Source organism: Mesocricetus auratus, unplaced genomic scaffold, assembly GCF_017639785.1.
Source record: "Mesocricetus auratus isolate SY011 unplaced genomic scaffold, BCM_Maur_2.0 Super-Scaffold_100038, whole genome shotgun sequence".
NCBI classification, from domain to species: Eukaryota; Metazoa; Chordata; class Mammalia; order Rodentia; family Cricetidae; genus Mesocricetus; species Mesocricetus auratus.
In genome coordinates, this window is record NW_024429216.1 from 8,977,937 (window position 1) to 9,041,750 (window position 63,814).

The window sequence follows — 63,814 nt, forward strand, 5'->3', positions numbered from 1 at the left end:
TCCCTATTTTGATATGTAACAAAATATTTCCTGTAATTAATTTTAATGTATGAGTCGTGGTGGAACAAGCCTTCAAAAATATCTTGGGAGATAGAACCTGTCTACTCTTCAGAGTTGCAAGACAGTAAGGATTACACAGTGACCCCAGTATCAAAAAAGTACATCCCAAAACAAGAAAACAAAACTAATTAGCACATGAAAAAAGATAACTGTCTCTGCGTTTTACCTGATATAAAACCAGATAATGCACAGAATAGTGCATCTTTAATCAACATCAATAGTTGAATCTCAGCCATTTTGCGGTCATCCTTTTCTATAAAGGGCAAAATACCCAAAGCTCTTACTCATGTAAACACAGTCTCAAAAAAAGAAAGTAAGCAAAACAAACAACTGAAAAAACATAAATATACAACAGAAAAGAAAATCCAGGCTGATAGGATCATTTGAACAATTTCTGAGTCATATAGGATATTATACAGCATGACTGCCACACTCCTAATGCAGATATCTGGGAATTTAGGCCAGCAGGATCTGTAAAGGTATTTCCAGGACTGCCAGTTTTACACAGAGAAAACTCGAGTAAAAAAATCTTTCTATTTTGGTATTAAGCATTTTCCTATTTAACATTACTCATAATAAATATAACATTTTATTTTATTTTATTTTTATTTAGGTTAGAAACATTCTTGTTTCACATGCCAATCCCAGCTCCCTCTCTGTCCCCTTCTCTCCTGTCCTCCACAATAGGTACCCCATTCCCCCACCCAGTCTCCACTTGGAATCCAAGGGAGGGTGAGACCCTGCACATTGGATCTCCTGTGACTGTCATTTCAACCAGGGCAGGACCTAGTCCCTCCTGAAAGAGTCTTGGCTGAGAGGGCCTCCCATATTTTGGCATGGTCACTCAAAATCTATTTGTATGCCAGTGATAAGTGTTACCTCTGGCGCCATATTTTTCCTAGGCCTCCCCCTGACACAAATATTCAGGGGATCTGGGTCAGTCCCATGCTTTCCAGACAGCCATCAGTCTGTGGTCCCAGAGCTCCCCCTTGTTCAGGTCAACTGTTTCTATGAGGTAAACTAGCAGAAATGACCTGAGGAAAGCCACCAGGGTATTGGACCTTCTCCAACCCACTGGAAGGTAACCATGGGCACATACCCATCAGGGCGTAGTAGAATCCTTTTGCACCCACAAGAAGAAATAAATCATGGCAAGGAGACAATACATACACACACCCACCAACAGAAAAACCAATATGACACTGCCAGAATCTACACCTGCATGACCTGAACATTCCAATGTGGAAGAAGCAGATGAGAAAGACCTTAACAACTACAGTTGATTTAAAACAAGATGTTTATTTAAACAACCAGAATCATCACTTGAAGTGAAAACTATCTAGGACCATTTTGTTCAAGAGTAATTTACCCCTGCTTAAAGACAGATTGTCCTATATGTAACAGCTATGTGTAAATAAGTCATAAAATTGTCCTTAATTTTACAATGATGAATGAAAAACATTAAAATTCTCCAATCAAACTAAGTATGCAAGGATTTTCTTGATGGATTCTCTTTTTAAAACATAGAGAGAAAAACAACTTACTGGAATATAAAGAGCTGACTGAGCATGCGCTAATGGAGAAAGGGGGATATTTTCACAGAACCAGCATTTCCCACCCCCACCATCTCCATCTGATCTCAATCAAAACAAGATATTGGACATTTAGTTAACAAAGAATAAAAACATTACAATATGTTTGTGAATTTATAACAGTTCTTCCTGTAAAAGAAGGAAATGATGACAGGGAAACAATAAAAATAGAGAAAACTATATGTGGTAATTGTGCCTTTCAAATTTCAATTGTATTCTGGGGTAGTGTAGCAGGTTTCCTTCTTAGGAGACAGCTCCTGTCACTGCTGTGACACATCAGTATTGACTTCATCCTCCATTTCTAACTGTGCTGGTCTATCTGTCTCATTGGATGGTTGTCAGTCAAACCAGAATCAGTTCTGCCACATTGACAATCTTTGTGGGTCACAATAGGCTTTCATTAATTTACTGAGTGTGCGTGCCTCTTAATCTTAAACTGCACACCAAACCATCCTGCCTTGGCACCTTCAAGTCAATATGATCATTTTTAAGTCTTGAATCCATCATCAGACTTGTTGTCAGCCTTGGCGAGCACCACAGTCTCCTCAACTGCTGATTCACAAAAGAGGTGCCAGGTCTTCACCGAAGGAACACCCAAAACAATTTTCTATTATTAACTTCTTGACACACACACAAAAATATGCACATATGCACACTGTGTCTATGTGGTTTATGTATGCACACCACAAATATTCCCCACTCTCATGACTTAACTTTCATCTATCCTGGTCCACAATTTCAACCAGTCTCTCCATTTTATTTCTCTCTAGTGATTTTGCTTGAGATCCACTGGATTAACTAGGGAATTTTGTGGGACAGTAGATTTGGAACTGCGTGATGGAGCTTAATCGGCTTAGCAGAGGATGCAGGCAATGTATCTTACTCTACAATGCATGCAGAGAGAGCATTTGAGTGATTAAGGGTGGGAGTCTGTGAGGCTTTTCCTTTCTGAGACTGAGTGTGATCTAGTATGAGGTCAATGCAGGTCAGTACAATGGCTATATGGAATCTAGAAAATGGCATGCCTTATCCTATCCTGTTCATTCCCTTCTAAATTCATTTTTGTCCTCTTCTTAGTGTACCCAGAGACATTGGCTGAGGGTGTAAATGATGTATTAAGCCAGGAAATATACATTGCAGAGATATTTTGTTTGTATTCAAACAAATGAATCTTGCTTGAATAACATATTTGTTTTAACTTTTTTGTTTTAGATAAAAGGACAAATATAGTGATATTTAGTTTGTAATCTAACAAATAAGCTTACCTGAAATTCAGAGTGCAGAGCTAAGTCACTTGTTAGCCACATTACTAGTTAAGATCAAAGCCATCGATTATTCAAACATGTAAACCACTAGTTAGTCATAGATGCTAGAAAGTGGTCGCTATGCCTTTAATCCTGGAACTCAGGAGACAGGGAGTCAAGGATGATTGTATTCAAGGGCACTCTAGCCCAGAGAAAGGTGAATAAGTCTAAAAGCAAAAGGGATCTCACAGCTTTGATGCTAGGAATTAGCATAAGAAGCCTTTAATTCCAGCACTAGGGAGGTGGGAATAGGAGTGATGGCTGGGGTAAATTCTCGAAAACGAACAATACAACACTTTGTGAGAATCTATACGCTTAACTTCTTGAAAACTAACGATACAACACTATGTGAGAAACTACATGTGCAATGTCTTGAAAACTAACTATACAACACTCTATTAGACTCTACATGTGTAACTTCTTGAAAACTAGTGATACAACACTGTGTGAGAAACTATGGGCATAACTTGTTGAACGCTAACGATACAAAGCTGTGTGGAAAAACTACATGCGTACATTGTTGAAAGCTAACGATAAAACACTGTGTGAGAAACTACATGTGTAACTTCTTGAAATCTACCTACACAACACTCTATTAGAGTCTACATGTTTATCTTCTAGAAAACTAACGATACAACACTGTGTTAGACACTATATGTATAACTTCTTGAAAACTAATGATGTAACGCTGTGTAAGAATCTACATGTGTAACATCTGGAAAACTAACAGTATAAAACTGTGTGAGAAACTATATGTGAAAATTCTTGAAAACTAACGATACAACACTGTGTGGGAAACAAATTTTCTTATACAAAACAAATAAAATGTGGAAGAACCTGGCAGAGTAGTATGATTGTTTCTTGTTCATTTCTGGGCACTATCTCGTAAACCCAATGTTGGGAACAGGAGATATTGGGAATGAGGTTCCTCTGCCTCTGTTATAGATGCACGACAGAGAGAGGAAGAAGGAGAAATAAAAGGGGTGAGAGACACTAAGAGGAAGAAAGAGATGTTTCAGGGGAAAGCAATATGGCAGTGTGAGGTGGGAGGGAGAGAGAGTGAGACATGGAAATGTGGAGATATAAGGTTGAGCAAACCTGACATGTTTCCTGGCATTGTGGTTTCCGATGTTTTGGCATACAAGGTTGTAAAACAAAACTGGGAGGAGAGAGATGGAAATGAGAATAGGAATGAAGTTGAATAATCTGGATGGAGTGTGAAGTGAGGGACTGATAGTAGTTGTGTTTAGGAGTACAGTGAATTTGATCCAAGACAGAGATATGTAGGGAATCCTTGTCTCTTCCTCTTCCTCAAAAATAGTGTCCACAGCTTGGTGACATCTTGAAATGAGAAAAAGGGTAGTGGAACTTGCCACGAATCTCTGTAATGAAAGTTGTTGATGGTAGTAGAGACGAACTAAAGTCTGAGGACGCTCTGTGTATATAAAGAGATCTCACTGTACTTTTTTCCTTTTCAACGAAGTATTCATGGTGAGATTATGTGATTCATGATCATTACTTATGGAGACATCAGAGCATAAATATCATGACATTGAGCATACATTTTTGGATGTATACTGAGGGATTATATTGTTTACAGTACTTTTGTTACTGTTGTGATTCATTTCATATTTTTAGAGAATGTATCTGGTTTGTTATCTCTTTTTTGACTATTTTTAAAGTAAATTAGAAAAAAGCCTGTTTTACATCTCAATCCCAGTTCCATTTACCTCCTCCTCAGCTGACCCCCAATAACCACCTATTCCACCCACCTCCTGTTTGCATGGGAGGGTGAGGCATTCATGGGGGATTTTAAAATCTGTCATATCATTTGGAGTAGGCCCTAGGCCCTCCCAATATGTCTAGACTGAGAGAGTTACCCACTATGTGGAATGGTCTCTAAAAGTCCATTAATATGCTATGGATAAATACTCATCTACTACCAGAGTTCCCATAGATTTTCCAGGCCTACTCCCTGACACAGAAGTTCAGCGGTTCTGGATTAGATCTATCCTGGTTACTCAGCTATGAGTGTGGGGTTTATGAGCTCCCACATGTTCAGGTCAGCTGCTGATGTGGATTTCACCAGTCTAGTCTTGTCCCCTTTGCTCATCATTCCTCCCTCAGTTCAACTGGTTTCCAGGAGTTCAGAATTGAGCTGTGGGAATCTTCTTATGCTACCATTACCTACTCAATGAATGCTCTATGATGGCATAAAAGGTTGACATCAATATCATTATCAGAGACGGGCCTGGAAGGCAGCCTCTCCACTATTGCTTAGATTAATAGATGATGTCATAGAAGTAGACCTCTGGACATTTCCCTAGTGCCAGATTTCTCTTTAAACATATAATGGCTCTTTCTATGATGTCTCTTATCTTGCTCTACATTATTCTTCCCCATACATCCTGTTTGCTCATGTTCTCCTCTCTCCTCCTCTTCTACTTTTCCCTTTCTTTTAGCTCCCACTCCTCTCCCCCTATGCTTAGGGGATCTTGACCATTTGCCTTTCTTTGAGGGACAATGTATGCCACACTTAGGGTCTTCCTTGTTTACAAGATCTCTGGCTGCATCCATTGCAGGTGGGTAATCCTATGCTCTGTGTCTAAAATTCATTTATCAGTGAGTACAAACTATATTAATCATTTTGTGATTGAGCTAACTTTCTCAGGACGATTTTCTTCTTGTTGTTCCATTCACTTCCTTAAGACTTTAAAGATTCCATTGTTTTTTCCTTCTGAGTAGGTCTCCATTGTGCAAATATACCAGCCATAGGGGCATCTAAGTTTCTTTCTGGATCTAGATATTACAAATAAAGCTGTTATGAACATAGTGACCAAAAGTTCTGTTTGTATGAATGTGCATGTTTGGGTATATGACTACCAGTGGAATTGTTGGATCTTGTGCTGGATTGATTCCCATTTTCCCGAGGGATCTCCATACTGATTTCTAAATTGGCCATACAAGTTGGCACTCAAACTAGCAGTGGAGGAGTGTGCATTTTTCCATATCCTCTGCAGCATAAACTGTCATCGGTGTTTTTGACTTTAGCCATTCTAACTTGAGAAATATGGTATCTCAGAGTTGTTTTCATTTGCCTTTTCATGATGGCTAAGAATGTTGCCCACTTTCTTAAGGGGTTTTCAGCCCTTTTAGCCTGCTCTATTCAGATATCTATATTTAGTTCTGTGCCCCAATTTTAAGATGTTTTGGAGACTAGCTTTTTGTTTTGGCTTTTGATAAAGAGGAGTTACCTATTGCCTTTGTTTTTCTATGTGTTGTTAGCTTCCTTAGGTTGGAGTTTTCCTTCCAGTACTTTCTGTAGGGCTGGATTAGTGGATATGTATTGCTTATATCTGGTTTTGTTGTGTAATATCTTCTTTATTCCATCTATTATAATCGAAAGCTTTGATATGTTTAGTAGTCTGGGCTGCCATCCATGGTCCCTTTTTGTCTGTAGAGTATGCAACGAGGATTTTCTATCTTTCCTTCCTTTTATGGATAATAATGTATAATTCTGAAAGGTTTGCCTATAAAGTTTACTTGGCCTTTTTCCGATGTTGTTCTTAATATTCTCTACTTTATTCTGCATGTTTGGAATTTTGATTTTTATTGCTGAGGGGAATTTTTGTAGTTAACTCTATATTGTGTTCCGACAGGGTGAGAGGATCAAACACTAGGAGGGGCCCTGTGAGACTGGGAAAGGAGGCAGCAGTAAGAGAGGCGTGGCAGCCATGGTGTGAACACACAGAAAGGACACCACACGGCTCCCAGGAATCATCAGCTCCCAGGGTCCTTCCCAACTCAGAACCAAACACAGGTGACAGTCTCTCCTCTTCATTTAGAACCAGACGTAAGAGCATTCTCAGTGAGGACAATCGGACACCGTCCACTCACAGTAAGTAAAGGCACTGACCCTAGGGAAACCAGAAGGTTCCACCATCTACCTGTCCTTCCCTGGCATCCTGAACACCAGCCACTGTCTCCTGTCTGACTTACAGAGCAGATCGCATCTTCCCAGCCTCTGGTTGGAATTCTCTTTGGGACACCAACCAGCTCCCAAATAAAGACATGGAGACTGATTCGTTATGAATGCTCGGCCTCAGCCTAGCTTGTCCCACTAACTCCGTTACCTTGATTTAACTGTTTCTATTCATCTATGTTTTGCCTCAGGGATTTTTACCTTTCTTTCATCCCGTATCTCCTATTTTCCTGGTTCCTCCGTGTCTGTCTGTGTGTCTGGCCCACGGCATCTCCTTGGTGTCTCTTTTTCTTTCTTTCCTGAGGCTAAATTCTCCCTCCCACTTTCTCTCCCTGCCCAGAAGCCCCAGCTACACCTCCTCCCTTGCTATTGGCCACTCAGCTTTTTATTAGCCAATCAGGTATCTTGGTCAGGCAAGCTAAGACAGCAACACAAGATTACATAGTTAACAATTGTGCAACACCAGCCCTCAGGTGTTGTAGACCTTCACCCCCTTTCTAGCTGTAGGAATTTTGGACAGATTGGATGGTACAGGTATTCTGGCACTTGGGAATCACAGAATACTGAGTGTTACATAGCTCAGGTGGAAAGGTATCCTGGATCTCAGGAGCCAATGTCTACCACAGTCTGCAGTAAGCGTAGCAGCTTACAGCTCTGCCTCAGGGAAATGCTTCCCCAGTGTATCGACTCTTCTCCAGCAGGAGAGGGTCTTCCAGCTGGAGATGTTTGCCTAGTTTAGCAGTTTTGCTCTGGCAGGAGAAGGTTTCCGGGGTGAAGGGTGAAGTTGCTACAGTTCAGCTCTGCTCCTGGGAAAGTGGAGAGCCCAGTGTAACAACTCTTCTCTGCCAGGGGAAGGTTTCCCCAGCAAAAGTGTTACAGCCCTGCTCACTCTGCTCTGCCCAGGATGGTCTCTGCTCTGCTCATCCAAGAGATTTATTGGGAGGGAAGAATCCAGGAGAGTGGCTGCCCTCTGCAACTGTGGCAGAGGACAGCCAGGTAGCACCAACAGCCACAAGCTGAACAAACACACATGGTTTATATAGGGCTTACAGGGTGGGGACTGGTCAGATTTCAATGCTGAGCTCACACTGGCTACACCTCCTGCTGAGGATTGGTTAGTTTTCTGCACAGAGTTAGGGTCAGATTTGGCTCTGGCTTCAGGGCCAAAGTGTGTTTCTTTCCCTGGTCCTTTTTAGCCTTTTGGCTCTAATTTTAGGGCCAGGGTGTATTTCTTTCACTGGCTCTGATTCCAGGGACAAAGTGTGTTTCTTTGGCACTGGTTTCAGGGTCAGGGTGCATTTCTTTGGTTCTGGTTGCAGGGCCAAACTGTGTTTCTTTGACTGGCCCTTTTCCCTACACCAGCCAAGGGAGACCAAGCCAGTGCTGAAGGGAGACTCAGTCCACCTAGGCTAGACTGGCCTGAGGGAACCACGTGTCCAGGAATAAGTTCCTCACACTAATGCCTTCCCTGACACATGTGAAGGTTGTGGTCTTTCATCCTCCCTTTCGAGACTCTCTGCTGCATGTGTGCCATGGGCCACTGTGCTCCTCCTTGTCATAGGAGCATGTCACTGATAAACACCACTGAGGAGAGGATAATCAAGGCTGTGTGAACCGGGAGATCTCCTGAACTGAATAATCCAGGTCTCTGTCCTTGTTGCCTCTCCTCCGGTCCTAAGCACCTATGTCTGCAAAGCAGACTCTGTAGGAGGCAAATCCTCTAACTGGCCATGGGCATCACCCGCTCAACTCCACCCCACATCGGCCACCACCTCCTGCCACCTCCTTCAGCTGCAAATCAAAGTCTTAGATCACTTTGCACTTCTGTGTCCTGGGGACACTTCTCTGGCTTCCCCAGGTCATAGCAAGCCCTCCCCGTCTGTGTCCTTAGTTCCCTGGGGCAGACGAGGGCTTCCCCTCTTTCACCCTTAGCCTGCTCACCTGCATCTGCCCACTACAGAGTCTAAAGGTGTGGAGGAGCTCACCGCTGTGTAGCTCCCAGCACAGACCAAAGGAGGAGGGGCCACGCCCTCTCCCTTGTGTCTCATGTCAGCCTGCTCTGGCCTTCAAAGGAAGGACTCCGTTCTGATCAGCTCCTCTGCCCTGCGCCCTAGTCCCTGATGTCTGCCAGATGGATTCAGATGAGACACATCCTATGGTGCAGGACACTGGCGGGTTCTCAGAGAATGACGGAGACATGCTCAAGAGGGAGGGTGGACATCGGCCAAAGGGCCCACAGCAGACGGGAGGCCCTCAAGGAGCGAGAGTGAACAGTGGCCAGGGACCATGGGCTGCCTGTTAAAATGGGCTGGGTGTGTCTTGTAAAGTCTCTGGCAGGACAGCCTTCCTGAGGTGTCTTTTCCTGTGCAGGACGTCACAGACCACGTGGGTTGACTCTTACAGGCGGGGACTATTGTGTGTCTCTCTCTGTTCTTTGCCAGAAAGCTCCAGCCACATAGTAACTTTGTATTCATCTTAGCAATTGAGACGGTTGCAGAAAGAATTTAAAACCTGGGAATGTAGTGTCTTTTCTAGAGTGCTTGCCTGCCTGGGCCTGGCCTGGGTTTAGGATCACATAAAGCAGGAACAGGGGAGCACACCTGTAGTCACAGCTCCTGGTCCCTGGAGGACACGGGGACTCCTGGCCTACATGGGAGCTGGTTCACACAAATAAACACAAAAACCGGGATTCGGGTGGATGAGACGGTTTAGTGAGTAAAGCGCAGTTTACAAATGTGATCTCTGATCGCATCCAGGGATCCAGAGGTCAAAGGAGAGACCCGGGCTGCATGCTGTCCTTGAGATGCACACGTGATCTGTCTGTCTGTCTGTCTGCCTGTCTGTCTGTCTGTCTCTCACTTTGTCTTTCAGACTGGCTGTAAGGATCATATTTTTCAGATGGATGAAGCTTCATATTATTTTCTGAAGATCAATGCCTGGCAACCCAAAGCACTAACTTCAGGCTCCCCATCTCCTCCAGCAACAGCAACCGTCTTCCAAAGTAAAAACACATGGATGGGACGCGTCCCGGAAGCTGTGCTGCTCATCTATTCCCAGTCTCCTGACCCTCCCTAGGGGGGTGGAGGAGGAGATAACCTCACTGACACAACCCTGCGGTGCCAGCGCCACAAGCAACGCCAAGGTATCAGGGAAAGAGAGACCAAACATCCACTTGTTTGTACTAAGAGAATGCATGTGCTGCCTTTATTGCCAGGAGAGAGAGAGAGTGTTTAAGTCTTCATTGCAAGTGCTAAGAGGTCTCTCCCTTGTAGGAGGGAGGAGCTTTTTATACAGGTTTACAGCACAATGGAAAAAACCCCAGGTAGAAGAGATGGTTGTTTTCCTCCTGCTGGATGTTGATGTCAGAGGGTCAAGGCCAGGGCAGTAAGTCAGGACTAGAAAACAGGAAGCGCTTGGACTGGAAAACAAATTGCACTTGTAAGCTGACCAGCAACTCACAGAGACCCCATGGGGCTGGGGCCCAACATCTCCCCCCTTCTTTATATATAAATTAGCACCTATCTCAGGTGACTAGGCTGTTAATGCCAATTTATAAACAATATTTGGGAATGTGGGCATCGTTCTTTTCAAACTACTTCCTGCTGTTAAGGGGTGCTGAAATACCATGGGGATCAGGACAAAAAAACAAAAACGAAAAACAAACCCAGAACCCTGTTGACGTTCTTGTTTTTGTGGTCTGTAAGGCTGCATCATCTCAGCTGTTTTAGATGTTGGATCATCTGGGCCACTGCTTCAGATGGTCTTGCTTCATCAAACCCTACTAGTCTGGAAGGAACCCACAGCTTTTTATGTTCTGTGGAAACAAAATCAGAAATTCTTTTCCCAAGTAACCTGTCCTTATATTTAAATTTAGAAGTCAAAGCATTTTCAAAACATGCAAGGTGGATTAATTTAGCAACATTAATAATCAATTGTCTTTTAGCAGTTTTTGTTTCTTTCTCAGCAATTAAACAATTTAAAGCCACCACAACTGTACACAGTATCCAGACTCTCTGTGTATTTTCCATTCTATATACTTTTATCTTTTCCTTTTCTTTTACTTAATACCAGTACCTCCTTTATTAACTGTTACCAATTTTCAATTTACCCACTTTTAATCCATCCTCCAACCTAGGGTGATCTCTCAAGCAAGGCCTGGAGATTTAATCCAATCCACCCCCCAACTGAGGGCCATCTCTCAGGGTCCCCTTTCTTTCCTGACCTTTGTCAGGCGAAGGCCTGGAGATTTAATCCAATCCACCCTCCAACCTAGAGTGATCTCTCAGGGTCCCCTTTCTTTCCTGACCTTGGTGTCAGGGGAAGGCCTGGAGATTTAATCCAATCCACCCTCTAACTGAGGCCGATCTCTCAGGGTTCCCTTACTTTCCTGACCTTTGTCAGGCGAAGGCCTGGAGATTTAATCCAATCCACCCTCTAATTTAGGGCGTTCTCTCAAATAAACCCTGGAGATTTGACCATTCAATTTTACTGTTAGAAGTTGAGGTACCTGTTTAGTTCTTTTCTTTCTCGAGTCTCTCCTCCCCTGAGTCTTCTTTCTGGCCGATCTTTCCCAGTCTTTCCAAGTCTCTCTGGATCATTGTGGAACCTCCAATTGTGGTGCCAGTGCCACAAGCAACTCCAAGGTATCAGGAAAGGAGAGACAGATGTCCAGCTGTTTGTACTAAGAGAATGCATGTGCTGCCTTTATTGCCAGGAGAGAGAGAGAGTGTAAGTCTTCATTACAAGTGCTAAGAGGTCTCTCCCTTGTAGGAGGGAGGAGCTTTTTATACAGGTTTACAGCACAATGGAAAAAACCCCAGGTAGAAGAGATGGTTGTTTTCCTCCTGCTGGATGTTGATGTCAGAGGGTCAAGGCCAGGGCAGTAAGCCAGGACTAGAAAACAGGAAGCACTTGGACTGGAAAACAAATTGCACTTGTAGGCTGACCAGCAACTCACAGAGACCCCATGGGGCTGGAGGAGGAGATAACCTCACTGACACAACCCTGCAGCCCCAGGCCTCAGAGTCAGCAGAGAGAAAGGCAGATAACGGACTCTGTGGCCGGGGATACAGGGAAGGGATTGTGGGTGAAGGACCGCACCTTTAGACCACAGCAGCAAGAGTAGTTTATGGAGTCCACTGTAGCAGGGGAACCAGAAAACTGCCAGTGTCGAGAATAACGGGCTGTGGTAGGGGGTGGCCTCCACTGCGGAAAGTCCTCTGACAGTTAGACGACCACGTGTGCAGTTCCCGGCATGTGGTCTCTGCCACCAGAAGGGTGACAATGTAGATAGGCTTGTGTACAGTTCCAGGAGTCCAGTGGGAGCCACTCTGCACCTGTTTCCTGTCATGGCATTTCTGCTGTACAAAATGCAGGCCATGAAAGCCAAGGTCCTGCCAACAGGTACCGTCCTGGTTGGTCACAGCTGCAGTCCATGGTGGAGAGCTACAAGCTCCAATGCATGTCCACGGGGGATTCCAGGTCACCTCTCAGCTGTGACTTGTTCCCTAGTCCCACAAAGCTAGGTGGCCAGGCCTTCAGCAAGCACATGAAGCCGTCCTCGATGTTTGCCCACTCTGTTCCCAGGTCTCCCTTGCAGGGACTACTGCCACCTCAGCTCCCTGGAGCTGTCCAGGGTCCTGTCACATTCCAGATTCTCCTCTTGATTGCACTTCCCCCTTTGTCACCACCCATCTGTGTCATCCTCCACTCTCACTCTGTCTGTCTTCCTGGACACTTCTGCCTCACCCCTGTGCGGGAGAGCAGAGACGGAAAAGGCTGCATCAGCAAAAAGACTCCAAGTCCATCCCCACCTGACTTCATACAGTGGAGAGTACTCAGCAGACGCCAGGGATGGGGCTGGAGAGGGGCCAGGGATGGGGCTGGATACAAGCACTGGACGCTCTTCCAGAGGACTTGGATCCCAATCACACAGCTCACAACCTTTTGTAACCAGTCTCAGGGGATCTGATGCCATCTTCAGGTCTCAGTGGGTACCAGACAGACATGATGTACAGACATAAATGCTGGCAAACCACCACCAATCACCACTACCACCTCCATCACCACACACACACACACACACACACACACACACTCACACACACTCACACACACTCACGCATGCACACATGCACACCACAGGTATAGAGAGACAGAGGCAGGGAGCATATATAAACATAGAAATAACTGCTAATCAGGGACTGTGGATCCTTCCTTCTACCTAAGAGCTGAGAGATCAAATGAAGATCCAAATGACAGCACTTCAGCTGGTCACCTAGTGCTCATGTGACGTGGCCCTCATCTTGGTTAGTGACATCATGGAAATATTTGCCAGTATCACTGTGCCCTCAGGGGATTACTGCAGTCCTAGGACTTTCTGGGTCACAGGAGTCAGGCCCACATCCCAGTCCTCTTCTCCCAGATCATGGAATTGAGAGACTCCAGCATGGCTCTATTACCATAGGACAAAAAGTCAAAGCATTTTCTGTTTTATGTAGCTTTGTGTTTTTGTGGGGAGAGGGGCTGTTCAAATCAATAATTTTCTGTGTTACAGCCCAGGATGCCCTGGAATTTGCTTTGTATACCAGGCTGGCCTTGAACTCATTGTGATTTGCCTGCCTCTGCCTCTCAAGTACTGGGATTAAAGGTGTGCACCACCACCTCCACATTTCCTATATGTCTTAAGAAAGCAATATCCAAAACTCCATGGTGCATTTTTGGCACATTGTTTTGCATGATCTATTCACTACTTTCTAGAGGAGACTTAAGAGTTTTCCCAGCCATGTGCCTTCAGCTCTACCAACAGTAGCTAACACTTTGAAATGGCTAGACCTGAGAAGTCATTTTTAGTAGCTGAGGACTGAATTTTGGGGTAGCACAAACCAGTTACACAGCACCCACAGGATAGATTTCCAGGCACCAGAGAAGCTGCAGCTAGTGGGTAGCCCAGTGCAAAGAAGGAGCAGTCTGCTTGGGCAGGAGGCTTAAGATCCTGGCTCGGCTGGACCTGCTTTTCTCCAAGGTAAAATATTCTTTACATTCTCACGACTCCTCTGCTCCATGTGTGTTATCTGCTTGGGTGCCTGCTGTCTGATACCCAGTGTCACTTCAGCCCAGGAACAGGCAAACACATGTACAGACACAGACACAGACACACACAGACATACACACACGCACACACGCATGCACGCACAGACACGCACTCCCCAAAGCAGGGTGATGACCACTTGCTTAACACCTGCAGCCGTCTTTCTAAGAACCAAAGGCTCTGACGTTGAAGGCCGTCTTAGGTTTCTATTGCTGTGGAGACACCATGACCACAACAACTCTTGCAAAGGGAAACACCCAGCTGGGGCGGCGCACATTTTCAGAGATTCAGTCCATTCTCACCACGGTGCAACATGGTGGTAGGACGTGGAGCTGGAGAAGGAGGTGAGAGTCCCACATCTTGACTTCCAGGCAACAGGAAGTGGTCTGAGATACTGGACATGGTTTGAGCATATGTGAGGCCTCCCAAAGCCCACCTCCACAGTGACACTCTTCTTGCCACAAAGCCACACCTCCTGGAAGCTTCCCTATGAGCTTATGGGGTCAGCGACTCTCCAGCTGTCACTGGTGTCTCTTTCTTCACGGTTACTTTCACTTTGACATTGGGGACCTCTCCAACCACTGCCCAGTTCCTTACTGAATCAAAACCACCTCATGCTCCCCAAGGGAAGAACAGTCAGCCAGAGATGTGTATGCTTTTTACTGCTACAAAGGGAAAATTCTAGTCAACAGCCAAGAAATTGCACGTAATGTAAAAAACACTCATTCAAGTAAGCCAGGCCAGGCACACAGTGGGAGAAGCAATATATCATAATGCCCGGCTGTTCCAGAACGTCACCCCAGAGGCCACACTACAAACCCAACTACCAAACACCGATCAAGCGACATCTGTGCAGTTCCATGTACATTAAGAATGACTGCCTGTGACCTCTGGGTGGTGGATGGGATGCATTCCGATTCCTCCTTGCATTGTGTTCCCATGTCGGGGTTTGAGCATTCAGTGCTGTGATGGTTAAAGAAACTCTATTTGATGCTAGGCTTGTATCTTGGTACCCACTCATCATTTGTCTCTGACTCCAGTCCCTGGAAGATAATTTCCCAGTAACCCTGTCTCAGTGACTCCCTGCACCCAAAAATGTACAGCTGTGACCACCTGCTTCTTATGACTAAATGATTTTCTGGCTGCTGTAACTTGTTTATGCAGACACACCAAAATTGTTTTAGATCACCGTGACCACTTGCTTGGCAGAGAAGACCACTAGTTCTTGTTGAGTAGATATTGAAGGCCTTCTGGTTTTGCCTTTAAAACCCCCCTAACCCCCCTTCTCACGGTGATCTCAAGTTTGACTTGGAGATTTTTGTCCTGCTAGCAGCTAATGAATACATATTTTAATTACAATTAGACTGAGTCTGTGGTCTTTCCCAGGGCCACACACTCCAGGACAGTGTGGGACACACAGCAGACAAACAGAAAAGATCAGATCCCCAACAGAATCTATGTAGCAAGAGGAGGACCTGTGGAAGGGTAACTCAAAAGGGAGACTATCTTCAGCCCAGATCCTTGGGGTTCTCCCCACCAGCATGGCCTGAGGAAGATCCTCTGGGACTCCGGCTGGATCTGGCTGAGGAGACTGGGGTATTTTATTAGGGAGATAGCTGGTTGGAAGGCCTGGCTCCAGAATTCTGTTCCATACACAACTCCAGGTGACCATGGAGAGCTTGTCTCCAGGGCTAGGATTTGACTTCCTGTCAGAGCTGACAGGGAACAAGGCTTTCCTGATTGTCCAAGTCCCTTAGAGTGTGGAACCAGGGTACACTGCCATGACAGCTGTAGTTTGGAGGTCACCTGAGCAACTGCTTCCCCTGAGTCTCAGTGCACAGGGGCCAGGACATAAGCCAACTCTTCTGGTGGGCTTAGGAGACTTCACAGGAATGCCAGGTCCCCACAGGGAAGGACAGAAGACCCTGCAGTTCTCCAGGCAGCTCCTTGTCCTCAGGGTCCAGCCTAGGGAGTTCTCTCCTGCAGGTAATAGTAACAGGTGCTGCTCATGTGAGCAGCTCCCCACCTGCCTGTCCAGGCACACCCAGTCCTTCTAGGAACCTCAGCCAGCACCATGCTCAGAGCCTGGGTGCAAACCATTCCTGAAGAGATGGATCAGAAGAAACACTGGGGACTCCAGATGCTGAGCACTGACAACCTCCCAGGACGCTGCATGTTGGGCACCAAGACAGAGCCAGCAGAGAGTCCCTGCTTGTGCCTAAATTATCTGTGAGGGAGCCTTTGAGGAAGCAATGCAGGAACCAGTTGATTAGGGAGGAGCTGGCGGTGAGGACTGAGAGCATCCTGGGAAGTCCAGGATCAGGGAGTCAGCTCCACAGTCCACGGATGGTTCTCCTTCCTTCCTGGTCTAGACATCCAGGGAGGATCATGTGGAGAGAAGCCTTAGTACCTGCCAGTCCTTCTGAGGACATGATGAAGCCCAGGGAAACCATCAGAGTCACACCAACAGGGACACCAGTCACAATGGCTACCACAGTTCACAGAGGGAGGCCTGGGGAGTTCTATTCTGCAGCAAGAAGATAAAGGAAAAGAAGGCCCAGGTCACCTCCAGGAAAACCATGAGGGGTCCAGCCAGGGCTGGAGGGGACAAAGCTGAAAGAGTCCCAGGGGCTTTGAGAGTTGTAATCTCTGAGTCTTCCTCTGCTGTCTTATTCCAAAGGCCACCACTGCAGAAACCAAGAGTCCTGGACTCAATACAGTAGGGAATCCTACACAGTGGGGAACCTGGCAGATTATGGAGCCCCAGGGGAGTAGCTGTCTCTTCTGATGTCTGTGCCTTCACTATGACACGGGAAGCAGGGTCTGCATCCAGGTGTCAGTGAGAAGGAACCAGAACAAGCAGCTACTCGTGTGGGAATCGTAAGGGGGCAACAAGCTGGACAGGGCAGGGGCAGACCTGCCTGAAAGAGAGGTGAGGGGATGAGGGGCAGGGAAGGGGCAGCAACAGGACAATGTGTATGGCAGCAGCAGTGGGGCTTAAGGACATCCAGGAATTCAGGGACCCAGACCCAGACTTGGAACCACACCAGTGTCACCTGACGCCCCTCCCACATCTCAGCAGCCCCAGCTTATGGTCACTAGGAGCTTTCTTAGGTGTCTCTGGACCAGAGAGAAGGTGGGGGTTTGCAGACTTCAATCTTGGACATCAGCAGCTTGATGTCATGTCTGGTCCAGAAAGTGAAAGCAAGTGAACAATTTTGATTCTAGAACCAAATCGCCTGAGTCAATAGAATCCCCTAACTCACAGCCCCCCTCACTGGACTAGAAATCCCATGTTTCTTCTGTGCCCATGCCAGTCCTACTGGAGGTTATAGGAGAGAACTCTGCTTCTCCCATGGACCCTGCAACACTCAGGGGAAACAGTGTAAGCAACACGTAACAGTTTTATGATGGAGTAAGAAAGGAATGAATAATTTAAAAATACTGGATGAACGGCCTAGAAACTAGAACCTGGAGCTTACATGCAGAGTCCTGGGAGGCCTGGTCACACCTACTTCCTGCTTTGCCTAGAAGCAGAGACGTTTGTCTTGCCTTCTAGCAACTTCTGAACTACATGAGGAACCACAGCACATGATCCTGAGGATCAGCTAGGACAAGTCCTGTATAATATATCTTGTCCCGGGCCACTGTCACACACACTGTCCTCAGGAGGTCTGACTACAGCAGGCCCAGCCTGAGAAGTGACACTCACTGAGTTCTATCTGCTGTCCCTGCTTCTGTCTCAGGGACCGGACATTTCCACTCAGGGAAACCTCCAGGTTGGACCTTTTCCTAGTTCCTGAGTCCCTTTCCTGGATGAATGTTCCTCAGGACCTATCCATGCTGAGGAACTGTCACACCCTGGCCCATGACAGAAGAGGCATTGTAGTGCATCTCCTCAACTACTCTCCTCCAAACACACACCTGAGAGAGAAGGTAGGTACATGGTCTTCTGCGGATGCAGTATCCACTCCTTAAACACTGTTTGTCCCTAAAGGTTATTCTTCCCTTTCCCAGGGCCACTGCCCACCATGACCTTAGGAAGCCACAGCTACCAGGGGCCAACTCTGGTGAACATTCCTTGAGTCCTACTATGGACGAGGTCCCAAGGCACCCTAATGTCCTCTTGAAGAATCACCCCCTGCCCCAGGGACTTGAGCCTTCCCTGGAACCGCAAGGACCCCTGTCATAACTAGCACAGTGGACCCTGACTGCTATTCCATTATTTCTGTGGAAATTGAGACGCCTCTGCTTGCAGGATGTGGAGTCTCAGACATCTATGCCCTGGTAGGTCTATGCTCTCCCCCATCACATAAGATCCTAGCTGTGCAAGCTCAGGGCAGAGTGTGTCACCTGACAAACCTCCTAAGGTCAGGAGATGGTAAATATGGCCCTATGCAGAACTAGGCCTTTTGTAAGTGGCAGAACAGTCCCCATCCAGACATGAATCAACTGTGTCCCTCATGTGTCTGAGTAAACCTTGATGCAAGAAAGAAAACAGTGGGAGAATAAATGACAGCTGAGTGTTCGACCATGGACAGAACTTCTGTATAATCCACTCCCTGGCTCAGGGAACTTGTGAAGAGGAGGATGGAGAGGACTGAGGTAAACTGCTGTCTCGCGCACAGTATGGCCATAAACTCATGAAAACACAGCAACACAAGACCTGTGTGAGACAGGCCCATCAACAGCACACCATGGACAAGAGAGGGACTTGAGAGGCCACACCCCTTTCTCAGGACCCATGGGCAATTGATGGCCACCAAGGGGTAGGAAATCGTTTTCTCCAGTGCTTAATTGCCTGTACTACAGTGAGTAACCACCCCACCATCCATGCTCATGTAAGAAACCCTAATTAAACAGTGAGGAGCACACAGAAAGAGACAGAGGCCCCGTGAGACGGCTCACCACCTGAAAGCACTTGCTGCACAGCCAGATGACCAGAGATTAATCTCCAGAATCCATGTAAAGATTGGAGGAGAGAATCTACTCCTGAAAGTTACCATCTGAACTCTGCACACTGTGGTGAACACACACACTCACTCACACACACACACACACACACACGTACATAGAAGAATGATAACTTGCATATGACACACAAAGCATGTAGCAGGGGATATTTTAGGAAGAAGGGTTCAGCAGGAGTGGGAGATGATGAGGGAGTAATAGGATTGTGTACGACAAAATACATTTATACCTGTGTGTGTATGGAACTGTCAAATAATGAATTTTAAATATTTTGTAAAGTAAGTCACTTCTCTCCATTTTTTTTAAAAAGGAAAAGTACTTAGAACACAAAATTCCCTCCCCTGACCCTTCCTTTAAAACATTAAAAAAGAAGTAATAGAGAAATTATCTACCTTCCAAAGGCTTTCTGAGAATCAAAAGGACACAAAATATATTTTTTAAAAATTTCAAATGTGAAAAATTAATTTGCTTTTAAATTCTAGAAGAATTTATATAAAAATGTAAAGTTGGTTTTGTGATTGAGTATTGAAATTCATGCTTTACTCAAATTTACTTAGTAGGTGTATAGGATAATTTTATGTCCACTTGACACAGGCTGCAGATGAGTGAGGAAAAATCTCTACATGATCGGGCCATAGGCAAGCCTCAAGAGCATTTACTTAATTAGTGGTTAAAGGGGGAGGGACAAGCCCATTGTGAGTGGAGTCACCCCTGGGCTCATAGTCCTGGCTTCTATAAGAAAGCAGGTGGAGCAAACCACAAGGAGCAGACCAGTCAGCAGCCCCCTCCATGGCCTCTGCATCAGCTCCTGCCCCCAGGTTCCTGCCCTGTTTGAGTTCCTGTGCTGACTTCCTTCAGTGATGAACGTGATTTGGAAGTGTAAGCTAAATAAACCCTTTCCTCCTCCAAGGTCCTTTTGATCATGATGTTTCATCACAGCAACAGTCAATGTAAGACAGCGAGTTTATGAATTAATACTACAAACTGAAGCAACATACAGAACAGAGAAATGTTCACATATAGCATACGGATTTTGTGCTCGGAATCAGTAACCGGTACACCTCAGGAAAAAAGTGATCCCTAGTCATCAGGGAAACACTAAATAAAACTACTGTGAGACACCATCTCAGCCCCAGTAGAATGTCTACAGTAAAGTAACTGAGAACAAATGTCGCAGAGGATGAGGAGAGGATCACTTACTCACTGCTGCTGGGTAGGCAAATTAATACAATCGTTGTGTAAAGCATGTGGGAGTCCCTCAAAACATTACAAGTACCATACGACTCAGCTGTTTCACTGGGCACATACCCAGAGATGCTGCACCCTACCGCAGAGACGTCTGCACCCCATGATTACTGCTGCTCTATTCACTATAGCAAGGGGATGGGACCATTCTGGATGCCCATCAACAGATGAATGTATACTGCAAGTCTAGTGCACACAGTAAGAGAAATATTTTTCATCTTTAGAGAAAAATGAAGTCACAGAATTTACAGGAAAGTGGATAAACTTAGAACGTATAATGTTACATGAGATCACCCAATCTGGGGGGAGGGATATAGTTTCTTCTATGTGGGTCCTAGCTTGCAATGTATACATGTACATATGTAATTAAATATGTGGAGGTATTGTACAACATTTAGCAAGGAGAACACAAAACGGTAATTTTAATGAGACTAATGCTCCATAGTGAGTTCACACACATGCTGTCCTTTGTGTGGACCCTCTGAATGTCTTCTCAACATGTGAAACGGTTTTGATGGAAACGGGACTTTGGCCAGCAATTTCCACATGTGACTCTATTCTGACACCTCTCTGAGAGGCCCAAATGTGAAGGCATGATTTTCATCATTTAAATGTCCCTGTACAACACAGTTCTTACAAGTACTACCAACGTAGGGTGTATTACTGTTTAAATAAGAATTCCAGCTACAAAAGTTACAGAGAGTGAAGGCTGTCAGAAGTATGCTTAAATCATCACTTCTGGGGACTTTTGAGAACTCCTGGTAATGTGGACTTGCTGAGCCTGAACCTGAAAGAGAAACACCAGGAATTCAACACTGATTACCTTGCAGGGTTTGGTTTGGTTTTCATTTTACCTTATAATTTAAAATGTCTTCTTGCTAGTCAATAACGTACTTTGCTTTAAAATTTAAAAGCTGGATGGAAACTATTTTAGAGTGAGCAATGGACTTGGATACGCCTGCTCCAGAACTAGGTGTACAAAAATCTAATAAAACACTGGAAAGGGGTTCAACATCACGAGTCTCTGTGGAACTGCAGATCAAGTGGCAGTTGGTATAAAACCTCAGCTGTTACAGTCTCACCTCAGCACAGATCTACTAGATCCTCAAGGGCAGCTGCACACTGGGACCTTTCCTGGGAAACTTGATGCTCAGCTCCTGACAGCATTTGGAGCTTGGCTGCCATCCTTGTGCAGCCCAGACGTGAGCTGCAGGTCTCCTCATGAACACCAGGGGCGGCAATACACCACATGTCAACAGGGAAAACTCTCCCTGAGGTGGGAAGCTATCTTGTAGACTTGTCTCCATCCCAATTCCAACAGCTGGAGCTCCCTCACATAATCACTTCCTGTGTGTCTGAGAAGCCCATTCTGCAAGAGGACCCCATGTAGTTCTCTCCCTCCTCACCTCATCCGTGAGGAAATAGGGGAGATCACGGGGCAATCAGCAAAGAGAACAAAGGTGTGCAGAAAGGTCAGGGAGGGCATGGGCAGACCTGAATCACATTCAGTCATCTCAGGAGGCTGGGGGATGAGGGTGTCTCCCCGTGCCCTCCAGAGGAAGCTGGAGCACACAGTCCTCTTTCTAGGACACACAGGTCACCTCCTCCTGCCCACCAGGATATACAACCCCTGACAGAACTTGTATGCCTGGATCAGACTGGCGACTGGTGACACCAATGACAATGGATCCGGGCCCTCCACAGTCATCGCTCAGTAGACCTTTTCCAGTCACTAGAGACAACTCCACCCCCTGCCCAGAGTAACTCCCACCTTCCCAGAGCTTTGGGAACACAGGGCAGACTGGGCTCAGCTGGGTCTCTGTGTCACAAGGAAACACACTCTTGGCTGTAGAAGTGCAGGGACTCCCTCTGGTGCTGACAGACAAGGTCAGGACACAGCAGAGGGCAGCCCTGGTGTGAGCTGTTGTTTCTAGGAACACGGGACACTTCTCAGTCTTGTGACTCAAAGTGTGTTCTAGAACACTGAACCAAAAAGGAATAGGACTGGAGGCAGAACTTACACAGACTCCACCCCAGCCCATGTGACTCCAGGAGGTGCCCTCCTCTGGGAGGAGGCTCAGGCCTGGGAAGATAAGCAGAGCAGACAGCAGAGCTGCCAGGCTTGACAGCAGCCTGAGAGACAAACCTCTCCAGAGGAAGGGCTAGCAGGCAGCAGAGACTATGGAGCTCACCTCAGCCCCTCTCCACAAAGGGCAGGTCCCCTGGAGGGGTCTCCTGCTGGCAGGTGAGGAGACATTCCTGGGGGTGGAGAGCAGAGACGGGGTGGGGTCCCTGGGAGAGGGAAAGAGCCTGAGAAGGGCCATCTGGCTTCTGCTTGGAGCCTGAGAGCAACAGGAAGCTCACAGTGAAAGTGAATTGCTAAGTGGGGAGGGAAACTCAGCTGTTCCCCCTCGTAAGTTCATCAGCACTGGCCCCTGTGTCCTGAAGACTGACGGTCACAACTCTGTCAGGTGACTCTCCAAGTAAAACTCAAACTGAGAAATCAGCAAATAAACCCCAGGCTCTGGGACACTGACTGCTCACAGGTGTCTGAGATGTTCCGGGCAGTGGGGTTTAAACCAAAATCAGACTAGTCCTCCTCACAAAGGCCTAGTGCTACTGGCCATGAAGACAGCAGCGAGGACATCTAGAAGGTGGCCTCAGGGGTGACAAGCACTTCAGAAGCAACAGAGCAGGGAAAGGGCAGAAAATGAAGGCAGAGAGTCTGTAGAGGAGGAGGTCAGAGAAGACATGCCTACACTCCCCATATATTCTGAGTGTGAGCAGGGATCTGAGGGAGTGAGTGGTGAGCTGTGTAGACACCCGAGCAGACACTGTCATTCAGGGGACAGATTTGGGGGTTCTGACCTCCCCCTAACAGAACACCAACACACCGAGGCTGGGAGTTGAGCACACTCAGGTTTCAAATTTCCACCAAATGCCAAGATCCAAATGTTGATAGATTTTCTCTCTTCCCTCTTAGCCTTACTTTTAACCTACTGTAATTCTTCTGCTACTGCCCAAGCCAGACTTGCAGCAGTCCCACCCAACGTGGTTGTAGGGGCAAGTGTTATTCTAGAGATCCACGATCTGGAAACGAAAATCATGGCCTATTACTGGTACAGGGGACCACATCTGCATGACGATAAAGAAATCGTACGATTTATACCAAGCAGACTTGTAAATATGCGCGGGCCTGCACACACTGGCAGAGAGAAAGTATACCAAGATGGATTCATGCTCTTAGAGAACGTCAATAAGAATGACGCAGGGACCTACACGGCACGTTTGCTAACAATGAACTATGATACTCTGGTACTATCCTTGCAGTTCCAAGTATACGGTAAGTAATTCTCTCTCTGTAACTTCTGGGTCATGGATGGAGACAATCCTACTCCACACACAGGGTTGTCCTTCCTGGATGACTCTGTGTTATGGTCCCCACATTGTGGTTCAATCATTTAGTAAAGGACACAGAGGGGAGAAAACAGCAATAAATCAGGATGCCTCACTGGAATCCACGCTCAGAGAAGAGGGGGTGAGGTACCTGAGCCCAGGCATGAGAGACTCTGCCCAGGGTCTTAGATGCTCATCATGAACACAGCTTTGAGAAAGATGCTTCAGGACTCAGGCAGGGCCTGGCTGAGGAAACCATCAGAGTCTCACAGAGAGATGAACACCAGAAGCTCTGCTCCAGACCTCCATGCCAGACTGGACCAGGAATCCGGGAAGCTTGTAGACTGGGCTGAAGTTTGACCTCCCTTTGGAGCTGACAGGGGACAATGATTGATTGTAGGCTGGTGGCCTGCTGACTGTCAGCCTATGAGAGCCATGTCTGAGGTGGGTCCCCAGGCATCTCAGGGTGCTCAGCATAGGTGGGGAGGTGTGAGAGGCAGTCAGCCAGCTGTTCTGTGGTCTTCTGAGACCTCACAGGAAGGTCAAGAGCCCTGAAGAGACAGGAGGAAAAGTGTACGAATGGCAGCCCCTTGCCCTCCTCGGGTCCATCCCAGGAATTATTTCCTGCAGGCAAATGTTCGCAGACACTGCTTGCTGGAAAGTCAGGTCGTTGTTCACATTTAAGGTTCATTTTCAGGAATGGCAATGATCATTTACCATGTGTCCTATTATAAGGAATGTGAGACAGGAACCACAGACACTGAGTCTGGGTCTCATAGTCCATGGTTGGCACAAGCTACCTGGCCACAGACACATCTCTAGTTTCCCACTATGGAGAGCTTAGTAGGTGCCCTTCAGTCTTCTAGATCATTTCGTAGACTCAAACAACTGACAAGAATGGTCCACCTCTGTTCCTCCTCACCTGAATGCCAGCCAGATCCTGATCTGTGTGAGATCTCTAACAGGCTGTCAGGTTTCTCAGGGAAGCTCAATGGGAAGACTAATCATGACCTATGTGCAGGACAGCCATGAAGAGCAGAGGCTTGGAGGACACTGGTCTACACTGAGCAGTGGAGGTCAGTGCAGCTGGAGGGACTCACACATTGCGTCTCAAGGCCTGCAATGGGTCAGTGAGGACCAGGAGATAAAATGAGGTCTCTGATTCCAAGGCTTGAGTCTGTCCATTCCCACACACTGCACTCAATTCCCTCACGAGAAAGCCCTTGCCTCTCCCATACACAGCTCAGGAGGCCCCATGACCTCTGAGCTCTCAGCTACTCCATCTGCCTGGCATTTGCTTCCTGCCTGATTCCTTAAGGATCTGGGTAGGCATGGAGATAAGAGACTGTCTCTGGTTGGGACAGGCCCTTGCAAGAGTCAGAGGTACCAGACAGGGCAATCTTCTCTCTGTTGTCTTCACAGCACCGCTACCCAAGCCCAACATCACAAGCAACAATTCTAATCCCATGGAGGGTGAGGACTCGGTAGCATTAATGTGTGAGCCTGAGACTCAGAATACAGTCTACCTGTGGAGGATAAATGGCCAAAGCCTCTCAGAAGGTGACAGGCTGAAGCTGTCCATCGACAACAGAACTCTCACTTTACTCACTGTTGTGAGGACTGACACTGGACCCTATGAGTGTGAAACCCGGAATCTAGTGAGCACCTCCCGAAGTGAGCCATTCACTCTGAACATTACCTGTGAGGATTGCCTGTTTCATCCTGGCTACAACACCTAAATACAGATGGCTAGATTTAGAACACTCAGTCCCCTTGCGTTTATGACACAGACCCACCACACATACACCTATGCTGGCCAGGGCATCCTTGGCTAGCCCAAGCACATACAGCTAGGCCTAGCATTAGCTAGAAGGAGCTGGAGAGACTTCTTCTGCCTAGAGAGACTCAGGGTGATGGAGACAGGGGACATCTCAGACTCAGGCTCAGTGCACACACGAGTGTACAGTGGGGCTGTCTGTGTGTTGTGCTTAGGGTGGATCAGGGCTTGTGCATGCTGCATGAATACTCTTCGACTAATCTACACCCAGCTCTGGGTGGTAGCTGTTCATCTAATGTTATAGCACAGCTAAAGAGATTCCATGGCCTTCTGCAGACCAGGATTTCCCCTTCCCTCTGCTGACATCACATGTGGCTTTCTTCTATTTGCTCCAGATGGTCCAGATGTCCCCATCATATCCCCCTCAGATACTCATTTCCAGTCAAGGACAAACCTCAGCCTCTCCTGTCACGCAGCCTCTAACCCACCCGCACAGTACTCCTGGTCTGTCAATGGAGAGCTCCAGGCATCCTCCCAAGAGCTCTTTATCCCCAACATCACTACTAATAATAGCAGATCCTCTACCTGCCTCGTCCATAACTCTGCCACTGGCCTCAATAGGACCACAGTCAAGAACATTATTGTCCTTGGTAAGTGGATCTCTGAATGTCAGCACCAGGTGTGGAGTGCAGTCTTTTGGCTTTCTGGGAAGATGCAGAGGGATTTAACTTACAGACCCTGGCTATGGGAAGAGACAAAACTGAATCCTCCCCGAGCTTCCTGCTCCATCCCTATGTCTAATGGTCTCCTGCTTCTCTGACTTCCCCTGGCTGATAGGGATGGAGCTTGGAATGTGAGGAGGGGATCTCCCAGCCTTGGAAAGCCTCAGGTCGTGTGAGGGACCTTCCAGGGGTCTTAATATCAAGATACCTTTCTGTCACTAACACAGCATTCCTGTCCCCTCCATTTTCCTCTTATGGTCTCCATGACCTAGAAGGAACACCCAGGTCTTTCAAGTATGCTACATTCTCTTTCTCCAAATGTGAGGAGAAAACTCTGCACAGATGGGGACAGCAGTTCAGAGCTCTGCTCCCAACTCAGCTCCTGTCTCTTGGGTGTCTGGCTCAGCTGACTCCATAGGATGGAAAGAGTGGGTGGAGAATGTGTCTGGGAGCCCTGCTCTGAGTCCGGGTGAACCAAATCAGAGACCATTTGATGATGCTCATTCCCTTACTGTTCTCAAGGTTTAAAAAGCAAATGTCACCTGAGAGTGGTTGTGCACACCTTTAATGCCAGCACTAAGGAGGGAGAGGCAGGAAGATAGTATAAGTTCAAGGCCAGCCTGGTCAACATAGCAAGTTCTAGGTCAGCCAAAGCTGAGACCCTGCCTCAAAAAAATCAAGAAAAAGCAAAACAAAGTAAAATAAAATGTCACTGATGTACATCAGAATCCCTGAGTTCAGGGATGGGAAAGTGGAGACGGGAACTACAGGTTAGCTGGCTCTGAGCTGTGTCTTGGTTCTGAAGGTCTATGTGAGCTTTGAACACTAGCTCAGGAGGTAATCACTGAGAACACTGTACACAGGCGTGGAGAACAGGGACTCCTGTGTCGAGTCTCCATGTAGAGGACTGCACAAGGAAGGTGCCAAGAGACATCTGTGGTAAGACGTAAGGATGGTGGACCTCTACTAGTAGCACTGGGGAGGCAGAGGCAGGTGGGTCTCCTTGAGTTTAAGGCCAGTGTGGTCAACATTGCAAGATCCAGGCTAGACTGGATGATATATGGAGACCCGGCCTCAAACAACAAAACAAATCAGAGTCTAGGATTAAAGCGGCAGGCTGTTATCAACACTGTGGCAATCCACCACTTCTCTATGGAGTTTAATCCATACCCATGGGGTTTTGAGAAAAGTAAATCTTTCTTCAAGCTGAAATTAGTTAGTTTGGGATTTCTCCCAATCCTGAGATCTAGGCTTTAATACCTCTAAGATTAGCTGGGCCATCTTAACCCCATGACAAATTATTGAATGAATAAGAAACAGAAAACTTTTTTATAATGGGAGGACATGACTGTTCACTCTCAGAAAGTGTGATACAAGAATTTTCACAAAAAAATTAATGGGAAAAACACCCCCCATGAGATTTCTGGACAAGAGACTCTGATTGTGGCCGCTACACACATATGCTAAGTCAGGGGTCACTGTGGGTGATCTGGGTAGCAGGAAGATTCAGTTCCCTCCTTACAGACCATATCTTGAACACAATCATGCGATCTTGCAGAGGGCCACTTCATTCTGTGGGCCCTGTGAGCTGGCGGAGATCTCTGAGGGTGAAGGACTCTCAGCTGGTCCCCTCCACTGTTCATCCACAGAGCCTGTGAATGTGCCCTCCATTGAAGCCAGCAAAACTGTAGTAAAAGAACTGGAATCTGTGTCCCTGACCTGCTCCTCAAATGACCCTGGGATCTCCTTCCGTTGGCTCTTCAAAGGGGAGCATCTGGTGCTCACGGACAGAATGAAGCTGTCTGACAACAATCGCATCCTCACCATAGACCCTGTCAAGCTGGAGGATTCTGGGGAGTATAAGTGTGAGGTCTCCAATCCAGCCAATTTCAAGGATAGCGATGCCATTGTGCTGGACATAATACGTGAGTATCCTTCTCTTTCCTTATTACTCCATAGTGTTGGGGTGGGGCAATTTCTTTATCAACAAAATGGGTAAAAGTCACAAGGAGAAAAACATGGCTCAAGATACGAATCCAGGCAGCGTGGTGCTGGAAGCATGTTCATCTCATGATGAAACCCCAAGCAAGCTGAGCGTAGTGCCGCATGCCTTTAACCCCAGCACAGCAGGGCAGAGACAGCTGGATCTTTACAGTTCCTAGCCACATTGGTCACTGTAGTGAGTTCCAGGGCTACGTAGTGAACCCTGTTGATGAGAGAGAGAAGGAGGGGAGAAGGAAGGAGGGAGGGAGAGATGGAGAGGAGAGAGTCAGAGAGGGAGAGAGATGGAGAGAGAACAAGAAGCCGGAGGAATAGGATTACAAGGATATATATATATATATATATATATATATACATATATATATATATGTATATATTGTGTGTGTGTGTTATAGGACTGGAGAGACGGTTCAACAGTTAAGAGCACTAGCTGCTCTTCCAATATATAGGGGTTCAATTCCAGCATCCACTAAACAGCTAATTATTGTCTGTAACTGCAGTTCCAAGGAATTCAGCACCCTCTTCTATCCTCCTTAGGTACGGAGCATGCAGGTGGCAGAGACATACAGGCAGGCTAAACACCCATACATATATTTTAATTTTTAAGATTTGTTATTTTAGACATTCTCAAATGTACAGTTCAGTGGCATAAGGTATATTCATATTGCTCTGTAAACACCATCATTGTCCATTTCAAAACCTTGTAAATCTATTCCACCCCCTACAATCCTGGATGTAGAATTACGGAGTTGAGTGCAATTCTTTACTCTTTGGGGAGTCACAATGCCATGTCTCATGGTTACATTTTTAAAATAATATTTTATTTAACTTTTTACACATGTTATTCCTAGCTCCCTCTCCCTCCCCTTCTCCTCTCCCACCAACTCCCCCACCAACCCATTTCATCACCCTCCAATCCCCATGGAGGGTAAGGCCTTCCATGGGGGATTTTCAAAATCTGTTATATTATCCTGGGCAGGGCCTAGGCCCTCCCCTATGTGTCCAGGCTGAGAGAGCCTCCCTCCGTGTAGAGTGGGCTCCCAAAGTCCATTTGTGTGTCAAGGATAAATACTGATCTACTATCCGAGGCCCCATAGATTGTTGAGGCCTCCTCTCTGAAACCCAGGTTCAGGGAGGTCTGGATCAGTCCCATGCTGGCCTCTCAGTCATCAGTCTGGGGTCCATGCGTTCCCCCTTGTTTAGGTCAGCTGCCTCTGTGGGTTTCATTAGCCGAGTCTTGATTCCTTTGCTTGTTACTCCTCTTTGCAGCTGGGTTCCAGGAGTTCAGTTCGGTTTTTAGCTGTGGGTGTCTGCCTCTGCTTCTATCAGCCACTGGATGAGGGCTCTAGGATGGCATATGAGGCAGTCATCAATCTCATTAACAGGGGAGGGCATTTAAGGTAGGCTTAATGCTAGTTGGTGTCATTTTTGTAGAAATCTGAAAATCTCATTAGTGGTCCCCTCTATTATGGTATCTGTCATCCTGCTCTCCTCTCTTCTTACCCCGACTTCAACCTTTTGTACAAGGAGATAGACATGGTTCTACCTGCACTCTTCTACATGCCAGCATCCAGTTATTCCAGCACCATTTGTTGAAGATGCTTTCTTTTTTCCATTGTATGATTTTAGCTTCTTTGTCAAAGATCAGGTTTTCAAAGGTATGTGGGTTAATATCAGGGTCTTCAATTCGATTCCGTTGATCTGTCTATTTTTGTGCCAATACCAAACTGTTTTCAGGACTATCGTTCCATAATAGAGCTTGAAGTCAGGGATGGTGATGCCTCTGGAAGTTCCTTTATTGTTCATGGTTGATTTGGCCATCCTGGGTCTTTTGTTTTTCCATATAAAGCTGAGGATTGTCGTTTCAAGGTCTGTGAAGAATTGTGCTGGGATTTTGATAGGGACTGCATTGAATTTGTAGATTGCTTTTGGTAAGCTTGCCATTTTTACTATGTTGATCGATCCTACCTATCCAAGAGCATGGGAGATCTTTCCATTTTCTGGTATCTTCTTTGATTTCTTTCTTTAAAGACTCAAAGTTCTTGTCACCTGTTTGGTTATAGTTACCCCAAGGTATTTAATGTTGTTTGTGGCTATTGTAAAGGGTGATGTTTCTCTGATTTGTTTCTTGGCCTGCTTTATTGTCTGCATATAGTAGGGCTACTGATTTTTTAGTTAATTTTGTATCCTGCCACCTTGCTAAAGGTCTTTATCAGCTGTAAGAGTTCCCTGGTAGAAATCTTTGGGTCACTTACATAGACTATCATATCATCTGCAAATAGTGAAAAATTGACTTCTCCCTTCCCAATCTGTAGTTCCTTGATCTCCTTTTGTTGTCTTATTGCTCTAGCAAGAACTTCAAGGACAATATTAAACAGATATGGAGTGGACAGTCTTGTCTTTTTCCTGATTTTAGAGGAATCGCCTTGAGTTTCTGTCCATTTAGTTTGATATTGGCTGTCGGTTTATCGTATATTGCTTTTAATATGTTTAGGTATGTATGTATGTTCCTGTTATCCCTGATCACTCCAAGACCTTTATCATGAAGGGGTGTTGGGTCTTGTCAAAGGCTTTTTCAGCATCTAGTGAGATGATCATGTGGTTTTATATGGTGGATTACATTGATGGATTTTCATATCTTGAACAACCCCTGCATCCCGGGGATGAAGCTACTTGATCATGGTGTATGATTTTTCTGATGTGTTCTTGGAATCGATTTGCCAGTATTTTATTAGGTATTTTTGTATCAATGTTCATGAGGGAGATTGGTCTGTAGTTCCCTATCTTGGTTGTATCTTTGTGTGGTTTGGGTACTAAGGTAATTGTAGCCTTAGTATAAAGAGTTTGGCAGTGATCCTTCAGCTTCTATTGTGTGGAACAATTTGAAGAGTATTGGTATTAGCTCTTCCTTGGATTTCTGGTAGAATTCTGCACTGACTTTTTTGTCTGGAAGACTTTTTATGGCTGCTTCTATTTCTTTAGGGGTTATAGATCTATTTAAATTGTTGATCTGTTCTTGATTTAATTTTGGTAAGTGATATCTATCCAGAAAATTGTCCATTTCCTTTACAATTTCAAAATTTGTGGAGTTCAGGTTTTCAAAGTATGACCTGATGATTCTCTGGATTTCCCCAGTGTCTGTTCCTATGTCCCCCTTTCCATTTCTAATTTTATTAATTAGTATGTTCTCTCTCTGTCTTTATAGATTGGATAAAGGTTTGTCTATCTTGTTGATTTTCTCAAAGAACCAACTCTTCGTTACATTGTTTTTTTGTGTTGATTTCAGCCCCCCCCGTTTGATTATTTCCTGGCTTCTTCTCCTCTTGGGTAAATTTGCTTCTTTCTGTTCTAGAGCTTTCAGGTGTTCTGTTAATTCTGTAGTGTGACTGTTCTCCAGTTTCTTCATGTGGGCACTTAGTGCTGTGAACTTTCCTCTTAGTACTGCTTTCAGAGTGTACCATAGGTTTGGGTATGTAGTGCCTTCATTTTCATTGAATTCCAGAAAGTCTTTGATATCTTTATTTCTTCCTTTACCCAGGAGTGATGCACTTGAGCATTGTTCAATTTCCATGAGTTTGCGGGGGTTTCTGCAATTTGTGTTGATGTTGAATTCTAATTTTAAGTCATGGTGGTCCCATAAGATACAGGGGGTTATTCCAATTTTTTTGCATCTGTTGAGGTTTGCTTTATTGCCAAGAATGTGGTCAATTTTAGAGAAGGTTCCATGTAGTGCTGAGAAGAAGGTATATTCTTTTGTGTTTGTATAGAAAGTTCTAAAGACATCTGTTAAACCCAATTGAGTCGTAACTTCTATTAGTTCCTTTGTTTCTCTGTTAAGTTTCTGTCTAGTGAACCTGTCCAATGGTGACAGTGGGGTGTTGAAATCTCCCACTATAAGTGTGTGGGGTTTAATGTGTGATTTGAGTTCTAGTAATGTTTCTTTTATGAATGTGGGTGCCGTTGTATTTGGGGCATAGGTGTTCAGAATAGAGACTTTGTCCTGATGGATTTTTCCTTGATGAATATGAAATGACCTTCTTCATCTCTTTTGATTAATTTTAGTTTGAAGCCTATTTTATTAGATATTAGGATAGCTACACCCACTTGCTTCTTATGTCCATTTGATTGAAAAATCTTTTTCCAACCCTTAACTCTGAGGTAACATCTGGCTTTGAAGTTGAGGTGTGTTTCTTGTATGCAGCAGAAGGATGGATTTTATATTAGTATCCATTCTGTTAGCCTGTGTCTTTTTATAGGTGAGTTAAGACCATTGATATTTAGGGATATTAATGACCATTGATTGTTGATTCTTGTTTGTTTTGGATCTATTTTTGGTAGTGGTATTGTGTGTGTATTTTCCCCCTATTTCTGGCTTCTAGTAAAGTAAGGTTATCTACTTGCCATGTTATTGTGAGTGTAGTTAATTTCCTTGGGTTGGAGTTTTATTACCATTATGGGAATACTTGTATAAATTCAGACTGAGAATGATCTAGTAAGATTAAACATTTTTTCTGCATATTACAACATTAAGCACATTACAGGTGTACCACACAATCCTATAGGACAAACAGTTATAGAAAGGTCTAATTGCATGTTAAAAGAAATGCTTAAAAAACAGAAAGGAGATCTACTGCACAGATAGAACTGAGAGGTGAGTGACCAGCTTCCCATCTGGACCACACAGCCTCTAGGCCCTAGTCCCCAGGGCAAAAACTCCAGGCCATTTATCCACCCATCTCAGACACACTAGCAGGCAAGCAGGAAGGATTCCTACAGGCACACTATACAACAGCCCCCCAGGACACTATAACCTACAAATCCCACCCCACCCCAAATCCCCTCATTCCCTACAACCTCAGCAGATCCCTGGGATACAGCATTTACAGCACAGAGAGAACTGACAGAGAGGACTCAGAGCATCCCCCTGGAACACCAACATTTACTGCACAGAGAGGACTCAGAGCATCTTCCTGGAACACCAACATCTACTGACAGAGAGGACTAACAGCATCCCTCGGAACACCGCCATCTACTGCAGAGAAAGGCTGAGAGAGGGGACTGAGAGGACTGGATCAAGGGGCGACGACACTGCCTGCACCAACAGGAAGAAGACACGGGTCGATGTCAATACAAGAATACATCCAACAACATAAGAGCAATGTGGCAACACTAGAACCTACTGGTCCATCATCAGGAAGGCCTGAACATCCCATCACAGAAGAAGCAGGAGAAAATGGCCTTAAAAATAACTGTTCAAGGTGATGGATGCCCTTAAAGAAGGAATTAAAAATTCCCTTAGAGAAATGGAGGAAAAGACAAACAAATAATTGGAAGAAATCAATAAACCCCTTAAAGAAAGCCAAGAAAACCAGAAAGAAAAAAGAAAAAAAAACAAGTCCAAGACTTGAAAATTGAAATGGAGGCAATAAAGAAAACACAAACGGAGGGAATTCTGGAAATGGAAAATCTGGGTAAACGAACAGGAACTGCAGATGCAACCATAACCTACAGAATGCAACAGACGGCAGAGAGAATCTCAGGCACTGAAGTTAACACAGAGGAACTAGATTCATCAGTCAAAGAAAACATTAAAACCAACAGTCATACTATAAAATGTCCAGGAAATCAGGGACACCATGAAAAGACCAAACCTAAGAATAATAGGGCTAAAAGGAGAATACCAGCTCAAATGCACAGAAAATATACTCAACAAAATCACAGAAAAAAACTTTCCCAACCATATACACCTATGAAGATACAAGAAGCTTACAGACCACCAAACAGACTAAACCAAAATAGTCATCTTAGTCTCCAAAACACCAAAGGATCCAATTAAAAGGTGGGGTACAGAACTAAATAGAGAATTCTCAATAAAGGAGGCTAAAATGGTCAAGAGACACTTAAGAAAGTGCTCAACATCCTTAGCCATCAGGGAAATGCAAATCAAAACAACTCTGAGATGCCATCTTACTCCTGTCAGAATGGCTAAAATCTAAAACACTGAAGACAATTTATGCTGGAGAGGGGAACACTCCTCCACTGCTGGTGGGAGTGCCAATTCGTACACCCACTTTGGAAATCAGTATGGATATTCCTCAGGAAAATGGAAATCAATCTACCACAAGACCCAACAATTCTACTTAGGCATATATCCAAAAGAGGCAAATTCATACAACAAGGACATCTGCTCCACTATGTTCATAGCAGCATTATTTGTAATAGCCAGAACCTGGAAGCAACCTGGATGCCCCTCAACTGAACAGTGGATAGAGAAAATGTGGTACATATACACAATGGAGTAGTACTCAGCAGAAAAAAACAATGGAATCTTGAAATTTGCAGGTAAATGGATAGCACTAGAAGAAACCATCCTGAGTGAGGTAACCCAGTCACAAAAAGACAAACATGGTATGTACTCACTCATATATGGATTTTAGATGTGGATCAGGATAGTGCCAGACTGCACTTCCACTGACAGAGTCTGGGAAACAGGAAAGAACCTAAGAGAGATATGCATGGTACCCCAGAGAAGAGGAATGAGGCAAGATCTTCTGAACAGATGGGGAACAGGGCGAGGGGTGGGAGGAGTGGAAGTGGGAGCTAGGAAGAAGAGAGGGGGGAGAAGAGGAAGAGAGAGTAGGTCATGGGGAAACAGGAAGGTTGAGTGGAGGGTAGAATAAGGGGAGAAGAGGGAATCATAGGTTAGAAGACAGATCTGACACCAGTGTGACCTCTAGTGATCTAAAGGGATGATACCAATTGGCAAGCTAAGCAATAGTGGAGAGACCACCTCGAATGCCCATTCCTGATAATGAACTTGATGTCTATTACCATCCTGGAGCCTTCATCCTGTGACTGATAGAAGCAGAGACAAATTCCCACAGTAAACACTGAACTGAACCCAAGGAACGCAGTGACACAGAGAGAGGAGCGATGAGCAAATTGGCAAAGAATAGGCTGGCAAAACCAGCAGAGACAGCTGATCTGAACAAGGGGGGAGCTCTTGGACCTGACAGCTGGGAAGCCAGCATGGGACTGATCCAGACCCCCTGAATGTGGGAGTCAGTGAGGAGGCCTGGGCAACCTATGGGTCCCTGGGCAGTGGATCAGTGTTTATCCCTGCATACCAACAGACATTGTGTGTCCATAACACAAAGAGGGATGCTCTCTCAGCCTGGACTCTTAGGGGAGTTCCAGGACCCTGGCCTGAGTGAAATGACAGACTCTAGATATCCCCTATGTGGAAGGAAGTGGCGATAGGGTGGGAGGCTGGGGGGATGGTGGGGGTGGTTCAGGAGGAGGGGGAGGGAGAGGGAACTGGGATTGACATGTGAAACAAGCTATTTAAAATTAAAATAAAAAAGTCCTCTTGCTTTATTATAAACACTACACAAAATACACAGAATAAAGAAAGAATATTAACAGTGGCTTAGGAAAAAGGTCATGTAACATATAAAGGTAGACCTAACAGAATTACACCCAACTTTTTTTTTAGAAATTAATTTTTTTAATTTTATATTTAAATTAGAAACAAGCTTGTTTCACATGTCAGTCCTAGCTCCCTCTCCCTCCCCTCATCACCTATCTTCCCCCAACCCCCTCAACCTCCCACCCAATATCCACTCCATTCCCCAGGGAGGGTAAGGCCCTCCCTGGGGGATCTCCAGAGTCCACCATTTCGTTCAGGGCAGGGCCTAGGTCCTCCCCCAAGTGTCCAGGTTGAGAGAGCATCCCTCATTGTGGGATGGGCATGCAAAGTCCATTTGTGTCCCAGGGATATATACTGATCTACTGCTCCAAGACCCATAGATTGCCCAGGCCCCCTCACTGACACCCACATTCAGGGGGTCTGGGTCAGTCCCATGCTGGCCTCTCAGCCATCAGTCAACTTCTTAATGGAAACAATGAAAGCTAGAAAGTCCTGGTCAGGTGTTATGCAGACACTAAGAGCTCATGGATACCAGCCCATTTCACTATATCCAGCAAAGCTTTCAATCACCATAGACAGAGAAAACAAGGTTAGAGGGAGAGATCTTAAGCCCCTGTACTGCTGACCACACCCATTTGGGCATGGTCACAGGCATGTAGTAGGGAAGAGAGATAAGAGCTGGGGGAAAGGAGAGGTGTGCTCTCTTGGGGGTTCTGGTCGAGTCTCGGAGACCAGCAGAGCGCTGACCTCAGGTTGTGGCTTCTCATTAAGTGACTTCTCCCCAATAAAGTATCATAAGACCTCCCTTCCCTGTGTACCTTGTGTAGCTTAATATTCCGCGATACAAGGTATTTCATGATAACACCAGATTTAAATAATACCTATCCATAAATCCATTCCTATAGAAAGCACTAGAAGGAAAACTCTACCTCAAGGAGATTAGAGGTCCCTAGGAAAGCATAGGCAATAAGTCATCCCACATAAGCAAATCTGAAAGAAAGGAAACACACATATATCACCACCAAAAAATAACAGGAATCAATAAACAGTAGTAATTGATATCCCTTAATATAAATGGACTCAACTCACCTATAAAAAGACACAGGCTAATAGGATGGATACATAAACAGGATCATTCCTTCTGCTGCATACAGAAAACACACCTCAATTTCAAAGAGAGATATTTCCTCAGAGTGAAGGGTTGGGAAAAGACTTTTCAGTCAAATGGACCTAAAAAGCAAGCTGGTGTAGCTATCCTAATATCCTACAAAATAGACTTCAAACTAAAAGTAATCAAAAGATATGATGAAGGACATTTCACGTTCACCACAGGAAAAATCCATCAATGAGAATTCTTATTCTGGGAAACACACACACGCACACACACACACACACACACACACATATATGTATATATATATATATATATAATATATATTATATCCCCCAAATACAAGGGCACCCACATTGGTTAAAAAATACTAAATCTTTTTTTTTTTTTTTGGTTTTTTTGAGACAGGGTTTCTCTGTATTGTTTCGGAGGCTGTCGGTAAAAAAATACTAAATCTTAAATTGCACATCAAACCACACACACTAATGGTGGGAGACTTTAACTCCCCACTCTCCCCAGGTGAAATTAACAGATAAATAAGGGATCTAACAGATCTTATGACCCAAATGGGCTTAACAGACATCTATAGAACATTCCACATCATGGAACCCTCTCTAAAATTGACCATACTCCATTGCAAAGCAAATCTGAACAGATAGTAAAACATTGGAATAACACCAAGAATCTTATTGGGTCACCAGGGCCAAAAGGTAGAATTCAACAACAGCACAAATTCTAGAAAGCCTACAAACTCATGGAAACGTCATAATGCCCAACTGAATCACCCCTCGGTCAACAAAGAAATTAAAGATTTCTTAGAATTCAATGAAAATGAATGGACAACATACCCAAATTTATGGGACACTAAGAAAGCAGTGCTAAGAGGAAAGTTCATAGCACTAAATGCCCACATAACGAAGTCAGAGAAATCCCACACTAGCGAGTTAACAAAACACCTGAAAGCACTAGAACACAAACAAGAAACTCACCCAGCAGGAGTAGATGACAAAAATAATCAGATTGAGGGCTGAAAGCAATAAGAGGGAAACAAAGAGAATAGAAAGAATAATAAAACAAAGAGTTGGTTCATTGAAGTAATCAAGAAGATAGACAAACTCTTATCCAAACTAACCAAAAGGCAGAGAAAGAATATCAAAATTCACAATCAGAAATGAAAAGGGAGAACAAACAGACACTGAGGAAATGCAGAAAAGCATCAGATCATACTCCATAAAGTTGGAGAACTACAAAGAAATGGACAGTTTTCTGGATAGGTTCTACATATTAAAATTAAATCAAGACCACATAAACCATTTAAATACACCTATAACCCTAAGGAAATAGAAGCAGCCATTAAAATTATCCCAAGGAAAAAAAGCCCAGGACCAAATAGGTTCTAGAATTCTATCAGAATTCCAAAGAAGAGCTAATACCAATACTCCTCAAATTGTTCCACACAATAGAAACAGAAGGAACATAACCAAACTCCTTTCATGAGGCTACAGTAACCCTGAAACCCAAACCACACAAAGATGCAACAAAGAAAGAGAACTACACACCAATTTCCCTCATGGACACTGATGCAAAACTACTCAATAATATTGGAAAACCAGGAGACCAGGAAACCAGAGGAGCCAGGGAGTCCATGGAAGCAGCTGTTCTGGCGGCGGCATCAGGTACAACAGGCCCTGCTCCTGGGCCTGTGTTCCAGTGCCTGGGGATCGCCTGGGAACTGCACAGAGCTTCCAATCCCAGCGGGAGCCAAGCACCCCAGACTCTGGGACTTCTCTCCCATCAACGAAACCAGGAAACCAGAGGAGCCAGGGAGACCAGGGGAGCAGCTGTTCCGGCTGCAGGACCAGGTACAACAGGATCCAGCAAAGGGTCCAGGGGACCAGGTGGGAGGCTAAACACCCTAGATTCCTGTTCTTCTCCACCCATGGGACCAGAAGGAGGACAAGGAATAGAAGAACCACCAGATTATTGGACTTGCTAGCACCCACCAAAAGGGAACTCTGGTCCCCTAACTACCAGACAAGTAAGGGGCTCTTTCTGCACCCACTAGAAGAAGAGATGGGAAAGAGGCAATACAAAAACACACTCAGCAACAGAAAAAGAAATATGACACCACCAGATTCTAGAGACTCCACACCAGCAAGACTCCAACATTCCAATGCAAACGAAGCAGAAGAGAATGACCTTAAAACCACTTTCATGAAAATGATAGAGGCCCTAAAAGAGGATATAGGAAAATCCCTCAAAGAAATGGAAGAAAAAAACAAACCAAAAAATGCAAGAAATGGAAGAAAAAACAAACCAAAAAAGGCAGGAAATGGAAGAAGAAATGAAGCAAAAAATGCAAGAAATGGAAGAAAAAAAACAAAGCAAAAAATGCAAGAAATGGAAGAAAAAGCAAACCAAAAAATGCAAGAAATGGAAGAAAGAACAAACCAAAAATTCATAAAAGGCAACAAACGGACGAAAAGATAAACCGAAAAGTGCAAGAAGCAATGCAAACACTGCAAGGGTTGAAAACTGAAATAGAGACAATAAAAAACACAATTTGAAGAAAGGCAGGAAATAGAAAAACAGTCAGGTACTACTGATACAAGCATTACCAACAGAATAGAAAAGATAGAAGAGAGAATCTCAAGTGTTGAAGATACACTAGGAGAAATGGATTCATCAACCAAAGAAAACCTTAAGTCCAACAAATCCTTAACACAAAACATCCAGGAAATATGGGACACCATGAAAAGACCAAACCTAAGAATAATAGGTATAGAAGAAGGAGAAGAAAACCACCTCAAAGGGGCAGAAAACATATTCAACAAAATCATAAAAAGAAAACTTTCCCAACCTTAAGAAAGACATGCCAATGAAGGTACAAGAAGCTTACAGAACACCAAATAGAGTGGACCACAAAAAAGTCCCCTCGCCATACAATAATCAAGACCCCAAATATACAGACTAAAGAAAGAATATTAAGAGCAGCAAAGGAAAAAGGCCAAGTAACATATAAAGGCAGACCTATCAGAATTACACCTGACTTCTCCATGGAAACTCTGAAAGCCAGAAGGTCCTGGATAGATATTCTACCAACACTAAGAGACCATGGATGCCACCCCAGACTACTATACCCGGCAAAGCTCTCAATCACTACAGATGGAGAAAACAAGATATTCCACGACAAAACTCGATTCAAGCAATACGTATCCACTAACCCAGCCCTACAGAAAGTTTTAGAAGGAAAACTCCAACCCAAGGAAGCTAACTACAACCAGAAAAACATAGGCATTAGAGAATCCCTCTCTAACAACAGCCAAAAGAACAAAGGGGTGAAATTCCACACATAATTCCACCACCACCAACCATTGCAAATCGAAGAAGGATGAGCAATCAATGGTCATTAATATCCCTCAACATTAATGGCCTTAACTCCCCCATAAAAAGACACAGGCTAGCAGAATGGATTCTGCTGCATACAAGAAACACACCTCACCCTCAAAGACAGACATTACCTGAGAGTTAAAGGTTGGGAAATTTTTTTTCAATCAAATGGACCCAAGAAACAAGCAGGGGTAGCAATCCTAATATCTAACAAACTAGACTTTAAAATAAAATCAATCAAAAGAGATGAAGGAGGTCATTACATACTCATCACAGGTGAAATCCACCAAGATGAAGTGTCTATCCTGAACATCTATGCCCTAAATACAAAGGCATCCACATTCGTAAAAGAAACATTATTAGAACTTAAATCACATATAAAGCCCCACACAGTTATAGTGGGAGATTTCAACACACCACTCTCACCACTAGACAGGAATTCCAGACAGAAACTCAACAAAGAAGCAAAGGGTGTAATAGAAGTAATGACCCAACTGGGATTAACAGACATCTATAGAACATTTCATCCACATTAAAAAGAATATACCTTCTTCTCACCACCACATGGAACCTTCTCAAAAATCGACCACATACTTGGCAACATATCAAACCTCAGCAGCTACAAAAATTGGAATAACTCCATGCATCTTATCAGACCACCATGCTTTAAACTTAGAATTCAACAACAACACAAATTGCAGAAAACCTACAAACTCATGGAAATTGAATAATGCTCAACTGCACCATTCCTGGGTCAAAGAAGATATAAAAAAGAAATTAAAGACTTCCTTGAATTCAATGAGAATGAAGACACAACATACCCAAACCTATGGGTCACTTTGAAAGTAGTGCTACGGGGGAAGTTCATAGCACTAAGTGCCCACATGAAGAAACTGGAGAATAGTTATACTGGAGAATTAACAGTACAGCTGAAAGCTCTAGAACACAAAGAAGCAAACTCCCCCAGGAGGAGTAGACACCAGGAAATAATCAAATTGAGGGCTGAAATCAATAAAATAGAAACCAGGAAATCAATACAAAAAAATCAATGCAACGAAGAGTTGGTTCTTTGAGAAAATCAACAAGATAGACAAACCTTTGTCCAAACTTACCAAACAGCAGAGAGTGAACATGCAAATTAACAAAATCAGAAATGAAAAGGGGGACATAACAACAGACTCTGAGGAAATCCAGAGAATCATCAGGTCATACTTTGAAAACCTGTACTCCACAAAATTCGAAAATTTAAAGGAAATGGACGACTTCCTGGATAGCTGTCACTGGCCAAAACTAAATCAAGAACAGATAAGCAATTTAAATAGACCTATAACCCCTATGGAAATAGAAGCTGTCATCAAAAGTCTCCCAACCAAAAAAAAAGTCCAGGTCCAGATGGCCTCAGTGCAGAATTCTATCAGAAATTCAAAGAACAGCTTATACCAATTCTTCTCAAAGTATTCCACACAATAGAAGCAGAAGGGTCTTTGCCAAACTCTTTCTATGAGGCTTCAATAACCTTGATCCCCAAGCCACACAAAGACACAACTAAGAAAGAGAACTTCAGACCAATATCCCTCATGAACATTGATGCAAAAATACTCAATAAAATACTGGCAAATCGGATCCAAGAACACATCAAAACAATCATTCACCACGATCAAGTAGGTTTCATCCCCGGGATGCAGGGATGTTTCAACATACGAAAATCCATCAACCTGATCCACCATATAAACAAGCTGAAAAACAAAAATCACATGATCATCTCACTAGATGCTGAAAAAGCCTTTGACAAAATCCAACACCCCTTCATGATAAAGGTCTTGGAGAGATCTGGGATAACAGGGACATACTTAAACATATACAGTAAACCAACAGTTGGATATACAGTAAACCAACAGCCAACATCAAACTAAATGGACAGAAACTCAATGCAATTCCTCTAAAATCAGGAACAAAACAAGGCTGTCCACTCTCTCCATACCTTTTCAACATGGTACTTGAAGTTCTAGCCATTGCCATACGACAACAAAGGGGGGTGAAGGGGATACAAATTGGGAAGGAAGAGGTCAAACTTTCACTGTTTGCAGATGATATGATAGTTTACATCAATGACCCAACGAACTCTACCAGGGAACTCTTACAGCTGATTAACACCTTCAGCCAAGTGGCAGGCTACAAGATCAACTCAAGAAAATCAGTAGCCGTACTATATACAGATGATAAAAGGGCTGAAAAAGAAATCAGAGAAACATCACCCTTTACAATTGCCACAAACAACATAAAATACCTTGGGGTAACGCTAACCAAACAAGTGAAAAACCTGTATCGCAAAAACTTTGAATCTTTAAAGAAAGAAATTTAAAAAGCCCTCAGAAAATGGAAAGATCTCCCATGCTCTTGGATAGGTAGGATCAATGTAGTAAAAATGGAATTCCTGCCAAAAGCAATCTACAGATTCAATGCAATCCCCATTAAAATCCTAGCACAATTCTTCACAGACCTTGAAAGAACAATAACCAATTTTGTATGGAAAAACAAAAGACCCAGGATAGCCAAAACAACCCCGTTCAACAAGGCAACGTCCGGAGGCATCACCATCCCTGACCTCAAGCTCTATTATAGAGCTATAGTCCTGAAAACAGCTTGGCATTGGCACAAAAATAGATAGGTAGACCAATGGAATCGAATTGAAAACCTGGATATTAACCCACACATGTATGAATATCTGATCTTTGACAAAGAAGCTAAAAATATACAATGGAATAAAGAAAGCATCTTCAACAAATGGTGCTGGCATAACTGGAGGCTGGCATGTAGAAGAATGAGGATCGATCCATGTTTATCGCCATGCACAAAACTTAAGTCCAAATGGATCAAAGACCTCAACATAAATCCAGCCACAATGAACCTCTTAGAAGAGAAAGTGGGTGGTACCCTTGAATGAATTGGTACAGGAGACAGCTTCCTGAACATAACACCACTAGCACAGATAGCGAGATCAACAATTAATAAATGGGACCTACTGAAAATGAGAAGCTTCTGTAAGGCAAAGGACACAGTCAGCAAGACAAAAAGGCAGCCCACAGAATGGGAAAAATATTCACTAATCCCACATCTGACAGAGGGTTGATCTCCAAAATTTACAAAGAACTCAAGAAGCAAGTCTCCAAAACACCAAAAGATCCAATTAAAAAGTGGGCTGCAGAACTAAATAGAGACTTTTCAATAGAGGAGTCTAAAATGACTGAGAGGCACTTGAGAAAGTGCTCGACATCCTTGGCCATCCGGGAAATGCAAATCAAAACAACTCTGAGATACCATCTCACTCCTGTCAGAATGGCTAAAATCAAAAACAGCAACGACAATTTATGCTGGAGAGGATGTGGTGAAAGGGGAACACTCCTCCATTGCTGGTGGGAGTGCCAACTGGTTCAGCCACTTTGGAAATCATTATGGAGATTCCTCAGAAAAATGGGAATAAACCTACCACAAGACCCAGCAACTCCACTCTTAGGCATATATCCAAAAGATGCCCATTCATACAACAAGGATGTCTGTTCCACTATGTTCATAGCAGTATTATTTGTAATAGCCAGAACTTGGAAGCAACCTAAATGTCCCTCAACCAAAGAGTGGATAGAGAAAATGTGGTACATTTACACAAGGGAGTACTATTCAGCAGAAAAAAAAACAATGGAATCCTGAGATTTGCAGGCAAATGGATGACACTAGAAGAAACCATCCCGAGTTAGGTAACGCAGACACAAAAAGAGAAACATGGCATGTACTCTCTCATATATGGATTTTAGACATAGATCTGGGGAGTGCCAGCATACAATCCCACTGCCAGAGAGTCTGGGAAACAGAAACTTCATTCAGTGGCTGATGGAAGAAGAGGCAGACTCCCACGGTTAAGTACTGAGCTGAACTCAAGAAAGCCAGTAACAGAGAGGGAGGACTGATGACCAAAGGGATTAAGACTGGGCTGGTTTAACCCCCAGAAACAGCTGACCTGACAAAGGTTAACTCTTGAATCCCAGGCATCAGCCTGGGAATCCAGCATGGGACTGATCAAGACCCCCTGAATGTGGGTGTCAGTGAGGAGGCCTAGGTAATCTATTGAGCCTTGGGCAGTAGATCAGTACCCATCCCGAGTATACACACGGACTTTGGACTCCCATCCAACAATGTGAGATGCACTCTCACCCTGAACTCTTGGGGGGAGGCTCTAGGCCCTGCCCTGTATGAAATGACAGACTATGGACACCCCCATGGAGGGCCTCACCCTCTCTGGGGAAATGAGGGGATAATGGGGGGGGGTTGGGGCAAGGGCACGGGAGGAGGGGAGGGAAAGGGAGAGGGACCTGGAACTGACTTGTGAAGCAACCTTGTTTCTAATCTAAATTTAAACTGAAAAATAAATATAAAAAATACTGGAAAACCAAATCCAAGAACACATAAAAAAGCATCATCCAGCTGGGCGGTGGTGGCCCATGCCTTTAATCCCAGCACTCAGGAGGCAGCGGCAGGCAGATCTCTGTGAGTTCGAGGCTGGGCTGGACCGACAGCCTCCAAAACAATACAGAGAAACCCTGTCTCGTAAAAACAAAAACAAAAACAAAAAAAGCACCATCCACCATTACCAAGTAGGCCTCATACCAGAAATGAAACGATGGTCAACACACAGAAATCTGTCAATGTAATCCACCATATAAAACAAACCGAAAGAAAAACACAACGCATGATCATCTCATTAGATGCTGAAAAAGCCTTTGACAAGATATAACACCCCTTCATGAGAAAGGTCTTTGGGAGATCAGGGATATAAGGAACATTCCTAATATACAGCAAGGCAATAGCCAACATCAACCTAAATGGAGAGAAACTCAAAGTAATTCCATGAAAATCAGGAACAAGACAAGATTGTCCCCTCTCTCCATACCTCTTCAATATTGTACTCGAAGTTCTAGCTGAGCAATAAGACAACAAAAAGAAATCAAGGGGATACAAATTGGAAAGGAAGAAGTCAAACTTTCACTATTTGCAGATGAGGTGATAGTTTACATAAGTGACCCCAAAAATTCTACCCAGTAACTCCTAACAGCTGATAAACATCTTCAGTAATGTGGCAGGATACAAGATTAAGTAAAAAATGTCAGTTGCCCTCCTATATACAAACGATAAAGGGGCTGATAAAGAAATCAGAGAAACATCACCCTTTACAATAGCTACAAATATGAAGTATCTTGGGGTAACATTAATCAAACAAGTGAAAGACCTGTATGTAAGAACTTTAAGTCCCTAAAAAGAAACTGAAGAAGACATAAGAAAATGGAAAGATCTCCATGCTCTTGGATAGGTAGGATCAACATAATAAAAATGATGATCCTACTAAAAGCAATCTAGAGATTCAATGCAATCCCCATCAAAATACCAGCACAATTCTTCATAGATCTTGAAAGAACAGTACTCAACTTCATATGGAAAAACAAAAAACCCAGAATAGCCCAAACAACCCTGCACGATAAAGGAACTTCTAGCGGCACCACCACCCCTGGTTTTAATCTCTACTATAGAGCTGTAGTAATAAAAGTACGTTGGTATTGGCATAAAAACTGAAAGGTGGATCAATGGCATCTAATTAAAGACCCTGATATCAACTTACACACCTATGAACACCTGATTTTTGTCAAAGAAGCCAAAATGGTGAAATGGAAAAAGGAAAACCTTTTTTAACAAATGGTCCTGGCATAACTGGGTGTTAACATGTAGAAGATTGCAAATAGATCCATGTCTATTGCCATGCACAAAACTCAAATCCAAGTGGATCAAGGACTTCAACATAAACCCAGCTACACTGAACCTGATAGAGGAGAAAGTGGGAAGTGGCCTGGAATGATTGGCACAGGAGACCACTTTCTATATCTAACACCAGAAGCACAGACACTGAAAGCAACAATCAATAAATGGGACCTCCTGAAACTGAGAAGCTTCTATAAGGCAAAGGACACTGTCAATAGGACAAAACGACAGCCTACAGAATGGGAAAAGATCATCACCAACTTCTCATCCGACAGAGGGCTGATCTCCAAAATTTATAAAGAACTCAAGAAATTAGACATCAAAACAGAAAATAATCCAATTGAAAAACAGGGTTAAGAGCTAAACAGAGAATTCTCACCAGAAGAATCTCAAATGGCCCAAAAGACATTTAAGGAAGTGCTCAACATCCCTAATTCTCAGGGAAATGTAAATCAAAATGACTCTGAGATAATATCTTACACACCTATCAGAATGGTAAGATCAAAAATCTGATGACAGCTTATGCTGGAGAGGATGTAGAGAAAGGGGAGCTCTGCTCCACTGCTGGAGGGAGTGCAAACTTGTACAGACATTTTAGAAATTTGTATGATGGTTTTTAGACTGAGTGACATCACTCGAGCATTTACCCAAAGGACACTCACTCATATCACAAGGACATTTTGCTCAACAATGTTCATAGCTGCATTATTCATAATTGCCAGTATCTGGAATCGACCTAGATGCCCCTCAACAGAAGACTGGATAAAGACAATGTAGTACATTTACAGATTGAATGCTACTCAGCTATAAAACATGATGACCTCATGAAATCTTCAGGCAAATGGATGGAACTGGAAAAAGAAACCATCCTGAGTGATGTAACTCAGACTCAGACAGACAAACACTGTGTGTATTCACTCATCAGTGGATCTTAGATGTAAACAAAGGATGACCAGACTATAACCCCAAGCTCCAGAGAAGCTAGGCAACAAGGGGGATCCTAAGAGGAACACATGGAATGGAAATTAGATGAGATATATGGGGCGAACTGGGGGCAGGGCGTGGTAATGGGCAGGGCAGGGGGATGAGAATGGGAGGCAATGAGATGGCTCAGGCCTGAAATTTGAAAGAGCAATGTAAGAGCTATCTTAATGAGAGAGCCGTTATGGGGTTAGGGAGAAACCTGGTGGTAGGGAAACTCCCAAGCATCCACAAGGAGGACCCTAGCTAAGAATTCTAACAATAGCAGAAAGGATGCCTGAACTGGCCTATCCCTCTGATCACATTGATGAATACTACAACTATCATCATAGAGTCTTTATCTAGTAATTGATGGAATAAGACACAGAGATCCTCAACTAAGGCAGAGCTCCGGGAATCCAGTCAAAGAGAAGGAGGAGTGAACACATGAATAAGGGAGGTCAAGATCATGATGGAGAATTCTAGAGAGACAGCTGAACCAAGCTCGTAATTTTAAGGACACAGTGCCAACATTCCCGAGAAGTAGGGTGGGTGGTTTTTGGTCATTCGATGGATGTTTGCAGTTGCTAAGGGGGGTTGGTCACAAGTTATTAGTCATGGTTGGGAGGAAAACTAAGCAAAGGACATTAGATTCAGGGATCTTGTTCTGTAAAGAATAAGGGGGATATAGAAATGATAGAAAAAATTTAGATAATTGTATCTACTTTCAAACTAAAACAGACTACTAGTCTAAAATATTTTACATTGGTATGGATTTTCATATACCGATACAAATTTGATTTTCATATGCTGTATATATGTTTCCACTCATGTAAGGTATTTTGTATATTGATAAAAATTTAACCTCTTTTTTTGTAAGACTATATTATATGTTTCTATTTCATGTTTAAGGTATTGTACCTTAAACAATGGCACTAATTTGTAAATGTAAAGTTCTAGTCCTTGAAAACTATTTAGGATAGTAAAGAAATACAAGTTAGTAGTTGGACATCTATAACAATCAAACTTACAGTCATGTAGGGTATGTTTTCAAGGTCAGAGACATATTTCAAGTAGACAGATGGTCTTCAAACATTTTAGAGACCTACAGATTACGAGTGTTTTTTTGAGACAGGATTTCTCTGTGTAGCCCCAACTGTCCTGGAACTCACTCTGTAGACCAGGCTGGCCTTGAACTCACAGGAATCCCTCTGCCTCTGCCTCTGCCTCTCTGCCTCTGTCTGTGTCTCTCTGCCTCTCTGCCTCTGCCTCCTGAGTGCTATGATTAAAGGCATGTGCCGCCACTGCCTGGCTCAGAACAAGATGTTTTAATGTTTTAGTAACAGGGATTTCCATGATGGTGAGACATGTCTGCTCCTGGCAGCACTAATCCACTTCATAAAATGATAACTGAAGAACCTCCATATGGAGTCTGTTTTCTTCATGGCAAAAGCTAGAAATTTGGGCAAGAAACTGCCCTTGCCTTAACTGCTGACAGATGCTGTCCAAACTGGACGGGCAGGAAACAAAAGAGTCTGCCAAGACAGAGCAGGACAGTTCTTTAAAAACATTCCTGCTTCACAGAAAAGTCTGTCAGATATTCTAGGTCTGGAAGCTGAAGATGGATGCCCAATGTTGCAGAGGAACAGATATCTCTGTCGTTTCTATAGTTTTGGAAATTTCTTGCTTTGCACTTTGGGCTTACTCAGGCAATGTTATACACTTCCCAGATCTCTGATGGAGTTGAAGACTAGATAGTTATACTTACAGTTTCCCTTAGTCACAATAAAAAGTAAATTAGGTACAAAACTTTGAACCCATCAAGGGAGAATAGATAATCGAATATTTTTGCTAAATTTGCTAAATACTAATGAACTGGACATTATAAATGTGTTTCTTACTTGGTAATTGTTCTTACTGTATATAGTTTTGTATTGTTAGAGTTGAAGCCTTTCCTTTTTATGTAGATAAAAGGGAGAAATGTTGCAGGATAATTGTCCTTACAGCCAATCCACTGTGTCAATAAAGCCACATTGAATCTAGGATGGAGTCAGCAATTGGCTGACCAGGATTAGCCTTAATGTTCTTGGAGGACTTTTCAGGATAGAGAGGACAGAAGAGACGCAGGAGAAGTTTGGGAGAATTTCTGGTGCTGGAGTTCAGGAGAATGTGGAGAGAGGGTCAGCCAATCAAATCACTCTGCTTTCCTTGGATTTTCAGGTCTTTATCTCAATTTCTGACTCATGAGCTTTTATTCGACTAGAACAAATTAGGTAATCCTTTCATCTGTCAGCTACACCGAGCAATGTAACCACTCATCTGTCCTGAGTCAAGACTCTGTAACCTGCAGGACTATGGCAGAAAGCAGTCTGGGATTGATAGGCTGATTTGAGCTATTAGGGACACTGTTAACTTCACCCATTAATATTACAGCCTGGAAGAAAACAGGAAAGACAGACAGAGAGACATCACTGAGAAAACTGTTTTAATTGTAGTTCACAAGGCCAACAAGACCATATTCACAGTAATGTTAAGACAGAGACTGCTGGGGTCTAGGGTCTGATGTAGGACGTTAGAGACTTTGCTGGTCTCTCTGGTCTTTCATGAGTTGTAACACATTCTGACATGGGCTTTACAACCATGCTGCTGCCTGTGAGTCACCCACACTGTTATGCTCACTAAGGTTCACTAAGCTAGACTAGGCTTTAACTGTCTTTGGTGTCTCATAGTTGCCACCTGTGTGGTTGAGGTAGTTTGGAAGTAAAAGACCCCATAGTCTCATAGGGAGTGGCACTATTAGGTGTGGCTCTGTTGGAGTGGGTGTGGCCCTGGAGAAAGTATGTAACTGTGGGGTGGGCTTTCAGGTTTCTGATGTCAGGGCGACTGCTGAGTGTCTCAGCTGACTTCCTGTTGTCTGCAGATGCAGGACTCTCAGCTCCAGCCCCATGTTTCTGGCACACCCCCATGCTCCCGATCACAGCACTCATGGTCTGGACCCCTGAAACTTCAAGCAAGCCACCCCGTTAAATGTTTTCTTCATAAGAGCTGCAGAGGTCATTGTGTCTCTTCACAGCAATGAAAACCCCAGGACAGTGGTGAAAGCTGTTTCTTCACATCTCCTAGGAAAAGTCACACAATACCATCCCCCACCGACCTGACATCATGAGGTGTTTATTTTTCTGTACAACGCTTAGTTCACTTAGCATATTATCCTCCATGTCCATCCATGGTGTCAAAATGCAGAATTTACTCCTTTAAAAGCTCAGTTGTGTTACAGTGTGTTTCTATGTCAGATTTCTTTTACCACTCATCCACTGATGGACACTTAACTTTCCATGTCTTCCTTCTTTAGTGATAAAGAAAGGATTGATGTAGATTTTGCTCTGTCTACATCCTGGAGGGGGACAGCTGGATGACACAGCTGGCAATGCCTTTGATGCACAGGAAAATTCACTTTTCATGAGGTCAAATGTGTTGTTTGCCCGTTGTTGCCACCTGTGCTTTTGTGTCACAGTCCAGAGTGTCACTGCCAAATCCAATGTCACGGACCTTACAGCACAGACTCTCTTCTGGACGTTTTATAATGATACTTCTTACATTTAGGACTTGGAACCGTTTAGAGTCAATGTTTGTATAACGTGTTGAAGAATGGGACTTGGGCACGGACAACCCTTTCCCTCCTCATCTGCTGTACTGCTCAACTCTTAGCGTACTTGTCAAAGATCATTTGGCCATAGAGAGCTGGACCGAGGGATGTTCTGACTCTGTGCCCTTTCTTGTTGTGGCTGTGCTGGGTTTTGCTGCTGGTGGTTGTTTTTGAGCTGGGGTGTTACTATGTGACCCAGTCTGCCTTGGAACTCACTCAGTAGTCTAGCCTGATCCTTAGCTCATAGCAATCCTCTTGTCTCTGTCCTTCAACTCCTGGGGTTACAGGCATGGAACCCCACAGATGTCATCATATTTTATAGTTTTATATACGGTATCTATTTAGTGATTGTTTACTGGTGGGAGGAGTCTGGAGAGTCCCTGGGTTGTACCTACAGCTCTGAGGCCTGTGAAGGGAATGTGGTATCTGTTGCAATACAGGCCTAACAGTCTTTTCCAGTCAGGAATGAGAGTCACCCACCATAGAAGGTTTGTCTTCATATCCCTGGCTGAAAGCTCTGGGAGTTGGGGGTCTGTGTTGGCAAGCTGTATATCAACTTGACTCAAACTAACTCATTTGGGGACATGAAACCTCTGTTGAGAAGAAGCTGCCTTCCACCAGACTGACCTGTGGAAAACCTGGGGACATTTCCTTCAAAGGACTGATGTGGATGGGTCCACCTCCCTGGCAATACTGCCAAGCCTGGGGAGGTGGTCCTGGATTGTGGCATTTTATCACCTCAACAGAGACAGTAACTAAGACAGAGTCCCTGAGAGGAAAAGGTGGTCATTTAGAGTACACTCAGTCTTGACATTCTGTCAATTACCTCCTGGCCACAAGACACCAGAAAGGTGACTACTCACATCCACCACAATGAGGACAATGAGAAAATGATTAGCACACTTAAAAACACTAATATTGACATAAAAAACTATATGGATTTCCCCCATCTTGAGAGGCTCCAAGAACTGCCAGACTAGACGTGACTTAGGCTTCAGGCTAACGTACACTCCTTCTCCCTCCACAGGCAAGGACAACCTAGAAACCCAGTACTTATGAGAAAACAGGGAGAGCAAACCCTGCTGATTGCCTCTCCTCTCCTAACCTAGCTTCTTATAGGAAGTGCATCCCCAAAGGAGCACACAGATACCTCACAACATCACAGAATTCTTTTCCAGGGGCCCAGTGAGGATGGATTTATTGTGATGCTTTTATCTTTTCTCTCCATGATAGCTATATATGGAAAAAGGAACTTTTGGCACTCCTGGGGGCCTATCATTGGCATTGTTGCTCAATGTTTGCTGGGACTGGCTGCGCTAATAATTCTCGTGGTCTTCCTGTTAAAAACCATCCGTGGCAGGTACAGAGACTTACACTCTTCTAGCTATACCTGCATGTCCTCCATGCTTGGGAGAGTGAAGGGCTTCCTCCCCCTGCCCTAAGGACCCCATCTTCTTCTCTTTGCTGTCTGCTTCTCAGTCATGTCTATGGTCCTCACATCACCGCCTTCCTGTGTCCTCTACACCACTGTCTGTGGATCATGGTCACTCCTTTCCCTGAGAAGGTTAAAAATGCATTGTCTTCCTGTTTCAACAGGAATCTGGGTAAAAAGGAAAACATAAATCAAATGAAGGATGGCAGAAAACCAGCAGGTAAATAAGCCAAGCAACGTCAAAGACACCCCCAAAGTGGAACAGGCTAAGAAGAAGGTAAGCTCTCTATATTTTGTGAACACAGCAACAGGGTGGAGGGACAGACTGAGGCAGCCTAGTGGAGGCAGAAGGCTCAGGATCCCCAGGGACAACCAGTGAGAAAAAAGTTCCTGCCAGTGGGAGACAAAGGGGTGTGGTGTGAAGACAGAATGTGCCGAGCACTGAAAAGAAGAGATGTCTGGACTCGGGATGTCCCACTCCCCCGTGGGACCCCCAGCACCAGTCAGGAAGACAGCAGACACGACAGGGTGAGAGGATCAGACACTAGGAGGGGCCCCGTGAGACTGGGAAAGGAGGCAGCAGTAAGAGAGGAGTGGCAGCCATGGTGTGAACACACAGCAAGGACACCACGAGGCTCCCAATTATCATCGGCTCCCAGGGTCCTTCCCAACTCAGAACCAAACACAGGTGACAGTCTCTCCTCTTCATTTAGAACCAGACGTAAGAGCATTCTCAGTGAGGACAATCGGACACCGTCCACTCACGGTAAGTAAAGGCACTGACCCTAGGGAAGCCAGAAGGTTCCACCACCTACCTGTCCTTCCCTGGTATCCTGAACACCAGCCACTGTCTCCTGTCTGACTTACAGAGCAGATCACATCTTCCCAGCTTCTAGTTGGAATTTTCTTTGGGACACCAACCAGCTCCCAAATAAAGACATGGAGACTGATTCGTTATGAATGCTCGGCCTCAGCCTAGCTTGTCCCACTAACTCCGTTACCTTGATGTAACTGTTTCTATTCATCTATGTTTTGCCTCAGGGATTTTTACCTTTCTTTCATCCTGTATCTCCTGTTTTCCTGGTTCCTCCGTGTCTGTCTGTCTGTGTGGCCCACGGCATCTCCTTGGTGTCTCTTTTTCTTTCTTTCCCGAGGCTAAATTCCCCCTCCCACTTTCTCTCCCTGCCCAGAAGCCCCAGCTACACCTCCTCCCTTGCTATTGGCCACTCAGCTTTTTATTAGCCCAATCAGGCATCTTGGTCAGGCAAGCTAAGACAGCAACATATAATTACATAGTTTAACCATTAATTGTGCAACACCAGCCTTCAGGTCTGTAGGTCTTCACCGCCTTCCCAGCCACGGGAGACCAAGCCAGTGCTGAAGGGAGACTCAGTCCACCTAGGCTAGACTGGCCTGAGGGAACCACGTGTCCAGGAATAAGTTCCTCACCCTCATGCCTTCCCTGACACATGTGAAGGTTGTGGTCTTTCATCCTCCCTTTCGAGACTCTCTGCTGCATGTGTGCCATGGGCCACTGTGCTCCTCCTTGTCATAGGAGCATGCCACTGATAAACACCACTGAGGAGAGGATAATCAAGGCTGTGTGAACCGGGAGATCTCCTGAACTGAATAATCCAGGTCTCTGTCCTTGTTGCCTCTCCTCCTGTCCTAAGCACCTATGTCTGCAAAGGTCTCTGTAGGAGGCAAATCCTCTAACTGGCCATGGGCATCACCCGCTCAACCCCACCCCACATCGGCCACCACCTCCTGCCACCTCCTTCAGCTGCAAATCAAAGTCTTAGATCACTTTGCACTTCTGTGTCCTGGGGACACTTCTCTGGCTTCCCCAGGTCATAGCCCCCCCTCCCCGTGTGTGTCCTTAGTTCCCTGGGGCAGACGAGGGCTTCCCCTCTTTCACCCTTAGCCTGCTCACCTGCATCTGCCCACTACAGAGTCTAAAGGTGTGGAGGAGCTCCCAGCACAGACCAAAGGAGGAGGGGCCACGCCCTCTCCCTTGTGTCTCATGTCAGCCTGCTCTGGCCTTCAAAGGAAGGACTCCGTTCTGATCAGCTCCTCTGCCCTGCGCCCTAGTCCCTGGTGTCTGCCAGATGGATTCAGATGAGACACATCCTATGGTGCAGGACACTGGCGGGTTCTCAGAGAATGACGGAGACATGCTCAAGAGGGAGGGTGGACATCGGCCAAAGGGCCCACAGCAGACGGGAGGCCCTCAAGGAGCGAGAGTGGACAGTGGCCAGGGACCATGGGCTGCCTGTTAAAATGGGCTGGGTGTGTCTTGTAAAGTCTCTGGCAGGACAGCCTTCCTGAGGTGTCTTTTCCTGTGCAGGACGTCACAGACCACGTGGGTTGACTCTTACAGGCGGGGACTATTGTGTGTCTCTCTCTGTTCTTTGCCAGAAAGCTCCAGCCACATAGTAACTTTGTATTCATCTTAGCAATTGAGACGGTTGCAGAAAGAATTTAAAACCTGGGAATGTAGTGTCTTTTCTAGAGTGCTTGCCTGCCTGGGCCTGGCCTGGGTTTAGGATCACATAAAGCAGGAACAGGGGAGCACACCTGTAGTCACAGCTCCTGGTCCCTGGAGGACACGGGGACTCCTGGCCTACATGGGAGCTGGTTCACACAAATAAACACAAAAACCGGGATTCTGGTGGATGAGACGGTTTAGTGAGTAAAGCGCAGTTTACAAATGTGATCCCTGATCGCATCCAGGGATCCAGAGGTCAAAGGAGAGACCCGGGCTGCATGCTGTCTTTGAGATGCACACGTGATCTGTCTGTCTGTCTGTCTGTCTGTCTGTCTCTCACTTTGTCTTTCAGACTGGCTGTAACTATCATATTTTTCAGATGGATGAAGCTTCATATTATTTCCTGAAGATCAATGCCTGGCAACCCAAAGCACTAACTTCAGGCTCCCCATCTCCTCCAGCAACAGCAACTGTCTTCCAAAGTAAAAACACATGGATGGGACTCGTCCCGGAAGCTGTGCTGCTCATCTATTCCCAGTCTCCTGACCCTCCCTAGGGGGGTGGAGGAGGAGATAACCTCACTGACACAACCCTGCAGCCCCAGGCCTCTGAGTCAGCAGAGAGAAAGGCAGATAACGGACTCGGTGGCCGGGGATACAGGGAAGGGATTGTGGGTGAAGGACCGCACCTTTAGACCACAGCAGCAAGAGTAGTTTATGGAGTCCACTGTAGCAGGGGAACCAGAAAACTGCCAGTGTCAAGAATAACGGGCTGTGGTAGGGGGTGGCCTCCACTGCGGAAAGTCCTCTGACAGTTAGACGACCACGTGTGCAGTTCCCGGCATGTGGTCTCTGCCACCAGAAGGGTGACAATGTAGATAGGCTTGTGTACAGTTTCAGGAGTCCAGTCGGAGCCACTCTGCACCTGTTTCCTGTCATGGCATTTCTGCTGTACAAAATGCAGGCCATGAAAGCCAAGGTCCTGCCAACAGGTACCGTCCTGGTTGGTCACAGCTGCAGGTCCATGGTGGAGAGCTACAAGCTCCAATGCATGTCCACGGAGGATTCCAGGTCACCTCTCAGCTGTGACTTGTTCCCTAGTCCCACAAAGCTAGGTGGCCAGGCCTTCAGCAAGCACATGAAGCCGTCCTCGATGTTTGCCCACTCTGTTCCCAGGTCTCCCTTGCAGGGACTACTGCCACCTCAGCTCCCTGGAGCTGTCCAGGGTCCTGTCACACTCCAGATTCTCCTCTTGATCGCACTTCCCCCTTTGTCACCACCCATCTGTGTCATCCTCCACTCTCACTCTGTCTGTCTTCCTGGACACTTCCGCCTCACCCCTGTGCGGGAGAGCAGAGACGGAAAAGGCTGCATCGGCAAAAAGACTCCAAGTCCGTCCCCACCTGACTTCATACAGTGGAGAGTACTCAACAGATGCCAGGGATGGGGCTGGAGAGGGACCAGGGCTGGGAGGTGGAGAGGGGCCAGGGATGCAGCTGGAGAGGGGCCAGGGATGCAGCTGGAGAGGGGCCAGGGATGCAGCTGGAGAGGGGCCAGGGATGGGGCTGGAGTGGGGCCAGGGATGGGGCTGGAGAGAGGCCAGGGATGCAGCTGGAGAGGGGTCAGGGATGGAGCTGGAGAGGGGCCAGGGATGGGGCTGGAGACGTGGTTCTGTGGATACAAGCGCTGGACGCTCTTCCAGAGGACTCAGATCCCCATCAACCACACAGCTCCCAACCTTTTGTAACCAGTCTCAGGGGATCTGATGCCGTCTTCAGGTTTCTGTGGGTACCAGACAGACATGATGTACAGACGTAAATGCTGGCAAACCACCACCAATCACCACTACCACCTCCATCAACACAGGTGGGAACAAAAGACCTTGGCCAGAGGCCCACTTCCCCATCAGCCTGGGAGCAGGCAGCTGTGACTGACCGCAGAGTAGACATGTTTACTAAAAACATGTTTATTTAAAACAACACGGTGCCCGTAAGAAATGTTTACCGGAGCAATAAGTTCCTGATAAGGCTCGCACACAGGAACACCGTGACCTTGACCTTTTCCAATGACTAATTGCCTCTCTGACCCCCCACTGCCGCATCTGGTGTCAGGGCATATAATAACCAGCCAGGGTAAGAATAAAGTGTAGCCTTCTTGAAGAAGCCTTCTTTCACCACCAACTGGTCTGTGTGTCATCAATCCCGACACCCTCCACAGATTTGGGCAGGCTGTCCAGCAGGAGTGGCAACCACACACACACACACACACCCACCCCCCCACACACACCACAGGTATAGAGAGACAGAGGCAGGAAGAATATATAAACATAGAAATGACTGCTAAGAAATGTCCTACAGAGGGACTGTGGATCCTTCCTTCTACCTAAGAGCTGAGAGATCAAATGAAGATCCAAATGACAGCACTTCAGTCGGTCACCTAGTGCTCATGTGACGTGGCCCTCATCTTGGTTAGTGACATCATGGAAATATTTGCCAGTATCACTGTGCCCTCAGAGGATTACTGTAGTCCTAGGACTTTCTGGGTCACAGGAGTCAGGCCCACATCCCAGTCCTCTTCTCCCAGTTTTTTTCTGTTTTAATGTCATCTTCCTGTGTCCCTAACGGGATCATGGAATTGAGAGACTCCAGCATGGCTCTGTTATCACAGGACAAAAAGCCAAAGTATTTCCTGTTTTATGTAGGGTTTTTCTTTGGGGGGGAGATTCAAGATGGATTTTCTGTGTAACAGCTTTGGTTATCCTGGAATTTGCTTTGTAGACCAGGCTGGCCTTGAACTTGTGATTTGCCTGTCTCTGTCTCCCAAGTGCTGGGATTAAAGGTGTGCACCACCACCTCCACATTTCCTGTATATCTTAAGAAGGCAATATCCAAAACTCCATGGTGCATTTTTGGCACATTGTTTTGCATGATCTGTTCACTGTTTTCTAGAGGAGACTTAAGAGTTTTCCCAGTCATATGCCTTCAACTCTACCAACAGAAGATAACACTTTGAAATGGCTAGACCTGAGAAGTCATTTTTAGTAGCTGAGGGCTGCATTTTGGGGTAGCACAAACCAGTTACACAGCACCCACAGGATAGATTTCCAGGCACCAGAGAAGCTGCAGCTAGTGGGTAGCCCAGTGCAAAGAAGGAGCAGCCTGCTTGGGCAGGAGGCTTAAGATCCTGGCTCGGCTGGACTTGCTTTTCTCCAAGGTAAAATATTCCTTACATTCTCACGACTCCTCTGTTCCATGTATGTTGTCTGCTTGGGTGCCTGCTGCCTGGATACCCAGTGTCTTAGTCCCCATGGAATTGCTGGGAAGACACACTATGACCAAGGCAACTCTTAAGAGGAAAACAATTTAATTTGGGTTGGCTTCCAGTTTCAGATGTTAGGCCACTATCAGTATGGTGGGAAGCAAGACAGCACACAGATAGAAATAGCTACAGGTCTACATCCTGTCTATGGGCAGAGAGAAACACAATGGGCATCTTCTGAAACCTCAAAGCCCATCTCCAGTGACACACTTCCTCCAACAAGGCCACACCTCCTAACCTCCCTAATCCTTTCAAATAGAGTCACTTCCTGGTGACTGAGTGCCTGAAAATCTGAGCCTCCGGGGCCAGTTGTGCTCCCACCACCACACCTTCCTTCATTTTCACCTTGCAGTTACAACGACAGAGACAAGCCAAGGAAGGAGAACTCTGCTGCTGCCCCTTCCCAAGTTCTTTCAGATGCTACTGTTTTCTGTGTTCTGTATTCTCTTGGTTGCAGGTACTAAATAAATAATAATCAAATTAGAAATTGGTGGCAGTGCATAGAAAGAATACTGAGAACCCTCTGTCTAATGTAAAAATCTTAAGATGGTTAATAAACATCACCAGAACAAAAAAATTGGATACTTATAAAAGTGTACAAGATAATTTGCAAAACTAATCACTCTCATATCTTCTGAAGAGGAATGGAGAGCCCAGAGTTCTTTTTTATGGGTAACACCAGGAACTTCTGATAGATTCAAGCATGGGACTGGAGGAGGAGAAAATGTCTTGTCTATTGATGGGCGAGTTCCTCTCTATCCTAATTCATACAAGGGGAATCAATGCATTCTGTGATCAAAACCTGTAATGAGAGCTAACATGTCAGTAATTTTGACTCTATGTGTGCCTTCTTTTCTGGGTTTTGTGTACAGAGTATTCTCTCACATCAAGGTCATTTTGACAATGTGATAAGGCACTTACTAAAATGTGAGCATTGTTTTTCTAACTCTCAGGCTAGAAAAGTGACACAAAAGTCCAGGCAAAGAGTATTGCTTCAAAACCTGCACCAGAAAAAGCTTGGTAACTAAAAGGATGTGTGAGGTAGTCTTAATTTGTTATATTATGAAACCAGGCTGGCCTCGAACTCACAGAGATCTGCCTGCCTCTGCCTCCCACAAGCTGGGATTAAAGGTGTGGCCCCCACTGCCTAGCTTCAACTCTCTTTTAATAAGAAAGCTGCAGGGTGCTCTCTTCTGAGTCAACTCCCTTGTTCATGTGTCCTGCTGTGCCTGTTTGGAAAAGATCAACTGCCGGGCTTGTTGAGAGCTGGATTTTTGAGAGGATAAACAAGATATACAGGCCCTTGGCCCAATTAACCAGAAGGAAGAAAGGACCCCAAATGACATAATCACAAATGAATAAAGAAACATCACAACAGACACCAAAGAAATTCAGAATACTGTGTGGGAATACTTTAAAAATCTGTATTCCATTAAGTTGGAAAATAGATGAATTTCTAGATTCACTCAAACTACCAAATTTAAACCAGAATAGACGAGTCAATTCAACAGGACCTCCAACAACAAGGTAAGATTCTCTGTTCAGGTCTGGCAGTGACTTGTAGGGCACACTTGCAGAAGTCTATGGGCATTGTACTGGCTGGTTGTAGGCCAACTTGACCCAAGTTAGAGTCACGAGAGAGGAGGGAGCCTCAATGAAGAAAATGCCTCCATAAGATCCAGCTGTGAGGTATTTTCTAAATTAGTGACTAATGAGGGAGGAGGCCCATGGTGGATGGTGCCATCCCTGGGCTGGTAGTCCTGGATTCTTTAAGAAAGCAGCTAAACAAGCCATGGGGAACAAGCCAGTAAGCAGAACTCCTCCATGGCCTCTGCATCAGCTCCTGCCTCCAGGTTCCTGCCCGGTTTGAGTTCCTGTCCTGGCTTTCTTCAGTGATAGAGTATGATATTGAAGTGTAAGCCAAATAAACCCATTCATCTCCAACTTGCTTTTTGGCCATATGTTGGGAGCTGCAGAGTACCACGCCCATAAGATGGCGCCGGTTTCCGCATTTCGCCTGCCCGATGGCGAGTGCTCTCAGTAAGTAAACAACTCCTTATTAGGAGTAAGGCCACATACCCTTCTAGATCTGCTTGGTGACAACCTATCCTAGCGTGCCACCTGGGTGCAGTTGATTGGCTATCGCTGAGTATATTAAGCCCCAACTTCCTGGGGTCAGGGCCACTCCCTGTAAGCAAGTTTCCCGAATAAACTGTGAGAAGAAGATTCCTTGTTGCCGCCTCATTCTTGCTGGTCGAGGGTGTTCCCGAGAAAGTGGTGGCCCGTACGGGGACGTCAGAACTTCTCACAGTCGGGGTGGTACTGGTAAGTTCCCGAGGTAAGCGGGGCAATAAGGACCTCGGTAAAGAGGCAATAAGGTCTCCGGTTAGGAGCAATAAGGTCTCCGGTTAGGAGCAATAAGGTCTCCGGTTAGGAGCTAGACAGTTCACAGCTAAGGTGAACTGAAAGTAAAAGACCTCGCGTCTGTTTTAGCTTGCAGAGTGAGAGTAAAGTAAATGGACCCCGCTTTTGTGGTGATAATTTGGCTAATGTTTAATATTGTAGTGTGGGCTCTTGTCTTTTGGTGCTGTTATACAACTTTCACACCTTCGGAGCACAGCAACTAAAAGAGTAGACGTTAAAAAGGCATAATGGGGTCGTCACAGCCACATCCAATTTTTCTGGCTCTTCAAGAGCTGCTTCTTTCTAAAAAATTAAACTTAAGCAAAGCCACGTTGCAGAGATTTTTGAGTGAATGCGATGCCATTGCACCCTGGTTCGCAGTTTCAGGGAACCTCTCTGTGGCTAGCTGGGAGTTTGCTTGGAAAGAAGGAACAGTGAAATCATGCATTCAGCCAGTATGGCGGCTGATACACACTTCTCTGGAGGATCAAGAGGGGAACTAAAATGCTATAGAGAAAGGACAGGTTGCCCTCCAGATGCTCCAGGACGGAAGATCAGAACAATTGGAAGGCGAGGTTAGGGAGAAGAAACAGAAAGGGAAAAAGAAACAAATCTATCCCTCCTTAAGGGAGTTGAGGAAAGAACTAGAAGAATTGGGGGAAGATTCAGAAACAGAGGAGGACCTCGCGGAGGATGAGGAGGAAGAGATTGTCGAGCTAATGGGAAAACATTCTTTAAAAACGCTGGAGACGCAGGGCCCTGAAATGGCTACTGCAAAGCAAGGGCACCGCCCTACCGCTCCTCCACCTACTGTTCACCAGAGGAACTACAAGTTCCTGGTTGCGATACTTTCTGCCCGGAAGTGTGGTGCACTGTTCGTGGCGAGTTTCGGATTACCCAGCCACTGGCTTATCCAGTTTTCCAGGATGGTAACCAACAGAGATATCATGAGCCGCTTGACTTTAAAATAGTCAAAGCCCTGGCAGAGTCGGGACGCACCTATGGGGTGATGGCTGCTTTTACAATTGCCCAGGTGGAAGCACTTAATCGCTTCTGCATGACACCTGGTGATTGGATGAATTTGGTAAGAGCTTGTCTATCGCCAGGACAATATTTAGATTGGAGACCTTTCCTAATTGAATTTGCCAATGATCAAGGTGCGGCTAACCTCGTGGCTGGTAACCCTGCCTGGGATGTAGACATGTTACTTGGTCAGGGTCGTTTTGCGCAACAACAAACAGGATATCCCCCTCAAGTGTATGATCAGGTTAACCAAATAGCCATTAGGGCTTGGAGGTCTCTGCCCAATAGAGGTGAAGTCAGTGGAAACCTTACAAAGATATTACAAGGCCCTATGGAACCCTTCTCAGATTTTGTGGCTAGAATGGTAGAAGCTGCAGGAAGAGTGTTTGGGGATCCAGATACTGCTATGCCATTGATTAAGCAGTTGGTTTATGAACAGTGCACAAAGGAATGTAAGGCTGCTATAACCCCATATAAAGGTAAAGGCCTTGAAGTCTGGATGAAGGTCTGTAGAGAGTTAGGAGGTCCATTGACCAATGCAGGCCTAGCAGCTGCAGTGATGCAGCTAACTAAGAAAGGAGGAAATGCAGGGGCCTGTTTCAACTGTGGCAAACAAGGACACCTTAAAAGGCAATGCCCTGAAAGAGGAAGTAGTAACAGAGCCAGTGTCTCCATCCAGCGGCCTAAGCCGGGGTTGTGCCCTAGGTGCAAGAAAGGAAATCATTGGGCTAGTGCCTGTAGATCAGTGAAAGACATTAACAGACAGCCTTTTGCTCAGGAATATGGAGGAGCTCGTCCAAAACACGGACCGCAGGGCCCATGACCCCAGGGACCGCAAACATATGGGGCCATGGAGAATCAAGCCCAAGAGCAGAACCCCGAAACCTGGCCCTCTCTTCAACATCAGAGGGACCGAGGAGAGCCACTGCAGGCTCTGAGGGGCTGGACTTATGCTCCACCACCAGACTCGTATTTACACCCAGGATGGGGGTCCAACTTGTAGAAACTGACTTTAAAGGACCCCCTGGTACAATGGGCCTGCTTCTAGGAAGATCATCTACAACCGTAAAAGGGTTACGAGTACATCTAGGAGTGATACATCCTGATTACACAGGTGTGGTAAAGATTATGGTAGAATCTCTAAAGGGATCACAGCCATTTCTCCTGGAGACAGGATAGCACAGCTGCTGCTTCTGCCAAGCCTACATGATAAATTTCCAGCTCAAACCAGGGAGAGGGGAGGAGGTTTTGGTTCCATGGGATCAAACTTGACCTTCCTTGCCCTAGATCTCGACCAGTGCCCAATTTTAGAATTACTAGTAAATGGTAAGAGAATTCTAGGTTTATTAGATTCTGGAGATGATAAGAGCATCATAGCCACCAAAGATTGGCCTTCTGGCTGGCCTATACAACTCTCCTCCCAAACTTTACAAGGGTTAGGCTATGCTAAGGCCTCTGACATCAGTGCCCGACAGTTGTCTTGGAGAGATCAGGAGGGGCACTCTGGGACATTTCAGCCTTATGTATTAGAGTTACCAATTTCACTGTGGGGTAGAGACTTACTGAAAAACATGGGTTTGAAGCTCACCAATGAATATTCCGAGACATCTCAAAACATTATGAAAGGAATGGGATACGTCCCAGGTCGGTGTCTCGGAAAACATCTGCAGGGTTGCACTAGCCCTATTATTTCACAGCAAAGACCAAAGAACCTAGGTTTGGGTTTTTCCTAGGGGCCACTGGGAGAGGTATTCCCATTACCTAGAAAACAGAGGAGCCAGTATGGGTTCCCCAGTGGCCACTCTCCTCTGAAAAGCTGGAGGCTGCCAGAACTCTAGTGCAAGAACAGCTGAATTTGGGACATATAAAGATCTCTGTGTCTCCATGGAATACGCCCATCTTTGTAATTAAGAAAAGTTCTGGCAAATGGAGATTGCTTCAGGATCTTAGAGCTATTAATCAGCAGATGCAAATTATGGGCCCAGTACAACGCGCCCTTCCACTTTTAACCTCTTTGCCGGCAGCCTGGCCTATTATTTCTATAGATGTTAAGGATTGTTTCTTTTCTATACCTTTATGTGCCAAAAATTCAAAGCGCTTTGCATTTACATTGCCTTCATGTAATCATGAGCAGCCCGATTTGAGATAGAAATGGGTAATGCTGCCACGGGGAATGGCCAATAGTCCAACTATGTGTCAATTGTTTGTTGCAGAGGCTATCGCCCCTTTAAGGGAGGAGTTTCCAAAGATTAGATGTACCCATTATATGGATGACATTCTATTGGCTGCTAAGGATGAAGAAACGCTCAACAAGGCATACTTAGAATTGGCATACTTAGAATTGGTGAAATTACTTGAGATATGTAACTTAGTCATAGCTTCAGAAAAGGTACAAAGAAACACTGTTATTAATTATCTAGGGGCTAAGATTTTCCCTCATACAGTTATCCCACAGAAGATAGAGATTAGAAAAGATAATTTGAGAACCCTTAATGATTTTCAAAAGTTGCTAGGAGATATAAATTGGATCAGGTGTTATTTGAAATTACCTAATTATGAGTTAAAACCACTGTATAACATCCTCAGTGGGGACTCAGCTATAGATTCACCTAGGCAGTTAACCACTGAAGCCCAAGAAGAACTAAAGAAAGTAGAGACAGAATTACAAAATGC

The 63,814-nt window shown here is 45.0% G+C and overlaps 1 protein-coding gene across 5 annotated transcripts; it reads left to right on the forward strand.

The window, feature by feature from the left end:
* Positions 1-22,239: 22,239 nt before the first annotated feature.
* LOC121135487 (carcinoembryonic antigen-related cell adhesion molecule 1-like) lies at positions 22,240-54,900 on the forward strand. Of its 5 annotated transcripts, none has more exons than XM_040734325.1 (9): positions 22,240-22,489; positions 23,228-23,587; positions 25,063-25,341; positions 25,813-26,067; positions 27,789-28,064; positions 51,712-51,838; positions 52,075-52,187; positions 52,624-52,676; positions 54,778-54,900. In XM_040734325.1, exons 1-7 carry the CDS (start codon positions 22,426-22,428, stop codon positions 52,136-52,138), a joined length of 1,425 nt encoding a protein of 474 aa, XP_040590259.1. In that variant the 5' UTR covers positions 22,240-22,425; the 3' UTR covers positions 52,139-52,187; positions 52,624-52,676; positions 54,778-54,900. The 5 variants fall into 5 exon arrangements, with proteins under 5 accessions (XP_040590259.1, XP_040590260.1, XP_040590261.1 ...); XM_040734326.1 differs by having other exon boundaries at positions 25,063-25,314; XM_040734327.1 differs by having other exon boundaries at positions 23,370-23,587.
* The last annotated feature ends 8,914 nt before the right edge of the window (positions 54,901-63,814 follow it).

Excerpts from the sequence above, each read along its gene's own strand:
- LOC121135487 (XM_040734325.1), top strand. The coding sequence starts at position 22,426 with ATGGAGCTCACCTCAGCCCCTCTCCACAAAGGGCAGGTCCCCTGGAGG. Across the intron at positions 25,342-25,812 it reads ATTCACTCTGAACATTACCT|ATGGTCCAGATGTCCCCATC; the intron begins GTGAGGATTGCC and ends TATTTGCTCCAG. Across the intron at positions 28,065-51,711 it reads CATTGTGCTGGACATAATAC|CTATATATGGAAAAAGGAAC; the intron begins GTGAGTATCCTT and ends TCTCCATGATAG.